Source organism: Corvus hawaiiensis, chromosome 6, assembly GCF_020740725.1.
Source record: "Corvus hawaiiensis isolate bCorHaw1 chromosome 6, bCorHaw1.pri.cur, whole genome shotgun sequence".
Lineage (NCBI taxonomy): Eukaryota > Metazoa > Chordata > Aves > Passeriformes > Corvidae > Corvus > Corvus hawaiiensis.
This window is the reverse complement of record NC_063218.1, coordinates 66,011,270-66,082,476: the sequence shown is the minus strand read 5'-3', so window position 1 is coordinate 66,082,476 and position 71,207 is coordinate 66,011,270. Positions and strand designations below refer to the sequence as shown.

Sequence of the window (71,207 nt, the reverse complement as noted above, 5' to 3'; positions counted from 1 at the left end):
GCGCTCTGCCATGGATTTAATCCATCGGCATCTGCAAGAAAGTGATGACAAAAGTCAAAGTGCTGCAGGAGAACTTAACAGCTCCGACAATCCTGTGTCAATCTAGGAATGCCATCTAGAGGCCAAACTACACTCTACACTACAAATTTCAAGTCCCCGGGCCTTGTCCTATTACATCCATACACCAGGCTGTGCAGCAGGGCAGAGCAGCTCCGGGACAAACCAGAGCAGGCACCCGTGACACAGGAGATGACAAACAAGGGGACGCAACTAGGAGAGAAAACTCTGGGCTAGATGAGCACAAGGACCAAGAGAATGAGGAATGAGATGACCTAGGCAAGACCGGCGGTGAGCCGACAAGGCTCCAAGAACCCTGGCAGAAGAGGACGCTAACAGAAAGACTTAATCCAAGAACCGCAAAGACGGATGCCCGAGAATTGTACGGGCGGAATCCTCTAGCTGTCTTCGCATTCTTACAAGTCCTCATCCCCTATAATGGATCGTTGCGGTGCACAGCTGTCGATGCAGCTCAGAACAAGACCTGAAAAGACACCCGACTCAACGTTGCTAAAGAGACGCGATTCTGATGAAGTTCCAAGCTCAAGAGTCAAAGGATCGATGGTATCAGCACCGCACTGAGGAACACCAAGAACAGAGACGCTAAGAATAATGCCCAGCGTTTGCGATAAGCATCTCAAAGGGCTAAGGCAAAAGACCTGCGACACAAGATGCACAAAAGACAGAGAACGCACAATAGACTAGTGACATGTACCGGGACCGCTCTGCCCTGCGCACCTCGGCACCGTGATCAAAACCAAGACTTTTGCTTTATGGGGCCTAAGGGGCCCCTTCTTGGGTACCCCCGCCTCCAAATCTGACTCAAAAAATACCTCCCGGTGAGTCCCAACTCGACACCCCGCTTTCACCCCCTCTGTGGGTCGCAGGCCTCGACTTATCTCCTGGATGTCTGAGGATATCAGTCTGCCTTGGGTGCAAAAGAAGGCCACCTCGCCAGGCGGAAACCTCATGTCTTCATCGGGCTGGTTATCTCTTGGTCAGCTACAATAAACAAAAGCAAACGAACATCAGCGCATGAACTTAGTGGCACCTCAGCCAAAACCTGTCAGTTCTGCCCCTCACCATCTCCTAAGAAGGCCGCGGTCCTTGGGCCGCACACTTTGGCCAACCTCCGAGGCCAACACCATCGTCGCAGGGTATACCTGGGTTAAGAGGAGACAAGGTGATGCGGCATCGCCAAAACTTGAGGGGGCCCTCGCTCCTCCCTCCCTCCGCAACTCACTGCAAGTCCTCGGCCGTTGCCAAAGGCTTCCCGGATGGTACCGTCACATTGAAAAGCTAAAGGCTTCGTGGCAGAGTCCCTTAATATTTCTGGAGGGCTCACGAGGGCGGCAAGCCAGGTCTGTCAGCCGGCGGCGAGGGGTTTTGGCGTACTACAGGTGGACCATCTAAAACACACAGATGACAATGGATGCTTAGAGCTGTACCAGAACTTGGCACCCAAGGAATAACAAGTGGTTCTTACCACCAGGGACTTCTTACCTCGTTCACTTGACCTTGACTACTGAGATCTGGCTTTATCTCCTCCTAAGAACAAGGACAAAGAACAATGCTGTAACACAGCCACCATATACACTTGCTCTGCAAACACAAACGGTGACTGACCTTCATGCGGGAACCCCCTCACCCGGTATGGGGCGCTCTGCCAAGGATTCTAATCCGTCTGCATCTGCAAGAAAGTGATGACAAAAGTCAAAGGGCTGCACGAGAACTTAACAGCTCCAGCCATCTTGTGTCAATCTAGGAATATCATCTAGAGGCCAAACTACACCCTACATTACAGATTTAAAGGCCTTGGGCCTTGTTCTAATACACCTAGAGGCCAGGCTATGCAGCAGGGCAGAGCAGCTGTGGGCCAAACCCATGCAGGCACTCGTGACACAGGAGATGACAAACAAGAGGATGCCAAGAGGAGAGAGAACTCTCGGCGGAAAGCACGACTGCAAGCACATCGAAGGGCTAAGGCAAAAGACCTGTGACACAAGACACCCAAAAGACACGGCGTACACAATAGACAAGCGACGCAACACGCACTGGGACTGCTCTGCCCTGCGCACCTCAGCATTGTGATCAAACGTGAGAGTTTTCCATTATGCGGGCTAAGGCGCCCCTTCTTGGGTATCCCCATCTCCAAAGCTGACTCAAAACTCCCTCCCAGAGAGCCCCGACCCGACACGCCGCTTTCATTCCCTCCGTGGGTCATATCCCTCAACTTATCTCTCGGACGTCTGGGGATGTGAATCTTCCTGGGGAGCAAAAGAAGGCCGCCTCCCGCCGTCCCAGAAGCTCCTGCCATTGCCAGGCTGTTGTCTCTCAGTCAGCTACAATAAAGAAAACCGAACATCAGTACACGAGCTTAGTGGCACACCGGCCAAAACCCAACAATTCCACTACTCACTGTCTCCTAAAAAGGCCAGGGTCCTCGGGCCGCACGCTTCAGCCAAGCTCCGAGGCCAACGCCATCATCACAGGGTATACCTGGGTTGAGTGGAGACGAGCTGATGTGGCATGACTGAAACTTGAGTAGGCCCTCGCTCCTCCTCCCTCCCTCCCTCCATCCCCTCCTCCCTCCCCGACTTGCCGCAACTCCTCGGCCGTTGCCAAAGGCCACCCGGACAGTACCTTCACATGGAAAAGGTAAAGGCTTCGTCGCAGAGTCCCACGATACTTGCAGAGTACTCACGAGGGCGGTGAGACACATCCGGCGGCCGGTCGGTGAGGGGTTTTGGTGTACTACAAGTGGACCGCCTGAAACACACAAATGACAATGGATGCTTAGAGCTGTACCAGAACTTGGCACCCAAGGAATAACAAGTGGTTCTTACCACCAGTGACTTCTTACCTCGTTCACTTGACCTTGACTGCTGAGATCTGGCTTTATCTCCTCCTAAGAACAAGGACAAAGAACAATGCTGTAACACAGCCACCATATACACTTGCTCTGCAAACACAAACGGTGACCGACCTTCATGTGGGAACCTCCTCACCCGGTATGGGGCGCTCTGCCACGGATTCTAATCCGTCTGCATCTGCAAGAAAGTGATGACAAAAGTCAAAGGGCCGCACGAGAACTTAACAGCTCCAGCCATCTTGTGTCAATCTCGGAATATCATCTAGAGGCCAGACTACACCCTACATTACAGATTTAAAGGCCTTGGGCCTTGTTCTATTACACCTATATGCCAGGGTATGCAACAGGGCAGAGCAGCTCTGGGCCAAACCCACGCAGGCACCCGTGACACAGGAGATGACAAACAAGGGGATGCAACAAAGAGAGAAAACTCTGGGCTAGATGATCACAAGGACCGAGCAAATGAGGAATGAGATGACCTAGGCGAGACCGACGGGGAGCCAAGGAGGCTGCACGAACCCTGGCAGAAGAGGATGATAACAGAAGGACTTATTCCAAGAACTGCAAAGACGGATGCCCGAGAATTGGACGGGCGGAATCCTCTAGCTATCTTCGCATTCTTACAAGTCCTCATCCCCTATAATGGATCGTTGCAGTGCACAGCTGTCGATGCAGCTCAGAACAAGACCTGAAAAGACACCCGACTCAATGTCGCTGAAGAGAGACGTGATGCTGATGCACCTCCAAGCTCACGAGTCAAAGGATCAATGGTATCAGCACCGCACTGAGGAACACCAAGAACAGAGACGCTAAGAATAAGGCCCAGCGTTTGCGATAAGCATCTCAAAGGGCTAAGGCAAAAGACCTGCGACACAAGATGCACAAAAGACAGAGAACGCACAATAGACTAGTGACATGTACCGGGACCGCTCTGCCCTGCGCACCTCGGCACCGTGATCAAATCCAAGACTTTTGCTTTATGGGGCCTAAGGGGCCCCTTCTTGGGTATCCCCGCCTCCAAATCTGACTCAAAAATACCTCCCGGTGAGTCCCAACTCGACACCCCGCTTTCACCCCCTCTGTGGGTCGCAGGCCTCGACTTATCTCCTGGATGTCTGAGGATATCAGTCTGCCTCGGGTGCAAAAGAAGGCCACCTCGCCAAGCGGAAACCTCATGTCTTCATCGGGCTGGTTATCTCTTGGTCAGCTACAATAAACAAAGAAAACCGAACAAACATCAGTGCATGACCTTAGTGGCACCTCCGCCAAAACCCGTCAGTTCTGCCACTCACCGTCTCCTAAGAAGGCCGCAGTCGTCGGGCCGCACGCTTTGGCCAACCTCCGAGGCCAACGCCATCGCCATCATCGCAGGGTATACCTGGGTTAAGAGGAGACAAGGTGATGCGGCATCGCCAAAACTTGAGGGGGCCCTCGCTCCTCCCTCCCTCCGCAACTCACTGCAAGTCCTCGGCCGTTGCCAAAGGCTTCCCGGATGGTACCTTCACATGGAAAAGCTAAAGGCTTCGTCGCAGAGTCCCTTAATACCTCTGTGGGTCGCAGGCCTCGACTTATCTCCTGGATGTCAGGGGATGTCAATCTGCCTAGGGTGTAAAAGAAGGCCGCCTCACCATGCAGGCAGCTTGTGCCTTCACCGGGCTGGTTATCTCTTGGTCAGCTATAACAAACAAAAGCAAAAAACATCAGTGCATGAACTTAGTGGCACCTCAGCCAAAACCCGTCAATTCTGCCCCTCACCGTCTCCTAACAGGAGATGACAAACAAGAGGATGCCAAGAGGAGAGAGAACTCTCGGCAGAAAGCATGACTGCAAGCACATCGAAGGGCTAAGGTAAAAGACCTGTGACACAAGATGCCCAAAAGACACAATATACAATAGACAAGTGACCCAACATGCACTGGGACCGCTCTGCCCTGTGCACCTCAGCATTGTGATCAAATGTGAGACTTTCCCATTATGCGGGCTCTAAGGGGCCCCTTCTTGGGTATCCCCATCTCCAAAGCTGACTCAAAAATCCCTCCCAGAGAGCCCCAACTCGATACTCCGCTTTCATCCCATTGACTTATCTCTTAGACATCTGGGGATGTGAATCCACCTGGAACGCAAAAGAAGACCGCCTCACCATCCTGGAAGCTCCTGCCCTCGCCAGGCTGTTTGCTCTTAGATGGCTACATTAAAGAAAACCAAACATCAGTACAGGAACTTTGTCGCACATTGGCCAAACCCCAACAATTCTGCAACTCACCATTTCCTAAGAAAGCCAGTGTCCTCGGGTCGCATGCTTTGGCCAAGCTTGGAGGCCGACGCTGTCATCACAGGGTATACCTGGGTTAAGAGGAGACGAGGTGATGCGGCACTGCTAAAACCTGAGTGGACCCTCGCTCCTCCTCCCTCCCTCCCTCCCCGACTTGCCGCAACTCCTCGGCCGCTGCCAAAGGCTACCCGGTGGTACCTTCGAATGGAAAATATAATGACTTCAGTGTAATACTTCCAGAGGGCTCACGAGGGCGGCAAACCGGGTCCGTCGGCTGGTTGGCGAGGGGTTTCAGCGTAATACAAGGGGACCACCTGAAACACACAAATGACAATGGATGCTTAGAGCTGTACCAGAACTTGGCACCCAAGGAATAACAACTTTTTCTTTCCACCGGTCACCGCTTACCGTGCTCACTTCACCTTGACTGCTACTATCTGGCTTTACCTCCTAAAAATAAAGACACAGAACACTGCTGTAACACAGCCACCATTTACATGTGCCATACAAAGACAAACTGTGACTAACTTCCCTGCAGGAACCCCCTCACCCCGTATAGGGCGCCCTGCCATGGATTTAACCCTTCTGCATCTGCAAGAAAGTGATGACGAAAGCCACAGTGCTGCATGAGAACTTAACAGCTCCAGCCATCCTGTGTCAATCACAGAATGCCATCTAGAGGTCAAACTACACCCTACATTACAAATTTCATGTCCCGGGGCCCTGTCCTATTACACTTATAGGCCAGGCTATGCAGCAGGGCAGAGCAGCTCCAGGCTAAACCCATGCAGGCACCCGTGATACAGCAAATAAACAAGGGGACGTGACGAGGAGAGAAAACTCTCAGCAAGAAGAACAACCGCAAGCACATCGAAGGGCTAAGGCAGATGACACAAGATGCCCAAAGGACGGAGAACGCACAATAGACAAGTAACATGACATGCACCATGATTCCTCTGCTCTGCACATTTTAGCATTGTGAACAAAAGTGAGACTGTCCCTTTATGGGGACTAAGGGGCCCCTTCTTGGGTATCCCCGTCTCCAAAGCCGACTCAAAAATCCCTCCTGGCGAGTCCCGACCCAAGACCCCGCTTTCATCCCCTCTGTGGGTCTTAGCCCTCGACTTACCTCTCTGAAGCCCAGGCTGCGAATCCTCCTCGGGCGCAAAAGAAGGCCTCCTCGCCGGCCGGGAACCTCCTGTCGTCATCGGGCTGTTGTCTCTTGGGCGGCTGCGATAGAAAAAAAACCCAAACTTTAAGGCCTGAACTTAGTGGCACGTGGGCCAAAAGCCTACGGTTCCTGTACTCACCATCTCCTAAGATGGCAGGGGTTCTCAGGCCACACGCTTTGGCCATGCTTCGAGGCCGACGCTGCCGTCGCAGGGGTCACCTGAGTTAAGAGGAGACAAGGTGATGTGCCATTGCAGAAACTTGAATGGACCCTCGCTACACCCTCCCTCCCCTCCCTGACTCACCCCACCTCCTCGGCCATTGCCAAAGGCAACACAGAGAGCACCTTCAAATGGAAAAGGTAACGGCTTCTTCTCAGAGTCCAGTGATACTTGGGGATGGCTCACAAGGAGAGCGAGCCGGGTATGTCAGCTGGTCGGTGAGGGGGTTTGGCATAATACAAATGGACCGCCTAAAACGCACAAATTGACATTGGATGTTAAGAGCTGCACCGGAACTTGGCACCCAAGCAATAACAACATTTTCTTTCCACCCGTCACTGCTTACCTCACTCACTTGACATTGACTGCTGCTATCTGGCTTTACCTCCTAAAAATAAAACCAGACAACTAGGCTGTAACATAGCCACCATTTACACTTGCCCTGCCAAAACAAACAGTGAGTCACCTTCCTGCAGGAAGCCCCTCTCCCGGTGTGGGGTGCTCTGCCACAGAGTTAATCCATCTGCATCTGAAAGAAAGTGATGACAAAAGTCAGAGTCCTGCACGATAACTTAGCAGCTCCAGCCACCTTGTGTCAATCTAACAATACAATCTAGAGTCCAACTACAGCCTACATTACAAATTTCAAGTCCCCAGGCCTTGTCCTATCACACCTATACTCCAGACTATGCAGCAGGGCAGAGCAGCTCCGGGCCAAACCCACGTAGGCCCCAGCAACAACAGGAGATGACAAACAAGGGGGAGCAACAAGGAGAGAAAATTCACTGCAAGAAGAATGACCACAAAGGCACCTCAAAGGGCTAAGGAAAATGATGTGCAATGTGAAATGCCCAAAAGACACAGAAGACACGATAGACGAGTAAGGCAACACACACTGGACTGCTCTGCCGTACGCGCCTCAGCATTGTGATCAAAAATGAGACTTTCCCATTATGTGGCCTAAGGGGCCCTTTCTTGGACAGCCCCATCTCAAGAGCTAATTCAAAAATCCCTCTGGGCGACTCCTGACCAGGCACCCCGCTCTCATCCCCTCCGTGGGGCATAGCCCTCGACTTATCTCTCAGATGTCCGGGCATGCAAATCTGCATCAGGTGTGAGAGAAGGCCGCCTCACCATCTGGGAAGTTCCAGCCATCGCTGGGCCATTGTCTCTTAGTCGGCTACCATAAAGAGAACCAAACATTAAGGGGTGAACGTAGTGGCATGTCGGCCAAAACCCAACAATTTCTCTACTCACCGTCTACTAAGAGGGCCGGGCTCCTCGGGGCCCCACGCTTCGGCCATGCTCCAAGACTAACGCCGTCATCGCGGCGCATACCTAAGATAAGAGGAGACAAGGCACTGTGGCACCGCTGAAACTTTAACAGACCTTGGCTCCTCTTCCCTCCCTCCCTCACTCACCGCACCTCCTCAGCCGTTGCCTTCACATGGAAAAGGTCAAGGCTTCATCGCAGAGTCCCGTGATACTTGCGGAGGGCTCACAAGGACGGCAAGCGCGGTACGTCGGCCAGTAGGCGAGGGGGTACAGCGTAATACAAGTGGACCGCCTGAAACACACAAATGACAATGGATGTTAAGAGCTGCACCAGAACCTGGCACCCGAGCAATAACAACTTTTTCTTTCTGCCGGTCACCGCTTACCTCACTCACTTGACCTTGACTGCTGAGATGCGGCTTTACCTCCTAAAAATGAAGACAGAGAACTAGGCTGTAACACAGCCACCATTTACCCTTGCCCTACAAACACAAACGGTGACTGACCTTCCCATGGGAACCCCCTCAGCCGGTGTGGGGCGCTCTGCCATGGATTTAATCCATCGGCATCTGCAAGAAAGTGATGACAAAAGTCAAAGTGCTGCAGGAGAACTTAACAGCTCCGACAATCCTGTGTCAATCTAGGAATGCCATCTAGAGGCCAAACTACACTCTACACTACAAATTTCAAGTCCCCGGGCCTTGTCCTATTACATCCATACACCAGGCTGTGCAGCAGGGCAGAGCAGCTCCGGGACAAACCAGAGCAGGCACCCGTGACACAGGAGATGACAAACAAGGGGACGCAACTAGGAGAGAAAACTCTGGGCTAGATGAGCACAAGGACCAAGAGAATGAGGAATGAGATGACCTAGGCAAGACCGGCGGTGAGCCGACAAGGCTCCAAGAACCCTGGCAGAAGAGGACGCTAACAGAAAGACTTAATCCAAGAACCGCAAAGACGGATGCCCGAGAATTGTACGGGCGGAATCCTCTAGCTGTCTTCGCATTCTTACAAGTCCTCATCCCCTATAATGGATCGTTGCGGTGCACAGCTGTCGATGCAGCTCAGAACAAGACCTGAAAAGACACCCGACTCAACGTTGCTAAAGAGACGCGATTCTGATGAAGTTCCAAGCTCAAGAGTCAAAGGATCGATGGTATCAGCACCGCACTGAGGAACACCAAGAACAGAGACGCTAAGAATAATGCCCAGCGTTTGCGATAAGCATCTCAAAGGGCTAAGGCAAAAGACCTGCGACACAAGATGCACAAAAGACAGAGAACGCACAATAGACTAGTGACATGTACCGGGACCGCTCTGCCCTGCGCACCTCGGCACCGTGATCAAAACCAAGACTTTTGCTTTATGGGGCCTAAGGGGCCCCTTCTTGGGTACCCCCGCCTCCAAATCTGACTCAAAAAATACCTCCCGGTGAGTCCCAACTCGACACCCCGCTTTCACCCCCTCTGTGGGTCGCAGGCCTCGACTTATCTCCTGGATGTCTGAGGATATCAGTCTGCCTTGGGTGCAAAAGAAGGCCACCTCGCCAGGCGGAAACCTCATGTCTTCATCGGGCTGGTTATCTCTTGGTCAGCTACAATAAACAAAAGCAAACGAACATCAGCGCATGAACTTAGTGGCACCTCAGCCAAAACCTGTCAGTTCTGCCCCTCACCATCTCCTAAGAAGGCCGCGGTCCTTGGGCCGCACACTTTGGCCAACCTCCGAGGCCAACACCATCGTCGCAGGGTATACCTGGGTTAAGAGGAGACAAGGTGATGCGGCATCGCCAAAACTTGAGGGGGCCCTCGCTCCTCCCTCCCTCCGCAACTCACTGCAAGTCCTCGGCCGTTGCCAAAGGCTTCCCGGATGGTACCGTCACATTGAAAAGCTAAAGGCTTCGTGGCAGAGTCCCTTAATATTTCTGGAGGGCTCACGAGGGCGGCAAGCCAGGTCTGTCAGCCGGCGGCGAGGGGTTTTGGCGTACTACAGGTGGACCATCTAAAACACACAGATGACAATGGATGCTTAGAGCTGTACCAGAACTTGGCACCCAAGGAATAACAAGTGGTTCTTACCACCAGGGACTTCTTACCTCGTTCACTTGACCTTGACTACTGAGATCTGGCTTTATCTCCTCCTAAGAACAAGGACAAAGAACAATGCTGTAACACAGCCACCATATACACTTGCTCTGCAAACACAAACGGTGACTGACCTTCATGCGGGAACCCCCTCACCCGGTATGGGGCGCTCTGCCAAGGATTCTAATCCGTCTGCATCTGCAAGAAAGTGATGACAAAAGTCAAAGGGCTGCACGAGAACTTAACAGCTCCAGCCATCTTGTGTCAATCTAGGAATATCATCTAGAGGCCAAACTACACCCTACATTACAGATTTAAAGGCCTTGGGCCTTGTTCTAATACACCTAGAGGCCAGGCTATGCAGCAGGGCAGAGCAGCTGTGGGCCAAACCCATGCAGGCACTCGTGACACAGGAGATGACAAACAAGAGGATGCCAAGAGGAGAGAGAACTCTCGGCGGAAAGCACGACTGCAAGCACATCGAAGGGCTAAGGCAAAAGACCTGTGACACAAGACACCCAAAAGACACGGCGTACACAATAGACAAGCGACGCAACACGCACTGGGACTGCTCTGCCCTGCGCACCTCAGCATTGTGATCAAACGTGAGAGTTTTCCATTATGCGGGCTAAGGCGCCCCTTCTTGGGTATCCCCATCTCCAAAGCTGACTCAAAACTCCCTCCCAGAGAGCCCCGACCCGACACGCCGCTTTCATTCCCTCCGTGGGTCATATCCCTCAACTTATCTCTCGGACGTCTGGGGATGTGAATCTTCCTGGGGAGCAAAAGAAGGCCGCCTCCCGCCGTCCCAGAAGCTCCTGCCATTGCCAGGCTGTTGTCTCTCAGTCAGCTACAATAAAGAAAACCGAACATCAGTACACGAGCTTAGTGGCACACCGGCCAAAACCCAACAATTCCACTACTCACTGTCTCCTAAAAAGGCCAGGGTCCTCGGGCCGCACGCTTCAGCCAAGCTCCGAGGCCAACGCCATCATCACAGGGTATACCTGGGTTGAGTGGAGACGAGCTGATGTGGCATGACTGAAACTTGAGTAGGCCCTCGCTCCTCCTCCCTCCCTCCCTCCATCCCCTCCTCCCTCCCCGACTTGCCGCAACTCCTCGGCCGTTGCCAAAGGCCACCCGGACAGTACCTTCACATGGAAAAGGTAAAGGCTTCGTCGCAGAGTCCCACGATACTTGCAGAGTACTCACGAGGGCGGTGAGACACATCCGGCGGCCGGTCGGTGAGGGGTTTTGGTGTACTACAAGTGGACCGCCTGAAACACACAAATGACAATGGATGCTTAGAGCTGTACCAGAACTTGGCACCCAAGGAATAACAAGTGGTTCTTACCACCAGTGACTTCTTACCTCGTTCACTTGACCTTGACTGCTGAGATCTGGCTTTATCTCCTCCTAAGAACAAGGACAAAGAACAATGCTGTAACACAGCCACCATATACACTTGCTCTGCAAACACAAACGGTGACCGACCTTCATGTGGGAACCTCCTCACCCGGTATGGGGCGCTCTGCCACGGATTCTAATCCGTCTGCATCTGCAAGAAAGTGATGACAAAAGTCAAAGGGCCGCACGAGAACTTAACAGCTCCAGCCATCTTGTGTCAATCTCGGAATATCATCTAGAGGCCAGACTACACCCTACATTACAGATTTAAAGGCCTTGGGCCTTGTTCTATTACACCTATATGCCAGGGTATGCAACAGGGCAGAGCAGCTCTGGGCCAAACCCACGCAGGCACCCGTGACACAGGAGATGACAAACAAGGGGATGCAACAAAGAGAGAAAACTCTGGGCTAGATGATCACAAGGACCGAGCAAATGAGGAATGAGATGACCTAGGCGAGACCGACGGGGAGCCAAGGAGGCTGCACGAACCCTGGCAGAAGAGGATGATAACAGAAGGACTTATTCCAAGAACTGCAAAGACGGATGCCCGAGAATTGGACGGGCGGAATCCTCTAGCTATCTTCGCATTCTTACAAGTCCTCATCCCCTATAATGGATCGTTGCAGTGCACAGCTGTCGATGCAGCTCAGAACAAGACCTGAAAAGACACCCGACTCAATGTCGCTGAAGAGAGACGTGATGCTGATGCACCTCCAAGCTCACGAGTCAAAGGATCAATGGTATCAGCACCGCACTGAGGAACACCAAGAACAGAGACGCTAAGAATAAGGCCCAGCGTTTGCGATAAGCATCTCAAAGGGCTAAGGCAAAAGACCTGCGACACAAGATGCACAAAAGACAGAGAACGCACAATAGACTAGTGACATGTACCGGGACCGCTCTGCCCTGCGCACCTCGGCACCGTGATCAAATCCAAGACTTTTGCTTTATGGGGCCTAAGGGGCCCCTTCTTGGGTATCCCCGCCTCCAAATCTGACTCAAAAATACCTCCCGGTGAGTCCCAACTCGACACCCCGCTTTCACCCCCTCTGTGGGTCGCAGGCCTCGACTTATCTCCTGGATGTCTGAGGATATCAGTCTGCCTCGGGTGCAAAAGAAGGCCACCTCGCCAAGCGGAAACCTCATGTCTTCATCGGGCTGGTTATCTCTTGGTCAGCTACAATAAACAAAGAAAACCGAACAAACATCAGTGCATGACCTTAGTGGCACCTCCGCCAAAACCCGTCAGTTCTGCCACTCACCGTCTCCTAAGAAGGCCGCAGTCGTCGGGCCGCACGCTTTGGCCAACCTCCGAGGCCAACGCCATCGCCATCATCGCAGGGTATACCTGGGTTAAGAGGAGACAAGGTGATGCGGCATCGCCAAAACTTGAGGGGGCCCTCGCTCCTCCCTCCCTCCGCAACTCACTGCAAGTCCTCGGCCGTTGCCAAAGGCTTCCCGGATGGTACCTTCACATGGAAAAGCTAAAGGCTTCGTCGCAGAGTCCCTTAATACCTCTGTGGGTCGCAGGCCTCGACTTATCTCCTGGATGTCAGGGGATGTCAATCTGCCTAGGGTGTAAAAGAAGGCCGCCTCACCATGCAGGCAGCTTGTGCCTTCACCGGGCTGGTTATCTCTTGGTCAGCTATAACAAACAAAAGCAAAAAACATCAGTGCATGAACTTAGTGGCACCTCAGCCAAAACCCGTCAATTCTGCCCCTCACCGTCTCCTAACAGGAGATGACAAACAAGAGGATGCCAAGAGGAGAGAGAACTCTCGGCAGAAAGCATGACTGCAAGCACATCGAAGGGCTAAGGTAAAAGACCTGTGACACAAGATGCCCAAAAGACACAATATACAATAGACAAGTGACCCAACATGCACTGGGACCGCTCTGCCCTGTGCACCTCAGCATTGTGATCAAATGTGAGACTTTCCCATTATGCGGGCTCTAAGGGGCCCCTTCTTGGGTATCCCCATCTCCAAAGCTGACTCAAAAATCCCTCCCAGAGAGCCCCAACTCGATACTCCGCTTTCATCCCATTGACTTATCTCTTAGACATCTGGGGATGTGAATCCACCTGGAACGCAAAAGAAGACCGCCTCACCATCCTGGAAGCTCCTGCCCTCGCCAGGCTGTTTGCTCTTAGATGGCTACATTAAAGAAAACCAAACATCAGTACAGGAACTTTGTCGCACATTGGCCAAACCCCAACAATTCTGCAACTCACCATTTCCTAAGAAAGCCAGTGTCCTCGGGTCGCATGCTTTGGCCAAGCTTGGAGGCCGACGCTGTCATCACAGGGTATACCTGGGTTAAGAGGAGACGAGGTGATGCGGCACTGCTAAAACCTGAGTGGACCCTCGCTCCTCCTCCCTCCCTCCCTCCCCGACTTGCCGCAACTCCTCGGCCGCTGCCAAAGGCTACCCGGTGGTACCTTCGAATGGAAAATATAATGACTTCAGTGTAATACTTCCAGAGGGCTCACGAGGGCGGCAAACCGGGTCCGTCGGCTGGTTGGCGAGGGGTTTCAGCGTAATACAAGGGGACCACCTGAAACACACAAATGACAATGGATGCTTAGAGCTGTACCAGAACTTGGCACCCAAGGAATAACAACTTTTTCTTTCCACCGGTCACCGCTTACCGTGCTCACTTCACCTTGACTGCTACTATCTGGCTTTACCTCCTAAAAATAAAGACACAGAACACTGCTGTAACACAGCCACCATTTACATGTGCCATACAAAGACAAACTGTGACTAACTTCCCTGCAGGAACCCCCTCACCCCGTATAGGGCGCCCTGCCATGGATTTAACCCTTCTGCATCTGCAAGAAAGTGATGACGAAAGCCACAGTGCTGCATGAGAACTTAACAGCTCCAGCCATCCTGTGTCAATCACAGAATGCCATCTAGAGGTCAAACTACACCCTACATTACAAATTTCATGTCCCGGGGCCCTGTCCTATTACACTTATAGGCCAGGCTATGCAGCAGGGCAGAGCAGCTCCAGGCTAAACCCATGCAGGCACCCGTGATACAGCAAATAAACAAGGGGACGTGACGAGGAGAGAAAACTCTCAGCAAGAAGAACAACCGCAAGCACATCGAAGGGCTAAGGCAGATGACACAAGATGCCCAAAGGACGGAGAACGCACAATAGACAAGTAACATGACATGCACCATGATTCCTCTGCTCTGCACATTTTAGCATTGTGAACAAAAGTGAGACTGTCCCTTTATGGGGACTAAGGGGCCCCTTCTTGGGTATCCCCGTCTCCAAAGCCGACTCAAAAATCCCTCCTGGCGAGTCCCGACCCAAGACCCCGCTTTCATCCCCTCTGTGGGTCTTAGCCCTCGACTTACCTCTCTGAAGCCCAGGCTGCGAATCCTCCTCGGGCGCAAAAGAAGGCCTCCTCGCCGGCCGGGAACCTCCTGTCGTCATCGGGCTGTTGTCTCTTGGGCGGCTGCGATAGAAAAAAAACCCAAACTTTAAGGCCTGAACTTAGTGGCACGTGGGCCAAAAGCCTACGGTTCCTGTACTCACCATCTCCTAAGATGGCAGGGGTTCTCAGGCCACACGCTTTGGCCATGCTTCGAGGCCGACGCTGCCGTCGCAGGGGTCACCTGAGTTAAGAGGAGACAAGGTGATGTGCCATTGCAGAAACTTGAATGGACCCTCGCTACACCCTCCCTCCCCTCCCTGACTCACCCCACCTCCTCGGCCATTGCCAAAGGCAACACAGAGAGCACCTTCAAATGGAAAAGGTAACGGCTTCTTCTCAGAGTCCAGTGATACTTGGGGATGGCTCACAAGGAGAGCGAGCCGGGTATGTCAGCTGGTCGGTGAGGGGGTTTGGCATAATACAAATGGACCGCCTAAAACGCACAAATTGACATTGGATGTTAAGAGCTGCACCGGAACTTGGCACCCAAGCAATAACAACATTTTCTTTCCACCCGTCACTGCTTACCTCACTCACTTGACATTGACTGCTGCTATCTGGCTTTACCTCCTAAAAATAAAACCAGACAACTAGGCTGTAACATAGCCACCATTTACACTTGCCCTGCCAAAACAAACAGTGAGTCACCTTCCTGCAGGAAGCCCCTCTCCCGGTGTGGGGTGCTCTGCCACAGAGTTAATCCATCTGCATCTGAAAGAAAGTGATGACAAAAGTCAGAGTCCTGCACGATAACTTAGCAGCTCCAGCCACCTTGTGTCAATCTAACAATACAATCTAGAGTCCAACTACAGCCTACATTACAAATTTCAAGTCCCCAGGCCTTGTCCTATCACACCTATACTCCAGACTATGCAGCAGGGCAGAGCAGCTCCGGGCCAAACCCACGTAGGCCCCAGCAACAACAGGAGATGACAAACAAGGGGGAGCAACAAGGAGAGAAAATTCACTGCAAGAAGAATGACCACAAAGGCACCTCAAAGGGCTAAGGAAAATGATGTGCAATGTGAAATGCCCAAAAGACACAGAAGACACGATAGACGAGTAAGGCAACACACACTGGACTGCTCTGCCGTACGCGCCTCAGCATTGTGATCAAAAATGAGACTTTCCCATTATGTGGCCTAAGGGGCCCTTTCTTGGACAGCCCCATCTCAAGAGCTAATTCAAAAATCCCTCTGGGCGACTCCTGACCAGGCACCCCGCTCTCATCCCCTCCGTGGGGCATAGCCCTCGACTTATCTCTCAGATGTCCGGGCATGCAAATCTGCATCAGGTGTGAGAGAAGGCCGCCTCACCATCTGGGAAGTTCCAGCCATCGCTGGGCCATTGTCTCTTAGTCGGCTACCATAAAGAGAACCAAACATTAAGGGGTGAACGTAGTGGCATGTCGGCCAAAACCCAACAATTTCTCTACTCACCGTCTACTAAGAGGGCCGGGCTCCTCGGGGCCCCACGCTTCGGCCATGCTCCAAGACTAACGCCGTCATCGCGGCGCATACCTAAGATAAGAGGAGACAAGGCACTGTGGCACCGCTGAAACTTTAACAGACCTTGGCTCCTCTTCCCTCCCTCCCTCCCTCACCGCACCTCCTCAGCCGTTGCCTTCACATGGAAAAGGTCAAGGCTTCATCGCAGAGTCCCGTGATACTTGCGGAGGGCTCACAAGGACGGCAAGCGCGGTACGTCGGCCAGTAGGCGAGGGGGTACAGCGTAATACAAGTGGACCGCCTGAAACACACAAATGACAATGGATGTTAAGAGCTGCACCAGAACCTGGCACCCGAGCAATAACAACTTTTTCTTTCTGCCGGTCACCGCTTACCTCACTCACTTGACCTTGACTGCTGAGATGCGGCTTTACCTCCTAAAAATGAAGACAGAGAACTAGGCTGTAACACAGCCACCATTTACCCTTGCCCTACAAACACAAACGGTGACTGACCTTCCCATGGGAACCCCCTCAGCCGGTGTGGGGCGCTCTGCCATGGATTTAATCCATCGGCATCTGCAAGAAAGTGATGACAAAAGTCAAAGTGCTGCAGGAGAACTTAACAGCTCCGACAATCCTGTGTCAATCTAGGAATGCCATCTAGAGGCCAAACTACACTCTACACTACAAATTTCAAGTCCCCGGGCCTTGTCCTATTACATCCATACACCAGGCTGTGCAGCAGGGCAGAGCAGCTCCGGGACAAACCAGAGCAGGCACCCGTGACACAGGAGATGACAAACAAGGGGACGCAACTAGGAGAGAAAACTCTGGGCTAGATGAGCACAAGGACCAAGAGAATGAGGAATGAGATGACCTAGGCAAGACCGGCGGTGAGCCGACAAGGCTCCAAGAACCCTGGCAGAAGAGGACGCTAACAGAAAGACTTAATCCAAGAACCGCAAAGACGGATGCCCGAGAATTGTACGGGCGGAATCCTCTAGCTGTCTTCGCATTCTTACAAGTCCTCATCCCCTATAATGGATCGTTGCGGTGCACAGCTGTCGATGCAGCTCAGAACAAGACCTGAAAAGACACCCGACTCAACGTTGCTAAAGAGACGCGATTCTGATGAAGTTCCAAGCTCAAGAGTCAAAGGATCGATGGTATCAGCACCGCACTGAGGAACACCAAGAACAGAGACGCTAAGAATAATGCCCAGCGTTTGCGATAAGCATCTCAAAGGGCTAAGGCAAAAGACCTGCGACACAAGATGCACAAAAGACAGAGAACGCACAATAGACTAGTGACATGTACCGGGACCGCTCTGCCCTGCGCACCTCGGCACCGTGATCAAAACCAAGACTTTTGCTTTATGGGGCCTAAGGGGCCCCTTCTTGGGTACCCCCGCCTCCAAATCTGACTCAAAAAATACCTCCCGGTGAGTCCCAACTCGACACCCCGCTTTCACCCCCTCTGTGGGTCGCAGGCCTCGACTTATCTCCTGGATGTCTGAGGATATCAGTCTGCCTTGGGTGCAAAAGAAGGCCACCTCGCCAGGCGGAAACCTCATGTCTTCATCGGGCTGGTTATCTCTTGGTCAGCTACAATAAACAAAAGCAAACGAACATCAGCGCATGAACTTAGTGGCACCTCAGCCAAAACCTGTCAGTTCTGCCCCTCACCATCTCCTAAGAAGGCCGCGGTCCTTGGGCCGCACACTTTGGCCAACCTCCGAGGCCAACACCATCGTCGCAGGGTATACCTGGGTTAAGAGGAGACAAGGTGATGCGGCATCGCCAAAACTTGAGGGGGCCCTCGCTCCTCCCTCCCTCCGCAACTCACTGCAAGTCCTCGGCCGTTGCCAAAGGCTTCCCGGATGGTACCGTCACATTGAAAAGCTAAAGGCTTCGTGGCAGAGTCCCTTAATATTTCTGGAGGGCTCACGAGGGCGGCAAGCCAGGTCTGTCAGCCGGCGGCGAGGGGTTTTGGCGTACTACAGGTGGACCATCTAAAACACACAGATGACAATGGATGCTTAGAGCTGTACCAGAACTTGGCACCCAAGGAATAACAAGTGGTTCTTACCACCAGGGACTTCTTACCTCGTTCACTTGACCTTGACTACTGAGATCTGGCTTTATCTCCTCCTAAGAACAAGGACAAAGAACAATGCTGTAACACAGCCACCATATACACTTGCTCTGCAAACACAAACGGTGACTGACCTTCATGCGGGAACCCCCTCACCCGGTATGGGGCGCTCTGCCAAGGATTCTAATCCGTCTGCATCTGCAAGAAAGTGATGACAAAAGTCAAAGGGCTGCACGAGAACTTAACAGCTCCAGCCATCTTGTGTCAATCTAGGAATATCATCTAGAGGCCAAACTACACCCTACATTACAGATTTAAAGGCCTTGGGCCTTGTTCTAATACACCTAGAGGCCAGGCTATGCAGCAGGGCAGAGCAGCTGTGGGCCAAACCCATGCAGGCACTCGTGACACAGGAGATGACAAACAAGAGGATGCCAAGAGGAGAGAGAACTCTCGGCGGAAAGCACGACTGCAAGCACATCGAAGGGCTAAGGCAAAAGACCTGTGACACAAGACACCCAAAAGACACGGCGTACACAATAGACAAGCGACGCAACACGCACTGGGACTGCTCTGCCCTGCGCACCTCAGCATTGTGATCAAACGTGAGAGTTTTCCATTATGCGGGCTAAGGCGCCCCTTCTTGGGTATCCCCATCTCCAAAGCTGACTCAAAACTCCCTCCCAGAGAGCCCCGACCCGACACGCCGCTTTCATTCCCTCCGTGGGTCATATCCCTCAACTTATCTCTCGGACGTCTGGGGATGTGAATCTTCCTGGGGAGCAAAAGAAGGCCGCCTCCCGCCGTCCCAGAAGCTCCTGCCATTGCCAGGCTGTTGTCTCTCAGTCAGCTACAATAAAGAAAACCGAACATCAGTACACGAGCTTAGTGGCACACCGGCCAAAACCCAACAATTCCACTACTCACTGTCTCCTAAAAAGGCCAGGGTCCTCGGGCCGCACGCTTCAGCCAAGCTCCGAGGCCAACGCCATCATCACAGGGTATACCTGGGTTGAGTGGAGACGAGCTGATGTGGCATGACTGAAACTTGAGTAGGCCCTCGCTCCTCCTCCCTCCCTCCCTCCATCCCCTCCTCCCTCCCCGACTTGCCGCAACTCCTCGGCCGTTGCCAAAGGCCACCCGGACAGTACCTTCACATGGAAAAGGTAAAGGCTTCGTCGCAGAGTCCCACGATACTTGCAGAGTACTCACGAGGGCGGTGAGACACATCCGGCGGCCGGTCGGTGAGGGGTTTTGGTGTACTACAAGTGGACCGCCTGAAACACACAAATGACAATGGATGCTTAGAGCTGTACCAGAACTTGGCACCCAAGGAATAACAAGTGGTTCTTACCACCAGTGACTTCTTACCTCGTTCACTTGACCTTGACTGCTGAGATCTGGCTTTATCTCCTCCTAAGAACAAGGACAAAGAACAATGCTGTAACACAGCCACCATATACACTTGCTCTGCAAACACAAACGGTGACCGACCTTCATGTGGGAACCTCCTCACCCGGTATGGGGCGCTCTGCCACGGATTCTAATCCGTCTGCATCTGCAAGAAAGTGATGACAAAAGTCAAAGGGCCGCACGAGAACTTAACAGCTCCAGCCATCTTGTGTCAATCTCGGAATATCATCTAGAGGCCAGACTACACCCTACATTACAGATTTAAAGGCCTTGGGCCTTGTTCTATTACACCTATATGCCAGGGTATGCAACAGGGCAGAGCAGCTCTGGGCCAAACCCACGCAGGCACCCGTGACACAGGAGATGACAAACAAGGGGATGCAACAAAGAGAGAAAACTCTGGGCTAGATGATCACAAGGACCGAGCAAATGAGGAATGAGATGACCTAGGCGAGACCGACGGGGAGCCAAGGAGGCTGCACGAACCCTGGCAGAAGAGGATGATAACAGAAGGACTTATTCCAAGAACTGCAAAGACGGATGCCCGAGAATTGGACGGGCGGAATCCTCTAGCTATCTTCGCATTCTTACAAGTCCTCATCCCCTATAATGGATCGTTGCAGTGCACAGCTGTCGATGCAGCTCAGAACAAGACCTGAAAAGACACCCGACTCAATGTCGCTGAAGAGAGACGTGATGCTGATGCACCTCCAAGCTCACGAGTCAAAGGATCAATGGTATCAGCACCGCACTGAGGAACACCAAGAACAGAGACGCTAAGAATAAGGCCCAGCGTTTGCGATAAGCATCTCAAAGGGCTAAGGCAAAAGACCTGCGACACAAGATGCACAAAAGACAGAGAACGCACAATAGACTAGTGACATGTACCGGGACCGCTCTGCCCTGCGCACCTCGGCACCGTGATCAAATCCAAGACTTTTGCTTTATGGGGCCTAAGGGGCCCCTTCTTGGGTATCCCCGCCTCCAAATCTGACTCAAAAATACCTCCCGGTGAGTCCCAACTCGACACCCCGCTTTCACCCCCTCTGTGGGTCGCAGGCCTCGACTTATCTCCTGGATGTCTGAGGATATCAGTCTGCCTCGGGTGCAAAAGAAGGCCACCTCGCCAAGCGGAAACCTCATGTCTTCATCGGGCTGGTTATCTCTTGGTCAGCTACAATAAACAAAGAAAACCGAACAAACATCAGTGCATGACCTTAGTGGCACCTCCGCCAAAACCCGTCAGTTCTGCCACTCACCGTCTCCTAAGAAGGCCGCAGTCGTCGGGCCGCACGCTTTGGCCAACCTCCGAGGCCAACGCCATCGCCATCATCGCAGGGTATACCTGGGTTAAGAGGAGACAAGGTGATGCGGCATCGCCAAAACTTGAGGGGGCCCTCGCTCCTCCCTCCCTCCGCAACTCACTGCAAGTCCTCGGCCGTTGCCAAAGGCTTCCCGGATGGTACCTTCACATGGAAAAGCTAAAGGCTTCGTCGCAGAGTCCCTTAATACCTCTGTGGGTCGCAGGCCTCGACTTATCTCCTGGATGTCAGGGGATGTCAATCTGCCTAGGGTGTAAAAGAAGGCCGCCTCACCATGCAGGCAGCTTGTGCCTTCACCGGGCTGGTTATCTCTTGGTCAGCTATAACAAACAAAAGCAAAAAACATCAGTGCATGAACTTAGTGGCACCTCAGCCAAAACCCGTCAATTCTGCCCCTCACCGTCTCCTAACAGGAGATGACAAACAAGAGGATGCCAAGAGGAGAGAGAACTCTCGGCAGAAAGCATGACTGCAAGCACATCGAAGGGCTAAGGTAAAAGACCTGTGACACAAGATGCCCAAAAGACACAATATACAATAGACAAGTGACCCAACATGCACTGGGACCGCTCTGCCCTGTGCACCTCAGCATTGTGATCAAATGTGAGACTTTCCCATTATGCGGGCTCTAAGGGGCCCCTTCTTGGGTATCCCCATCTCCAAAGCTGACTCAAAAATCCCTCCCAGAGAGCCCCAACTCGATACTCCGCTTTCATCCCATTGACTTATCTCTTAGACATCTGGGGATGTGAATCCACCTGGAACGCAAAAGAAGACCGCCTCACCATCCTGGAAGCTCCTGCCCTCGCCAGGCTGTTTGCTCTTAGATGGCTACATTAAAGAAAACCAAACATCAGTACAGGAACTTTGTCGCACATTGGCCAAACCCCAACAATTCTGCAACTCACCATTTCCTAAGAAAGCCAGTGTCCTCGGGTCGCATGCTTTGGCCAAGCTTGGAGGCCGACGCTGTCATCACAGGGTATACCTGGGTTAAGAGGAGACGAGGTGATGCGGCACTGCTAAAACCTGAGTGGACCCTCGCTCCTCCTCCCTCCCTCCCTCCCCGACTTGCCGCAACTCCTCGGCCGCTGCCAAAGGCTACCCGGTGGTACCTTCGAATGGAAAATATAATGACTTCAGTGTAATACTTCCAGAGGGCTCACGAGGGCGGCAAACCGGGTCCGTCGGCTGGTTGGCGAGGGGTTTCAGCGTAATACAAGGGGACCACCTGAAACACACAAATGACAATGGATGCTTAGAGCTGTACCAGAACTTGGCACCCAAGGAATAACAACTTTTTCTTTCCACCGGTCACCGCTTACCGTGCTCACTTCACCTTGACTGCTACTATCTGGCTTTACCTCCTAAAAATAAAGACACAGAACACTGCTGTAACACAGCCACCATTTACATGTGCCATACAAAGACAAACTGTGACTAACTTCCCTGCAGGAACCCCCTCACCCCGTATAGGGCGCCCTGCCATGGATTTAACCCTTCTGCATCTGCAAGAAAGTGATGACGAAAGCCACAGTGCTGCATGAGAACTTAACAGCTCCAGCCATCCTGTGTCAATCACAGAATGCCATCTAGAGGTCAAACTACACCCTACATTACAAATTTCATGTCCCGGGGCCCTGTCCTATTACACTTATAGGCCAGGCTATGCAGCAGGGCAGAGCAGCTCCAGGCTAAACCCATGCAGGCACCCGTGATACAGCAAATAAACAAGGGGACGTGACGAGGAGAGAAAACTCTCAGCAAGAAGAACAACCGCAAGCACATCGAAGGGCTAAGGCAGATGACACAAGATGCCCAAAGGACGGAGAACGCACAATAGACAAGTAACATGACATGCACCATGATTCCTCTGCTCTGCACATTTTAGCATTGTGAACAAAAGTGAGACTGTCCCTTTATGGGGACTAAGGGGCCCCTTCTTGGGTATCCCCGTCTCCAAAGCCGACTCAAAAATCCCTCCTGGCGAGTCCCGACCCAAGACCCCGCTTTCATCCCCTCTGTGGGTCTTAGCCCTCGACTTACCTCTCTGAAGCCCAGGCTGCGAATCCTCCTCGGGCGCAAAAGAAGGCCTCCTCGCCGGCCGGGAACCTCCTGTCGTCATCGGGCTGTTGTCTCTTGGGCGGCTGCGATAGAAAAAAAACCCAAACTTTAAGGCCTGAACTTAGTGGCACGTGGGCCAAAAGCCTACGGTTCCTGTACTCACCATCTCCTAAGATGGCAGGGGTTCTCAGGCCACACGCTTTGGCCATGCTTCGAGGCCGACGCTGCCGTCGCAGGGGTCACCTGAGTTAAGAGGAGACAAGGTGATGTGCCATTGCAGAAACTTGAATGGACCCTCGCTACACCCTCCCTCCCCTCCCTGACTCACCCCACCTCCTCGGCCATTGCCAAAGGCAACACAGAGAGCACCTTCAAATGGAAAAGGTAACGGCTTCTTCTCAGAGTCCAGTGATACTTGGGGATGGCTCACAAGGAGAGCGAGCCGGGTATGTCAGCTGGTCGGTGAGGGGGTTTGGCATAATACAAATGGACCGCCTAAAACGCACAAATTGACATTGGATGTTAAGAGCTGCACCGGAACTTGGCACCCAAGCAATAACAACATTTTCTTTCCACCCGTCACTGCTTACCTCACTCACTTGACATTGACTGCTGCTATCTGGCTTTACCTCCTAAAAATAAAACCAGACAACTAGGCTGTAACATAGCCACCATTTACACTTGCCCTGCCAAAACAAACAGTGAGTCACCTTCCTGCAGGAAGCCCCTCTCCCGGTGTGGGGTGCTCTGCCACAGAGTTAATCCATCTGCATCTGAAAGAAAGTGATGACAAAAGTCAGAGTCCTGCACGATAACTTAGCAGCTCCAGCCACCTTGTGTCAATCTAACAATACAATCTAGAGTCCAACTACAGCCTACATTACAAATTTCAAGTCCCCAGGCCTTGTCCTATCACACCTATACTCCAGACTATGCAGCAGGGCAGAGCAGCTCCGGGCCAAACCCACGTAGGCCCCAGCAACAACAGGAGATGACAAACAAGGGGGAGCAACAAGGAGAGAAAATTCACTGCAAGAAGAATGACCACAAAGGCACCTCAAAGGGCTAAGGAAAATGATGTGCAATGTGAAATGCCCAAAAGACACAGAAGACACGATAGACGAGTAAGGCAACACACACTGGACTGCTCTGCCGTACGCGCCTCAGCATTGTGATCAAAAATGAGACTTTCCCATTATGTGGCCTAAGGGGCCCTTTCTTGGACAGCCCCATCTCAAGAGCTAATTCAAAAATCCCTCTGGGCGACTCCTGACCAGGCACCCCGCTCTCATCCCCTCCGTGGGGCATAGCCCTCGACTTATCTCTCAGATGTCCGGGCATGCAAATCTGCATCAGGTGTGAGAGAAGGCCGCCTCACCATCTGGGAAGTTCCAGCCATCGCTGGGCCATTGTCTCTTAGTCGGCTACCATAAAGAGAACCAAACATTAAGGGGTGAACGTAGTGGCATGTCGGCCAAAACCCAACAATTTCTCTACTCACCGTCTACTAAGAGGGCCGGGCTCCTCGGGGCCCCACGCTTCGGCCATGCTCCAAGACTAACGCCGTCATCGCGGCGCATACCTAAGATAAGAGGAGACAAGGCACTGTGGCACCGCTGAAACTTTAACAGACCTTGGCTCCTCTTCCCTCCCTCCCTCACTCACCGCACCTCCTCAGCCGTTGCCTTCACATGGAAAAGGTCAAGGCTTCATCGCAGAGTCCCGTGATACTTGCGGAGGGCTCACAAGGACGGCAAGCGCGGTACGTCGGCCAGTAGGCGAGGGGGTACAGCGTAATACAAGTGGACCGCCTGAAACACACAAATGACAATGGATGTTAAGAGCTGCACCAGAACCTGGCACCCGAGCAATAACAACTTTTTCTTTCTGCCGGTCACCGCTTACCTCACTCACTTGACCTTGACTGCTGAGATGCGGCTTTACCTCCTAAAAATGAAGACAGAGAACTAGGCTGTAACACAGCCACCATTTACCCTTGCCCTACAAACACAAACGGTGACTGACCTTCCCATGGGAACCCCCTCAGCCGGTGTGGGGCGCTCTGCCATGGATTTAATCCATCGGCATCTGCAAGAAAGTGATGACAAAAGTCAAAGTGCTGCAGGAGAACTTAACAGCTCCGACAATCCTGTGTCAATCTAGGAATGCCATCTAGAGGCCAAACTACACTCTACACTACAAATTTCAAGTCCCCGGGCCTTGTCCTATTACATCCATACACCAGGCTGTGCAGCAGGGCAGAGCAGCTCCGGGACAAACCAGAGCAGGCACCCGTGACACAGGAGATGACAAACAAGGGGACGCAACTAGGAGAGAAAACTCTGGGCTAGATGAGCACAAGGACCAAGAGAATGAGGAATGAGATGACCTAGGCAAGACCGGCGGTGAGCCGACAAGGCTCCAAGAACCCTGGCAGAAGAGGACGCTAACAGAAAGACTTAATCCAAGAACCGCAAAGACGGATGCCCGAGAATTGTACGGGCGGAATCCTCTAGCTGTCTTCGCATTCTTACAAGTCCTCATCCCCTATAATGGATCGTTGCGGTGCACAGCTGTCGATGCAGCTCAGAACAAGACCTGAAAAGACACCCGACTCAACGTTGCTAAAGAGACGCGATTCTGATGAAGTTCCAAGCTCAAGAGTCAAAGGATCGATGGTATCAGCACCGCACTGAGGAACACCAAGAACAGAGACGCTAAGAATAATGCCCAGCGTTTGCGATAAGCATCTCAAAGGGCTAAGGCAAAAGACCTGCGACACAAGATGCACAAAAGACAGAGAACGCACAATAGACTAGTGACATGTACCGGGACCGCTCTGCCCTGCGCACCTCGGCACCGTGATCAAAACCAAGACTTTTGCTTTATGGGGCCTAAGGGGCCCCTTCTTGGGTACCCCCGCCTCCAAATCTGACTCAAAAAATACCTCCCGGTGAGTCCCAACTCGACACCCCGCTTTCACCCCCTCTGTGGGTCGCAGGCCTCGACTTATCTCCTGGATGTCTGAGGATATCAGTCTGCCTTGGGTGCAAAAGAAGGCCACCTCGCCAGGCGGAAACCTCATGTCTTCATCGGGCTGGTTATCTCTTGGTCAGCTACAATAAACAAAAGCAAACGAACATCAGCGCATGAACTTAGTGGCACCTCAGCCAAAACCTGTCAGTTCTGCCCCTCACCATCTCCTAAGAAGGCCGCGGTCCTTGGGCCGCACACTTTGGCCAACCTCCGAGGCCAACACCATCGTCGCAGGGTATACCTGGGTTAAGAGGAGACAAGGTGATGCGGCATCGCCAAAACTTGAGGGGGCCCTCGCTCCTCCCTCCCTCCGCAACTCACTGCAAGTCCTCGGCCGTTGCCAAAGGCTTCCCGGATGGTACCGTCACATTGAAAAGCTAAAGGCTTCGTGGCAGAGTCCCTTAATATTTCTGGAGGGCTCACGAGGGCGGCAAGCCAGGTCTGTCAGCCGGCGGCGAGGGGTTTTGGCGTACTACAGGTGGACCATCTAAAACACACAGATGACAATGGATGCTTAGAGCTGTACCAGAACTTGGCACCCAAGGAATAACAAGTGGTTCTTACCACCAGGGACTTCTTACCTCGTTCACTTGACCTTGACTACTGAGATCTGGCTTTATCTCCTCCTAAGAACAAGGACAAAGAACAATGCTGTAACACAGCCACCATATACACTTGCTCTGCAAACACAAACGGTGACTGACCTTCATGCGGGAACCCCCTCACCCGGTATGGGGCGCTCTGCCAAGGATTCTAATCCGTCTGCATCTGCAAGAAAGTGATGACAAAAGTCAAAGGGCTGCACGAGAACTTAACAGCTCCAGCCATCTTGTGTCAATCTAGGAATATCATCTAGAGGCCAAACTACACCCTACATTACAGATTTAAAGGCCTTGGGCCTTGTTCTAATACACCTAGAGGCCAGGCTATGCAGCAGGGCAGAGCAGCTGTGGGCCAAACCCATGCAGGCACTCGTGACACAGGAGATGACAAACAAGAGGATGCCAAGAGGAGAGAGAACTCTCGGCGGAAAGCACGACTGCAAGCACATCGAAGGGCTAAGGCAAAAGACCTGTGACACAAGACACCCAAAAGACACGGCGTACACAATAGACAAGCGACGCAACACGCACTGGGACTGCTCTGCCCTGCGCACCTCAGCATTGTGATCAAACGTGAGAGTTTTCCATTATGCGGGCTAAGGCGCCCCTTCTTGGGTATCCCCATCTCCAAAGCTGACTCAAAACTCCCTCCCAGAGAGCCCCGACCCGACACGCCGCTTTCATTCCCTCCGTGGGTCATATCCCTCAACTTATCTCTCGGACGTCTGGGGATGTGAATCTTCCTGGGGAGCAAAAGAAGGCCGCCTCCCGCCGTCCCAGAAGCTCCTGCCATTGCCAGGCTGTTGTCTCTCAGTCAGCTACAATAAAGAAAACCGAACATCAGTACACGAGCTTAGTGGCACACCGGCCAAAACCCAACAATTCCACTACTCACTGTCTCCTAAAAAGGCCAGGGTCCTCGGGCCGCACGCTTCAGCCAAGCTCCGAGGCCAACGCCATCATCACAGGGTATACCTGGGTTGAGTGGAGACGAGCTGATGTGGCATGACTGAAACTTGAGTAGGCCCTCGCTCCTCCTCCCTCCCTCCCTCCATCCCCTCCTCCCTCCCCGACTTGCCGCAACTCCTCGGCCGTTGCCAAAGGCCACCCGGACAGTACCTTCACATGGAAAAGGTAAAGGCTTCGTCGCAGAGTCCCACGATACTTGCAGAGTACTCACGAGGGCGGTGAGACACATCCGGCGGCCGGTCGGTGAGGGGTTTTGGTGTACTACAAGTGGACCGCCTGAAACACACAAATGACAATGGATGCTTAGAGCTGTACCAGAACTTGGCACCCAAGGAATAACAAGTGGTTCTTACCACCAGTGACTTCTTACCTCGTTCACTTGACCTTGACTGCTGAGATCTGGCTTTATCTCCTCCTAAGAACAAGGACAAAGAACAATGCTGTAACACAGCCACCATATACACTTGCTCTGCAAACACAAACGGTGACCGACCTTCATGTGGGAACCTCCTCACCCGGTATGGGGCGCTCTGCCACGGATTCTAATCCGTCTGCATCTGCAAGAAAGTGATGACAAAAGTCAAAGGGCCGCACGAGAACTTAACAGCTCCAGCCATCTTGTGTCAATCTCGGAATATCATCTAGAGGCCAGACTACACCCTACATTACAGATTTAAAGGCCTTGGGCCTTGTTCTATTACACCTATATGCCAGGGTATGCAACAGGGCAGAGCAGCTCTGGGCCAAACCCACGCAGGCACCCGTGACACAGGAGATGACAAACAAGGGGATGCAACAAAGAGAGAAAACTCTGGGCTAGATGATCACAAGGACCGAGCAAATGAGGAATGAGATGACCTAGGCGAGACCGACGGGGAGCCAAGGAGGCTGCACGAACCCTGGCAGAAGAGGATGATAACAGAAGGACTTATTCCAAGAACTGCAAAGACGGATGCCCGAGAATTGGACGGGCGGAATCCTCTAGCTATCTTCGCATTCTTACAAGTCCTCATCCCCTATAATGGATCGTTGCAGTGCACAGCTGTCGATGCAGCTCAGAACAAGACCTGAAAAGACACCCGACTCAATGTCGCTGAAGAGAGACGTGATGCTGATGCACCTCCAAGCTCACGAGTCAAAGGATCAATGGTATCAGCACCGCACTGAGGAACACCAAGAACAGAGACGCTAAGAATAAGGCCCAGCGTTTGCAATAAGCATCTCAAAGGGCTAAGGCAAAAGACCTGCGACACAAGATGCACAAAAGACAGAGAACGCACAATAGACTAGTGACATGTACCGGGACCGCTCTGCCCTGCGCACCTCGGCACCGTGATCAAATCCAAGACTTTTGCTTTATGGGGCCTAAGGGGCCCCTTCTTGGGTATCCCCGCCTCCAAATCTGACTCAAAAATACCTCCCGGTGAGTCCCAACTCGACACCCCGCTTTCACCCCCTCTGTGGGTCGCAGGCCTCGACTTATCTCCTGGATGTCTGAGGATATCAGTCTGCCTCGGGTGCAAAAGAAGGCCACCTCGCCAAGCGGAAACCTCATGTCTTCATCGGGCTGGTTATCTCTTGGTCAGCTACAATAAACAAAGAAAACCGAACAAACATCAGTGCATGACCTTAGTGGCACCTCCGCCAAAACCCGTCAGTTCTGCCACTCACCGTCTCCTAAGAAGGCCGCAGTCGTCGGGCCGCACGCTTTGGCCAACCTCCGAGGCCAACGCCATCGCCATCATCGCAGGGTATACCTGGGTTAAGAGGAGACAAGGTGATGCGGCATCGCCAAAACTTGAGGGGGCCCTCGCTCCTCCCTCCCTCCGCAACTCACTGCAAGTCCTCGGCCGTTGCCAAAGGCTTCCCGGATGGTACCTTCACATGGAAAAGCTAAAGGCTTCGTCGCAGAGTCCCTTAATACCTCTGTGGGTCGCAGGCCTCGACTTATCTCCTGGATGTCAGGGGATGTCAATCTGCCTAGGGTGTAAAAGAAGGCCGCCTCACCATGCAGGCAGCTTGTGCCTTCACCGGGCTGGTTATCTCTTGGTCAGCTATAACAAACAAAAGCAAAAAACATCAGTGCATGAACTTAGTGGCACCTCAGCCAAAACCCGTCAATTCTGCCCCTCACCGTCTCCTAACAGGAGATGACAAACAAGAGGATGCCAAGAGGAGAGAGAACTCTCGGCAGAAAGCATGACTGCAAGCACATCGAAGGGCTAAGGTAAAAGACCTGTGACACAAGATGCCCAAAAGACACAATATACAATAGACAAGTGACCCAACATGCACTGGGACCGCTCTGCCCTGTGCACCTCAGCATTGTGATCAAATGTGAGACTTTCCCATTATGCGGGCTCTAAGGGGCCCCTTCTTGGGTATCCCCATCTCCAAAGCTGACTCAAAAATCCCTCCCAGAGAGCCCCAACTCGATACTCCGCTTTCATCCCATTGACTTATCTCTTAGACATCTGGGGATGTGAATCCACCTGGAACGCAAAAGAAGACCGCCTCACCATCCTGGAAGCTCCTGCCCTCGCCAGGCTGTTTGCTCTTAGATGGCTACATTAAAGAAAACCAAACATCAGTACAGGAACTTTGTCGCACATTGGCCAAACCCCAACAATTCTGCAACTCACCATTTCCTAAGAAAGCCAGTGTCCTCGGGTCGCATGCTTTGGCCAAGCTTGGAGGCCGACGCTGTCATCACAGGGTATACCTGGGTTAAGAGGAGACGAGGTGATGCGGCACTGCTAAAACCTGAGTGGACCCTCGCTCCTCCTCCCTCCCTCCCTCCCCGACTTGCCGCAACTCCTCGGCCGCTGCCAAAGGCTACCCGGTGGTACCTTCGAATGGAAAATATAATGACTTCAGTGTAATACTTCCAGAGGGCTCACGAGGGCGGCAAACCGGGTCCGTCGGCTGGTTGGCGAGGGGTTTCAGCGTAATACAAGGGGACCACCTGAAACACACAAATGACAATGGATGCTTAGAGCTGTACCAGAACTTGGCACCCAAGGAATAACAACTTTTTCTTTCCACCGGTCACCGCTTACCGTGCTCACTTCACCTTGACTGCTACTATCTGGCTTTACCTCCTAAAAATAAAGACACAGAACACTGCTGTAACACAGCCACCATTTACATGTGCCATACAAAGACAAACTGTGACTAACTTCCCTGCAGGAACCTCCTCACCCCGTATAGGGCGCCCTGCCATGGATTTAACCCTTCTGCATCTGCAAGAAAGTGATGACGAAAGCCACAGTGCTGCATGAGAACTTAACAGCTCCAGCCATCCTGTGTCAATCACAGAATGCCATCTAGAGGTCAAACTACACCCTACATTACAAATTTCATGTCCCGGGGCCCTGTCCTATTACACTTATAGGCCAGGCTATGCAGCAGGGCAGAGCAGCTCCAGGCTAAACCCATGCAGGCACCCGTGATACAGCAAATAAACAAGGGGACGTGACGAGGAGAGAAAACTCTCAGCAAGAAGAACAACCGCAAGCACATCGAAGGGCTAAGGCAGATGACACAAGATGCCCAAAGGACGGAGAACGCACAATAGACAAGTAACATGACATGCACCATGATTCCTCTGCTCTGCACATTTTAGCATTGTGAACAAAAGTGAGACTGTCCCTTTATGGGGACTAAGGGGCCCCTTCTTGGGTATCCCCGTCTCCAAAGCCGACTCAAAAATCCCTCCTGGCGAGTCCCGACCCAAGACCCCGCTTTCATCCCCTCTGTGGGTCTTAGCCCTCGACTTACCTCTCTGAAGCCCAGGCTGCGAATCCTCCTCGGGCGCAAAAGAAGGCCTCCTCGCCGGCCGGGAACCTCCTGTCGTCATCGGGCTGTTGTCTCTTGGGCGGCTGCGATAGAAAAAAAACCCAAACTTTAAGGCCTGAACTTAGTGGCACGTGGGCCAAAAGCCTACGGTTCCTGTACTCACCATCTCCTAAGATGGCAGGGGTTCTCAGGCCACACGCTTTGGCCATGCTTCGAGGCCGACGCTGCCGTCGCAGGGGTCACCTGAGTTAAGAGGAGACAAGGTGATGTGCCATTGCAGAAACTTGAATGGACCCTTGCTACACCCTCCCTCCCCTCCCTGACTCACCCCACCTCCTCGGCCATTGCCAAAGGCAACACAGAGAGCACCTTCAAATGGAAAAGGTAACGGCTTCTTCTCAGAGTCCAGTGATACTTGGGGATGGCTCACAAGGAGAGCGAGCCGGGTATGTCAGCTGGTCGGTGAGGGGGTTTGGCATAATACAAATGGACCGCCTAAAACGCACAAATTGACATTGGATGTTAAGAGCTGCACCGGAACTTGGCACCCAAGCAATAACAACATTTTCTTTCCACCCGTCACTGCTTACCTCACTCACTTGACATTGACTGCTGCTATCTGGCTTTACCTCCTAAAAATAAAACCAGACAACTAGGCTGTAACATAGCCACCATTTACACTTGCCCTGCCAAAACAAACAGTGAGTCACCTTCCTGCAGGAAGCCCCTCTCCCGGTGTGGGGTGCTCTGCCACAGAGTTAATCCATCTGCATCTGAAAGAAAGTGATGACAAAAGTCAGAGTCCTGCACGATAACTTAGCAGCTCCAGCCACCTTGTGTCAATCTAACAATACAATCTAGAGTCCAACTACAGCCTACATTACAAATTTCAAGTCCCCAGGCCTTGTCCTATCACACCTATACTCCAGACTATGCAGCAGGGCAGAGCAGCTCCGGGCCAAACCCACGTAGGCCCCAGCAACAACAGGAGATGACAAACAAGGGGGAGCAACAAGGAGAGAAAATTCACTGCAAGAAGAATGACCACAAAGGCACCTCAAAGGGCTAAGGAAAATGATGTGCAATGTGAAATGCCCAAAAGACACAGAAGACACGATAGACGAGTAAGGCAACACACACTGGACTGCTCTGCCGTACGCGCCTCAGCATTGTGATCAAAAATGAGACTTTCCCATTATGTGGCCTAAGGGGCCCTTTCTTGGACAGCCCCATCTCAAGAGCTAATTCAAAAATCCCTCTGGGCGACTCCTGACCAGGCACCCCGCTCTCATCCCCTCCGTGGGGCATAGCCCTCGACTTATCTCTCAGATGTCCGGGCATGCAAATCTGCATCAGGTGTGAGAGAAGGCCGCCTCACCATCTGGGAAGTTCCAGCCATCGCTGGGCCATTGTCTCTTAGTCGGCTACCATAAAGAGAACCAAACATTAAGGGGTGAACGTAGTGGCATGTCGGCCAAAACCCAACAATTTCTCTACTCACCGTCTACTAAGAGGGCCGGGCTCCTCGGGGCCCCACGCTTCGGCCATGCTCCAAGACTAACGCCGTCATCGCGGCGCATACCTAAGATAAGAGGAGACAAGGCACTGTGGCACCGCTGAAACTTTAACAGACCTTGGCTCCTCTTCCCTCCCTCCCTCACTCACCGCACCTCCTCAGCCGTTGCCTTCACATGGAAAAGGTCAAGGCTTCATCGCAGAGTCCCGTGATACTTGCGGAGGGCTCACAAGGACGGCAAGCGCGGTACGTCGGCCAGTAGGCGAGGGGGTACAGTGTAATACAAGTGGACCGCCTGAAACACACAAATGACAATGGATGTTAAGAGCTGCACCAGAACCTGGCACCCGAGCAATAACAACTTTTTCTTTCTGCCGGTCACCGCTTACCTCACTCACTTGACCTTGACTGCTGAGATGTGGCTTTACCTCCTAAAAATGAAGACAGAGAACTAGGCTGTAACACAGCCACCATTTACCCTTGCCCTACAAACACAAACGGTGACTGACCTTCCCATGGGAACCCCCTCAGCCGGTGTGGGGCGCTCTGCCATGGATTTAATCCATCGGCATCTGCAAGAAAGTGATGACAAAAGTCAAAGTGCTGCAGGAGAACTTAACAGCTCCGACAATCCTGTGTCAATCTAGGAATGCCATCTAGAGGCCAAACTACACTCTACACTACAAATTTCAAGTCCCCGGGCCTTGTCCTATTACATCCATACACCAGGCTGTGCAGCAGGGCAGAGCAGCTCCGGGACAAACCAGAGCAGGCACCCGTGACACAGGAGATGACAAACAAGGGGATGCAACAAAGAGAGAAAACTCTGGGCTAGATGATCACAAGGACCAAGAGAATGAGGAATGAGATGACCTAGGCAAGACCGGCGGTGAGCCGACAAGGCTCCAAGAACCCTGGCAGAAGAGGACGCTAACAGAAAGACTTAATCCAAGAACCGCAAAGATGGATGCCCGAGAATTGTACGGGCGGAATCCTCTAGCTGTCTTCGCATTCTTACAAGTCCTCATCCCCTATAATGGATCGTTGTGGTGCACAGCTGTCGATGCAGCTCAGAACAAGACCTGAAAAGACACCCGACTCAACGTTGCTAAAGAGACGCGATTCTGATGAAGTTCCAAGCTCAAGAGTCAAAGGATCGATGGTATCAGCACCACACTGAGGAACACCAAGAGCAGAGATGCTAAGAATAACGCCCAGCCTTTGCAATGAGCAGCTCAGAGGGCTAAGACAAAAGACCTGTGACACGAGATGCCCAAAAGACAGAGAACACACAATAGACAAGTGACATGCACCAGGACTGCTCTGCCCTGCACACCTGGGCATTGTGATCAAAATTAAGATTTTCCCTTTATGTTGGCCTAAGGGTCCCCTTCTTGGGTATCCCTACCTCCAAACCTGACTCAAAAATCCCTCCTGGCGAGTCCCAACTCGACACTCTGCTGTCACCCCATCTGTGGGTCACAAGCCTTGACTTATCTCTCAGACGTCTGCCTCGGGCACAAAAGAAGGCCGCCTCGCCATCCGAGAAGCTCCTGCTGTCACCGGGCTGTTCTCTCTTAGTCAGCTACAACAAAGAAAACCGAACAAACATCAGTGTATGAACTTAGTGGCACCTCAGCCAAAACCCGACAATTCCGCCGCTCACCGTCTCCTAATAGGGCCAGGGTCCTCGGGCCGCACGCTTTGGCCACTCTCCGATACTGACACTGTCGTTGCAAGGTATACCTTGATTAGGAGGAGACAAGGTGATGCGGCATTGCTGAGACTTGAGCAGACCCTCACTCCTCCTCCTCCTCCCTGACTCGATGCAACTCCTCAGCCGTTGCCAAAGGCTGCTCAGAAAGACCCTTCGAACGGAAAAAGTGAAGGCTCGGTCGAATAGTCCCATAATATTTTCAGAGGGCTCACAAGGGTGGCGAGCCAGGTCTGGCAGCAAGGAGGCTCGGAGAATACAAGCAGACCACCTAAAACACACAAATGACAACGGATGCTTAGAGCTGTACCAGAACTTGACACCCAAGGAATGACAACTTTTTCTTTCCACCACTCACCGCTTACCTTGCTCAACTCACTTTGACTGCTGCTATCCAGCTTAACCTCCTAAAAACAAAGAACAATGCTATAAACATAGCCACCATTTACACTCGCCCTGCAAACACAAACAGCAACTCACCTTCCTGCGGGAACCCCCTCACCCGGTGCAGGGGGCTCTGCCACAGATTTAATCTGTCTGCATCTGAAAGAAAGCGATGACAAAAGTCAAAGCGGTGCACAGGAACTTAACAGCTACAGCCATCCTGTGTCAATCTAGGAATACCATCTAGAGGCCAAACTACACCCTACATTACAAATTTCAAGTCCCCAGACCTTGTCCTATTACACCTATATGCCAGACGGCGCAGCAGGGCAGAGCACCTCCTGAGAAAACCCACACAGGCACCCGTGACACAGCAGATGACAAACGCGGGGAAGCGACGAGGAGAGAAAACTCTCGGCGAGAAGAATGACCGCAGGCACATCGAAGGGCTAAGGCAGAAGACACGAGACACCCAGTAGAGACAGAACACGCAGGAGACAAGCTACACAACGTGCACTGGGACCGCTCTGCCTGGCACGCCTCAGCGCTGTGATCAAAGGGGAGACTTTCCCTTTAGGGGGCCTAAAGGGGCCCCTTCTTAGACATCCTCATCTCTGAAGCTGACTCAATATTCCCTTGCGGCGAGCCCCGACCCGACACCCCGCTTGCATCCCCTCAACTTATCTCTCGGACATCCAGGGATGCGAATGCTCCTCGGGTGCAAAAGAAGGCCGCTCACCGTCCGGGAAGCTCCTGCCGTCGCCGGGCTGTTGTCTCTTAGTCAGCTACGATTAAAAAAAACCTGTCAAGGCCTGAACTTAGCAGCACGTGGCCCACTACAATTCTTGTACTCACCATCTCCTAAGATGGCAGGGGACCTCACGCTGCACGCTTCGGCCGCGCTCCGAGGCTGATGTCACCGTCGCAGGCTATACCTGAGGTAAGAGGAGACAGGCCACGTGGCATTGCTGAAACCTGAGTGGACCCTCGCTCCTCCCTCCCTCCCCAACTCGCCGCAACTCCTCGGCCATTGCCAAAGGCTACCCGGACTGCACCCTCACCTGGAAAAGGTCAGGGCTTCATCGCAGAGCTTTGCGATACTTGCGGAGGGGTCACGAGGGCGGCGAGCCGGGTCCGTCGGCCGTTCTGCGAGGGGGTTCGGCGTAATGCAAGTGGACCGCCTAAAACGCACAAATGACAATAGATGCTAAGAGCTGCGCCAGAACCTGGCACCCAAGCAAGAACAACTTTTTCTTTCCACCGGCCACTGCTTACCTCGCTCACTCGACACTGACTGCTAAGATCCGGCTTTACCACCTAAAAACAAAGACAGAGAACAATGCTAGAACATAGCCACCCGTTTACACTCGCCCCGCAAACACAAACGGTGACTCACCTTCCTGTGGGAACCCCCTCACCTGGTATGGAGCGCTCCGCCACAGATATAATCGATCTGCGTCTGAAAGAAAGTTAATGATAAAAGTCAAAGAGCTGCATGAGAACTTAATGGCTACAGACACCTTATGTCAATCTAGGAATACCATCTAGATGGCAACTACAGCCTACATAACAAATTTCAAGTCCCCGGGCTTTGCCCTATCGCACCTATAACGCCAGACTATGCGGCAGGGCAGAGCAGCTCCGGGCCAAACCCACGCTGGCCCCTGTGACACGGGACATGACGAACACGGGGGTGCAACACAGAGAGAAACTCCCAGTGAGAAGAACGGCCGCCAGCACCTCGAAGGGCAAAGGAAAAAGACACACGACACAAGAAGCCCAAAAGACGCAGAACACACGATAGACGAGCGACACGACACGCACCGGGACTGTTCTGTCCTACGCGCCTCAGCATTGTGATCAAAAACGAGACTTTCCCATTATGTGGCCTAAAGGGGCCCTTTCTTGGACAGCCCCGTCTCCAGAGCTAATTCAAAAATCCATCCCGGGGAGTCCTGACTCGGCACATCGCTCTCATCCCCTCTGTGAGGCGTAGCCCTCCACTTATCTCTCAGAGGTCCGGGAATGCAAATCTGCATCCGGTGTGAAAGAAGGCCACCTCACCATCTGGGAAGTTCCAGCCGTTGCCAGGCCATTGTCTCTTAGATGGCTACAAGAAAGAAAACCAAACGTCAAGGCGTGAACTTAGTGGCACACCGGCCAAAACCCAACAATTCTTGTACTCACCGTCTCTTAAGATGGCCAGGGCCCTCGGGCCACATGCTCCAGCTGCACTCCGAGTCTGACGCCACCATCACAGGGCATACCTGAGATAAGAGGAGACAAGGCCATGTGGCATTGCTGAAACTTGAGGGGACCCTTGCTCCTCCTCCCCCCCTCCCCGACTTGCTGCAAATCATCAGCCATTGCCAAATGCAACATGGAGGGCACCTTCAAATGGAAAAGGTCAAGGCTCCGTCACAGAGTCCCATGATACTTCCAACGGGCTCACGATGGCGGTGAGCCGGGTCCATCAGCCGCTAGGCAAGGCGATTTGGCATAAAAAAGTGGACTACCTTAAACATACAAACAACGGATGCTTAGAGCTGCACCGCAATGTGGCAACCATGCAATAACAACTGGTTCTGTCCACCAGACACTGCTCACCTCACTCATTTGACATTGATCGGTGATACCTGGCTTTACTTCCTAAAAATTAAGACAAAGAACAATCTGGTAACATAGCCACTGTTTACACCTCCCCTGAAAAGCTGAATGACAATGGACCTTCCCAGGGGAGACAGGGCAAAACAAAACGGAAAGGCATGTACCGACATAGGGTCCGAAAGCATCGCGTTGCCGGATTAGTTTCCATCTGAAACCGCTTGACCGTGACCTCTTTCCACAAGGGCCGCTGTCATATTGGACCAGTGGTTGGAATGCTTCAGACCACCTGTAAAACACAAAAAAACAAAGGATGCTTATAGTTTTATCACTAACACATTAAAACTCCGGTAACATCCGGCTCTGTGCTGGAATCAATACTCATCTCAGTCACCAATACTCATCTGGCTCATGGTGCCCCCGGTACCAGCACCTGGCCGTACCAAGCGCTTCGCATCTTCTAATGAAACAAAGAGCCAAACAATGGGGTAAGCATTGAAGAAAGTCAGGCTGGAGCTTGGGCTTCAGGTGCCAACCCACCTCATTGCTGTGCTCCTCTGGCCTCCTCCATTTGTGTCTGGTTTACATCCTATCCCTCTGCAAAAAAAATTATTTGTCAAAGTCACTCAGACACACAGGGAAAGCTTAGCCTTCCCCAAGTTCTCATTTCTCCAATCAAACCATCTAGGAGCCGTAAACAGCGTGCATTAAAACAAAGGACTAGAAAACTGCGAGACACCGCAATACCTCTCCCATACCTCCAACAAACCTTGCATGAACTGGCTGCGATTGCTCCGTCTGAGGTGTGGCTTAGGTGGCCAAACAAAGCAAAAAGTTCCCCGTAAAGTCTTCTTTCTACTCCACCTACCCCCCCAGTCTACTCCACAGGGCAGAGCAGTTTCAGGCTAAACACAAACTCAAACGACACATTATGCTACAAACAGTGTAACACTAGGATGATAAAAAAAGCTCTCGGGAAGAAGAATAATGGCAAGGACCGAGACAACGCCAAAGAGATGACTGATGGTATGGCGATGGTGGAGGCTCTAAGGAGCAGAAGAAAAAAACTGTAACAGTGACCTGTGAGAAGGACTGTCGGTCACGACGATCAAGATGGCTGCGAGACAATGCTACATTCAGAACGTTCCCCATATCCTTACAGTCTGACAAGCCCCAGGACACGACATCTCACGGCTGCAAAGGATGGATGGCAATAGAGCCAGGAACAAGGCCTCAAAAGGCACCCAACTCGACGCTTCTGAGATGCGATTCCAAGATGTGATTCCAAGATTTGGCCGAGCCCGCCGGTAAAAGAACAAATTATATCGGCATCATGCCGAGAAGTACAAATATTCAAGAACCTAGAGATGGCAGCCAATGCTTGTGATAAGGCCCTCAAGGGGAAAAGGCAAAGATATCTGATCCAAGGGATCCCAAAAGCATGTTAGACAGCACAAGACTGACAGGAACTGCTCTGCATGTCCTATGGTTGCAATCAAAAGTAGAGCTGCTCTCTTTAGCTGTCCAAAGAAGCCCCTTAAAGGACATTCCCTTTCCCCTCTGCTAATTTTTAAATCTCTCCCAGGAATTTCTAACCCGCTGCTCTGCTGGCATCCCATCCCCAGGTTGTGGCCCCCAACTTATCTTTCAAATGATCCGCGATGTGCATCTGCATTGGATGCGAAATAAATCTGCCTCGGCCATCTCGGAAGGCCCCGCAATTGCTGGTTAGCCTCTTGGATAAAAAAGAGCCAAAATCAATAGACGAGTTTAGGAGCACATGGGCCAAATCCCAACAAGTCAGCCGCTCGCTCGCTCCTAAGTGCACCTAGGTCCTCAAGTCTCTGGCTTTAGCCCATGTCAAGGCTGTGGCTGTTATTATGATGGGCACCTGCATTAGCGAGAGACAAAGTTACGAGGCATTTCTGTGAGTGCAGTGGATGCGTTTGTGGGCCGTAAGACGCACGTAAATGCACCTGCTGCACGTGTAGAAAAGCTTTACTGGGCCCCAAATGGACACTGTTTCCTACTGTGCTGCCTTCAAAACCTCCCCACGGTAACCCCTAGTCCAATACCCTGCACACCCCTCCCTCTCCCAGTCACAATCCTTGACTTACCTATTAGAAGCCTCGATCTCAGTCATCATCTTTGACATGGGGCAAATCCCTTTTGGGACACAATGCATTTGCTGAAAAAAATTGAAGTATCCCACTCAACGCAATCTGGAATTGCGGGAAGTTACACAACTCCTAAAAAAAAATACAAGAACAAAAACAGAAATCGCAAAAGCACCTTATCACCCCTGAATGCACAACCAAAAATTGTGAACTTATATACTCTCTGTGTTCAATGCTATCTTCTTCACAGTGCCTTCAAGGTCTCTGATGCTTTAGACACCAAAAGCACCTACTGAAAACAAGCTAAGATAAGCTGAAAGATCCCTTTCATTGAAATAAGAGAAAAGCTCTTGTCACAGTCACTCCCAGGGAGAGAATGAAGCCCTTTGCCAAAGGCTGGGGTTGATATAGCTCTGGCCGGGCCCACCTCTCAATCCCACAATGCCCGGGAAAAGGGAGAAGGCAAATACCGCAAGGTATAAAAGCCCTTGGAGGAGCAGTGGTCATTTGGCTCCTCTGACTTAAATTCGAGATGAGTAAAGGGCTCAATAGAGAAGAAAACTCTTCAGGGAAATGATGACACTTTCTTTTCTGCTTCAACAACATCAAGCAAAAGGGCAGAAAACCGGTAAGAAATAAAACATTGTGTTTTGGCAGCACAGCTAGATAACTTGAATAATTTGTTCCTAACTTGGATAAATATTCCCTAGTGATTAATAAGTAGTATTCCACATGTGACTAAGTAAGGTAGAGAAGAATAGTAATTGTATGAATGATGTAACTCTCATTGGGATCTCTAATTAGGGCTATATACATTAAAAATAAAAACAAGAAAAATTAATACACTCCCAGGTGGCATTAGGGTTACATCTGTGCCAGACTCGCTCCCATATGACATTCGGTACCAGGGCTCAGGTAGGAGCACCCTGAAATGCAGGTTTAAATCCTTAAAATACTCAAAAAGGGAGAGCTTCCTTCAATTGAACTCCTTACAATGAGGGAATGGGGGGTAGTTACCTCCACTGAAACTGATACAGTGGCAAATAAATGGCTTCTCCCCTTCAATTTAATCCCCTAAACTATTGGGAAAAGAGGGGTTTCCTCACTTTAAATCTCTCCAGTGATGGAAAAAGGGGGATTTTTCCTCAATTCAAACCTTTAGAAAGGAGGGACAACTGGGCTTCCCCCTCAATTTAAACCTTAGGACAATGAAAAGGGGGAAGCTACCCTTAATTCAAACGCATAAAAGAGCATTGTAAAGGTTTTCCCCTTCCATTTAAACTGGAAAATAATGGACAGTGAGGATTCCCTGTCAATTTATACCCCGATAGCATGGAAAATGCAGGGTTTCTTTCAAATGAGACCATTAAAATGACAGGGGAAGCGGATTCCCCCACAATTTTAACACAGACAATTATGGAAAAGGAAGCTGATTATCTCAATTTAAGCCCCTTTTCTCCTAATAACTCCTCTCTTTTCTGGGGGCACTGGGGAGGGACTGGGGGCTCTGGAGAGAGGCTGATGAGATGAAAGGGACCTCACAGGCTCCCCTGCCTGCTCAAGTGCCGCCCCTTGGCAAAAAGGTTTTTCCCTGGGCATCTTCTCGAAGCGATGTTCTGTACCCAGGTGCATCCGGCCAACTTCCCAGCTCCTGCCGGATGCTGTGACCATTGTTCCCAGAGGGGCTCTCGAGATGCCTCCGTTGGCCCCTCTCGACTGGCAGCTCCCTGCATAGGTGTGCCCGGGGAACCCTCTGAAAGCAGCCTGTGGCAGGAGCCACCCCCTCCTCATTCTCACTGGTCGCACCTGGGGCTGCTGCATCTTGGAGTGCAGGGATGAGGCAGAGAATGGTCCTGCCGGTTGTTCCCTCCCCTACGCGGGCCATCGTCCACCCCCGAAACACCGGGGTGCCGGGCTTTCCTTTCTGTGGAAAAGGACTGGCCTTCTCATCTGGGTGCCCGTGGCCAAAACTGGGATCCTGCCTTCAAAATTCCGTATGTCCTAGACTGGTAACTACCAAGGAAATTCCCCACAGATCACAAGCAATTACCAGTAATTTTTCTTCCATAATCATTACTGACTTGCGTTTCTGTTGAAGTGTTTGACGCACCCCTTGAGGGGTCGGGGGTTTGGCCGGGTTGTTTATGGCTGATCCTGGCAGGCACACCCATCACCAGTCCACCCTGAATTTCAGTGAAACATTGATATTGTTTATAAATACTCCCTCTGCCTGCTACTTGATCTTTCCTTGTGCATCTGCAGGGAGCAGATTGACTCCATCCTTTGATCCCAACTGCAGCTCTCCGGCCCAAATGCCGGTCCTCACGGACACGATCTAAGCAGAAAACTACTGTGAGTGTTTGCTTTTGAAGTAAAAGTCTTATTGCATCTGGCTGTGCAATTAAAATAAATACCTGTGTTGATGGTCACTGTAAGAAAGCTTTTCAGAGGATAAAATATCCATTTTGGTAGCACGGATCCCATTTTGACAATGTTGCATTCTTGTGGGTTTGGGAATCCTGCCTGTATAAGACATCTGAAAATTGGTATTTTGCAATTTGATATCTTGAAACAGAGTCATTTTGATATTTTGGAACTTGAGATTCTGCTATTATGAAATGGAAAAAAATTGGTATTTTGGAACCTGGTAGTTTGCAATTTTGAAACAGGGTAACTGTGGTCTTTTGGAATTTGGTAATCTGGTATTTTAAAACTGAGATTTTGAAACCTGGTTTTCTGGTATTTTGAAATTTGGGTTTCTCTTATTTTGAAACAATGTTATTCTAGTATTTTTGAACCTAGTTTTTGGTAGGCTGTTTTTTTAGTATTTTTTAAGATTAGCTTTCAGTATTTTTGTAATCCCAGGGTTTGGGTTTTTTGTAATCTGTGCTTGGCGGGGACCTGGGACATCCTGAGTCTCTTGGCTTCATTTGCTGTCTTCCACTACAATTAACCTGGCATGGAAACTGTTAAATAGCAGACTAAATGATGAGACACCTCCTGAAACAAATAAATTGCAGTTAAATGTCTCTTCCTACACTAACACCTGGCCCAGTTTAAATCCATACTTAGCCCTTAATCGGGGGGATGGGGAAGCAGAGGTTAAATGATTTGCTAAGAAGTTGTTTGTTAAAAGCAATGCATACAACTTGCTCAACACTTGTTGTGCCTACCAAAGCAAGATGAGAAGATAGAAGACTATTGATAAAGGGAAGGAATCTTGACCAAAGATCCTGTTTTTAACCTAAAACTAACTCAAATCAGTCTTGAAGTTTAGACTTGGGCCAGGGACATAAAGAGCATGCACATGGAAGCAAGGTGAAAAGTTCAGGATGAGGAAGACCCTTTACTTCATCTGAGGAAGACTCTTATTTCATTCCGGAGACCCCTGCCCACAACCACCAGACAACACTGCGCAAGCGCAACGCAGACATAAATGACTTTTGGGCTCATTGTAATACAAGGCGAGGCTAGGCAACGAATAGGTATAGGCATATTGGGAAACTTAATGAATATGGAACTTGTAACCCGATATATACCAAGCTGAATGCAGCTGTCGGCATGCATGACTTTGGAGGAACTATTCCCCCATGTGTTCCAGCGCTGGAATAAACATACATAATAAAAAATACTTTACTACTTACTCCAGTAGTGGAATCTTTTCTGCATATCAGCCTGACTCTTCCTCTCCTCCCATTTCCCACCACTCTGCTCAAGGCTTTCCACACTCACTCTTTTCCTCCCTCAGTGGCATCACAGCGGAACACAGCAAGGTTTTGGCTGGCACTTCAGCTCTCCAAGTTGATCTTATCAAGAACTCTTCTGCTTTTCACTGCACCAGCCACAACAACACGTGCTCACTAAAATAAATGCTTTCCACAATGAACTGAAGGTACAAGGGAACAAGTGCTGCACAGCAATATTTTTCAGCCTGAGGACAAAGAAATACTTTCTAAGGTTTGGATCCTGTTCCAGTGCACCGGAACCAAATCAATCTGCTTCCACTCTGAAAACATCAGCAACACCAAACTGAGCTGCCAGCATGAAGCACCTCACTGTTCTTACCCTGCCTGTGCCTCACACCCTGCTTTGTCGTGTCCTGCTCTACCACGCTACAGACTGCCGGGAGCAAGATTCATCCTTGAGAATAGTCACACTGATATCCTTGAACATTCCAACCTCAATGCCAATATTGTAGGAACCTCCTGCATTCCATTCCCTAGTACAGCAACAAGAAAAAGTCCTCACCCACCCTGCATCTTCAAAAAATAGTGTACAAGGTTTAAATAAGCCTTGTGGTTTGAGGGGGACCATCTGCCCAAAAAGCCCAACTCTGCATCCAGATGAAATGAACACCACTGTTATAAACATACTATAATACTGGCTTCTCGCAAGTATAAAAGTAGGTATTATATAATGTTAGAAATGCTTTTTGCTGTGTGGATGTGGTTTTCTCTCTTTTTAGCAAGAATGTTAGCAAGTGTGACCAAGTAAGATAACCTCCAAGCGAACAGAGGATGAGGCCCGAGAAGCTGCTAATCAACACTTTGTCCAGGGAACAAAAGGGCCCAAAGGCTACTCCGCCCGAAGAACGGGCGGCCAGGAGAGCCCGAGAGCTGCTATCACCGCTCTGCCCGGAGAGACGAAGAGGCCCAAAGCTGCAATCAGCCCTGACTGTCTAGAGAATTAAGAGATCCACCCTACCATCGACTCTTACCTAGCGAGCCCAACCCCAAGAATCAAAAGAAATAAAACCACAAGGCAGAAGAGTAGCATGCTCTAAAAAGGCAGAACCAAGGAGTGGCCATGCAGAACAGCTCCGGGAAAAGTTTGAATATTAATCGAGAACAGACAGTAAAAATAGTATAAAAAGGACTCACCTCGAGCATCAGGTGTGCTCTTGGCAGAGCACCAAGGCACCAGGGGTTGCAAAGTGGGAGCTACCCCCCCCCCCCCCCATATGCTGGGTTGAGGAAAACTCCTAGAGCACCCAGGGTCTAAAGTTACCCCAAGAGAATTTGGGGTTGGATGCTAGCAGTGCTAGGTTGAGGGAAATCCAAGAACACCCAGAATCCTAAGGATTATATCATACCCATGCGTGGATACTAACAAGTGACTTGAAAGAGGTACCTTATTATTCTATTGTGAGTAAGAATAGGTGAGTGAACAAATATTAAAAAAGAGTGAATGTGTGAATGAAAAACTGTGTAATTAGAAGTTAACTTGGTTTTTGGGGAAGGTGGGCTATAATAAATTTTTTTTTGTTTTTTGTACTGTGAAAGGGTGGGTAGTATTTTACAGCAGTGAAGATTGGTGTTTTAAAAGAATGAATTAGTATTTCAAAGGGGGGGATAAATTGGTATTTTAATTAAGTTAGAATAGAGAACCCCTGGAAAAATGGGACAACAACCTAGTAAATTAAGTTCAAATTATAAAAGGGTGCCAGAGGATATACCCCAAGACAGTCCCCTCGGGGTCAAACTCGCAAACTGGGAAACTGATCCTTCTACAAAAGGAAAAGATAAAGTAAAAATGATTCAATTCTGCATGAAAGAGTGGGTCAAAAAGGAAATCAGATATGATCATGTGTACTGGCCAAAATATGGGTCTGATGAGGCATGGATTTGCCAGGCTCTAAATTTTCTTGGGGAAAAGGGACTAAGGGCATCAAAAAGGAAATTACAGTTTGTGGAATCAGAAGTAAAATATCTCAGCCACCTGATAAGCAAAGGTAGCCAAAAACTAAGTCCTGAAAGAATTACAGGGATTTTATCCCTCCCTCCTCCCTCTTCAAAGAAGGAGGTTAAAAGACTGCTGGGGCTACTGAGATATTGCAGACTATGGATTAAAGGATATACACAAGCAGTAAAATTTCTACATGAAAAATTAACAGGGGGAGACAATACACAATGGACCAAAAATGATGATGATAAATTAGAAAAACTGCAGTTGAAACTAGCCTCGATACCAGCCCTAAGCTTACCCTCACTAGAAAAACCCTTTCATTTATATGTGAATGCAGAAAATGGAGTAGCTCATGGTGTATTAGTCCAGGAATGGGGAGGAGTGAGAAGACCAATAGCTTATTTATCTAAATTATTGGACCCAATAAGCCGTGGCTGGCTGGTATGCATTCAAGCCATAGCAGCTACTGCTATTTTGGTGGAGGAAAGCCGTAAGCTCACCTTTGGAAGTAAACTGATTGTATACACACCCCATGCAGTCCGAAATGTGCTAAATCAAAAAGCTGAAAAATGGTTAACAGACTCCAGGATATTAAAATATGAAGCAATTCTGATTGACAGTAATGATCTAACTATAGAAACAAGCAAAAGCCTTAATCCGGCCCAATTCCTGTATGGGGAACCAAAAGATAACTTGGCACATGATAGCTTAGAAATTATTCAATACCAAACAAAAGTTTGGGAAGATCTAGCAGAACAAGCCCTCTTAGAAGGGGAAAGAATATATGTGGACGGTTCATCCAGATGCTTGCAAGGAAAAAGAATGTCAGGATACGCCTTAGTCGATGGGATAAATATGCAGACCATTGAAAAAGGAAAACTACCTTCAAATTGGTCGGCGCAATCTTGTGAATTATACGCTCTAGAGAGAGCGCTGGAGCATTTAGCACACAAAAAGGGGACCATCTATACTGATTCAAAGTATGCCTTTGGGGTAATACATACCTTTGGAAAGATCAGGGAAGAAAGGGGTTTACTAAATTCAAAGGGGAAGGAACTGATACATGAAGGCCTGATTTCAGAAGTTCTGGAGGCATTAAAATTGCCTGAAGAAATAGCCATAGTGCATATCAAAGGACACCAAAAAGGGATGACCCCAGAAATAAGAGGGAATAATCTAGCAGACCAAGAAGGCAAAGATGCAGCAGAAAATGGGACTAAATGAATTATGTTAATCCTGACCCCAGAAAGGGGAGAATTGGAAATCCCCAAATTTAGTAAAGAAGAAAAGGAATTATTTAAGATAGGGGGAGAACAAGATCAGTCTGGAAAATGGAAACTCCCTGATGGAAGACAGTTACTTAATAAGCCACTCACTAAGAGAATATTAGAAGATATGCATCAAAAAACTCATTGGGGTACTCAAGCTTTGTGTGATCATTTTCTGAGAAATTATGGGTGTATTAGAATCTTTGGGGTAGCAAAACAAATAACTGGGAACTGTATAACTTGCCAAAGAGTGAATAGGAAAATAATGAGAAAAACAACATTAAGAGGCCGTGAGTTAGCTCTGCGACCATTCCAAAGTATCCAAGTAGAGTTCACTGAACTTCCTCAAGTACAGAGATGGAAGTTCCTGTTAGTAATAGTAAACCATCTAACTCATTGGGTAGAAGCAGTTCCTGCTACTAGAGCTACAGCTAACATAGTATGCAAAACCCTTCTGGAACAAATTATTCCCAGATATGGAATGGTTAATAAAATAGACTCAGATCAAGGAACACATTTTACATCCAAAGTCTTACAACAAATAACTCAAGCCTTGGGGATAAAATGGGAATTACATACCCCCTGGCACCCACAAAGTTCAGGCCGAGTAGAAAGAATGAACCAGACTTTGAAAAAAACTTTAACAAAATTAATGATTGAAACTCAAATGTCGTGGGTAAAGTGCTTACCTTTGGCTCTGTTGAGAGTCCGAACACAGCCCAGGTCAGACCTGGGAGTAACTCCTTATGAGATGATGTTCAGATTACCTTTCCTTACCACTCAACATGAAACAGCCTCTTATGAAGTAGGAGAAGTAAGTGACAGAAAATATGTCACCACAATTGCCAGAACACTTGAAAATTTGCAGCTGAAAGGAATGATCCCTCAAACCACAACTTTGGAGTTCAAAATTCATAATATCCATCCAGGGGAATGGGTACTAGTAAAAATATGGAAAGAACAACCTTTGACTCCACAATGGGAGGGTCCTTTTCAGGTACTGCTGATGACTGAGGCCGCAATCCGGACCAAGGAACGAGGGTGGATCCATGCCAGCAGAATCAAAGGACCTGTAAAAGAACCTGAAGAATGGACTGCAATATCCAAACCAAGTGATACCAAATTGATTCTTAAACGGAGGCCAGGTGGCAATGAACTAGAACAAATCTAAATAATCCAAAGGATATGCAAAGAATCACACCTAACTGAGAAGTAAAAGCCAAATTTATATCAGTAGTTTCAAGTGCCCCCTGGAGAAATTCTGGGACATCTTGGAGAAGAATATTCTCACTTCAAACAGGAAGGGTTGGGACTGTATCAAACAGGGAACTCTCATGTTCTGATTCTAGCCTGTGATTTGTGTTAAGAAGGGGGAGAATCACAACTTCCATCAATGCCACATCATATACTCTGTTTGAATCATTCTAACACAGGGCATGCCAGCCAGGTCAAATGTAAGTAATTAACCTAGAGGGAAATTGGCAAGGGTGTCAAGCACAAAATCGACCCCCTACCCAGACAAAATCATAAGCAACAAAAGCAACAACTTTGCTCTGCAGATAGGAATTACTAGTGCCTGTTGAATGGGAAATACCTAAGATATAATAAGATACTACAGTTAAAAAAAAAAAAAAAAAAAAAAAAGGTGCCAAAAGAAACTTGCCTAAAAGCTACAAAGGAAGTGACAAGGAAATAGAGGGCAAGACCGGGTTGGCCACTGTACTTGCCACCAAGATGATCCAATACACCTGCTATGGGTTGCAACCTCATAGGCAAGGGAGGTGGGAGGATAAGCCATGCCGGACCTCTGTTATTCCTTCTTTTGTCACTTATCCTGGTCCCTTTCGGGACACCGGCAAGACCATGTTACAAATGCTACCGAAAGCTCTACATGGAAAGACATATTACTCATACCCATATCAACAGTCACTGTTATGACTCATCCAAATTAGGTATTTGCATGCATAAAGGAGAAAAATATTAGATTACAGAAAATTTGGGAACAAGTGGAAACAGACTAAGAAGTAATTGTCCAAAAGGAGAAAAATGGATTTGCTTCACAGGTGCCACCAGGGGAATAGTCCAAGATTTGGTAAAAGAACAAGTGGTAAGTAAAAATACAAAGCCAGCACAGCAACCTCGCCCTATATTCACCTCACATCAGGACCTGTATGCAAAGCTTAAACAACAGTTAAAAGAGAAAAAAACCCCAAGGTTAGGAAAAAATCTCTTTGTGGAATTGGGGGAGAGGATAAGTAAAGAACTTAACATAACCAACTGTTGGGTCTCTGGAGGAGCTTTAATGACAGAAGAATGGCCATGGAAAGGTAGCAGTGCAGGCCCAGTAGAACTCCTTAAATGGAACCAGACAAATATAAGAGGGGGGAACCGACCTGAGGGGTGGATTTTAAGTTCAACAGTGATAAGGGAAGAATGCCTCTGGCGAACTGGGAAAAACTTTCTTAATGAAGTAAAAAACACTCCCTGTAAAAGGTATAAAGTGAGTAACAAAACCTCAACATAGTGGGTCCCAGGAAAACCAACTTGGTATTGGGCTCAGAAAAAAAGAAAAGACTGTGTATATGATAATGAAATTGGACTCTTTCAGTGTAATAACACAAGGAAAAATCCTTATTTTGGAATCCCAGAAATATCCAAATTTTGGGAGAATATAAATCAACAAGAAATTAATTATTGGAAAGCACCAGATGGCTTATTTCGGATATGTGGGGAAAGGGCATACCCGAGACTCCCTTCACACTGGAAAGGGAGTTGTACACTAGGAATCATTCAACCAGGGTTTTTCCTTTTACCAGAACCAGAGGGAGATCAATTAGAAATAGCTGTCTATGAAGACTTCAAAAGAAATAAAAGATTTGATTGGAGGATTCCAAAAACGGAAAGATGAGGAATGGCCCCCTGAACAAATATTAGAAACACATGGGCCAGCTACCTGGGCACAAGATAGAAATTGGGGATATCGAACCCCAATTTACATGCTGAATCGTATCATCAGACTCCAAGCTCTTGTAGAAATCATAACCAATGAAACAGCCGGGGCTATGGAATTAATAGTCAGCCAGCAACGCCAAACTAGAGCTGCAATATATCAAAATAGGCTGGCTTTAGACTATTTACTGGCTGAAGAAGGGGGTGTATGCGGGAAGTTCAATACATCGGATTGTTGTTTAAAAGTCGATGACAATGAGGATGCCATTCTAGATATCGCCAACAATATCAGAAAAATAGCCCATGTACCAGTCCAAAAATGGGAATCAATGACGACTGCTAACTGGTGGGATGGCATATCAGGGAAAGAAAGGTGGAAGAAGCTAGGCTTCTTCCTCTTATGTGCTACAGCTAGTCTAATATTTCTCCCTTGCTTGATCCCCTGCTTTATTCAGCTAATCACAAGCGTAGTTCAAGGCATGCAAGTTGTGGCAATGCCTACAGACCCAAAGTTGGCTATGTCTGGAACAGCACAAAAAATTATAGTATTAAAAAGACAAAGTGATATAAAAGACCCTCTCAAAGAAGCCAAATTGATCTGTGAAAAGAACAAACGGACATTAGAAGCCAAGAAAAAAGAATTATTGCTCAAGCCAAATGATTTATAAAATAGAAAAAGGGGGGATTGTTATAAACATATAATATTGGCTTCTCGCAAGTATAAAAGTAGGTATTATATAATGTTAGAAATGCTTTTTGCTGTGTGGATGTGGTTTTCTCTCTTTTTAGCAAGAATGTTAGCAAGTGTGACCAAGTAAGATAACCTCCAAGCGAACAGAGGATGAGGCCCGAGAAGCTGCTAATCAACACTTTGTCCAGGGAACAAAAGGGCCCAAAGGCTACTCCGCCCGAAGAACGGGCGGCCAGGAGAGCCCGAGAGCTGCTATCACCGCTCTGCCCGGAGAGACGAAGAGGCCCAAAGCTGCAATCAGCCCTGACTGTCTAGAGAATTAAGAGATCCACCCTACCATCGACTCTTACCTAGCGAGCCCAACCCCAAGAATCAAAAGAAATAAAACCACAAGGCAGAAGAGTAGCATGCTCTAAAAAGGCGGAACCAAGGAGTGGCCATGCAGAACAGCTCCGGGAAAAGTTTGAATATTAATCGAGAACAGACAGTAAAAATAGTATAAAAAGGACTCACCTCGAGCATCAGGTGTGCTCTTGGCAGAGCGCCAAGGCACCGGGGCCATTACCCCTTTGCTTTATTTTGTGTCTCTTATTGTCTTTATATTAAACCCTTTAATTTTTAAAAAAAAAATTCTCACAGGAAAGTGAACCTCGTTTTTCACACCACAAATAGATCAATGAACAACAGATGCACGGGACACTGTCAGCTTGGACCTCCAATTATCTCCACCCCTGCCGCTGGATTGACACAGCAATGGAAATATGACACCACGAAGGTCTCATGAGAGAGTACAATATACATGGAACACCGCTTCCAGCAGGCACCCACGTTGGTGTTTAAAGGCGTGGCTCAGTTAAAGAGCAATACCAACAAAGTCCCCAGGCAAAAAGCCTGGGGAGTCGGGGTTGGGTTTTTTCCAATCTTCCTTTCAGTGACTTTTGCAAGCAAGCTCTGAAGCGGACAAGCCACAAGCGTCCCCCAGCGTCCCTTGCCGGGACTCGGGCCGGGCTGCCGCCGTTCCACGCTGCGAGGGGACCGGAAAAGCCACGCGACCCACGGCACCGGCGGCACTCGGCGCCCGGGGGCGGCCCCGCGCTCCCGGACCCGGGCGGAGCGCAGCTCCCGGCACGGAAGTGGCTCCTCCGGCAGGCGGAGGCGGCCCCGCGCCGGGAGAGCCCCGCCCGCCCCCGGCGCCTGCCGAGCAGCCCCGGGCCGAGGGGGACCCGGCGGCGCCTGAGCCCCGCGCACGGAGCGCACGCAGCGGGCGGGACGACAGGGAGCGGCTCGGCTCCGCGCCTCGTCTCCCGCCTGCCCGCCCTGACAGCGCTCGCCTGGGCTCCGCACGGCTCGGACCGCCGCGGTTCCATCAGTCCCTGTCGGCAGCCCAGCCCCCAAACTGCCGTTCCTCCTCAGAAATTCCCCAGGGGCCAGGAGTGCTCCCGCGCAAGACATTCGGTGCCGGGGCACGGGCAAAAGCGCCCTCAAATGCAGCGGCACGCCACGATTTAAACCCTTCAAATGCTGGAAGAGCTGGCGTTTCCTTCAATTTAACCCCTGGAACTGAGGCAACGGGCAGTGTTTACCACAATTTAAACCAATACAATGGCAAATAAATGGGTTCTCCCCTTCAGCTCAATCCCCTGAAATATCAGAAAGAGACGGGCTTTCCTCAAATTAAATCTTTCAAATAATGGGAAAACGGCGATTTTTACCTCAATTAAAACCCTTAAAAAGCAGGGACAACAGGGCTTCCCCCTCAGCGTAAACCTCAGGATGATGAAAATGCGGGGGGGTTACCCCCAATTCAAACCCCTAAAGTGGCAAGACCCGTGCTCTCCCCTTCCATTTAAAGTGGAACGTGGGAACTCCCTATCAACTGATAACCCTAACACCATAGAAAAGGCAGGTTTTCCTTCAATCAATACCCTTAAAGTCATAAGTGAAGGGGCATCCCCCCAGTTTAAACACAGGCAATAACGAAAGAGGAATTTCTTCCGGCAATTTACACCCCTTTTGTCCTCGCAACCCCCTTTTTTTTTTCTGGGGGTACTGGCGGGGGAGGGGGGGGGGGCGGGCGTGTCGAGGGGTTGGCAAGATGAAATCAAAAGGAAAAAGGGGAAAGGAGAAAGATCCCCCTTGCAAATCCATACCGTGGCTCACCTGCTACTCCCCGGCACAAAGGTTCATCCCTCGGCACCTCATTTAAGCAACGCTCCACATCCAAGCGCTCCCCCAGACCCTGGGAAGACGCTCTCACCGTCCTTCCGTGAGAGACACCCCCCGCCCCCCAGGAGCCCGGCATAAGCGCCTCTCTTCCAGCATCGCCGTGCAAAAGTGAGCTGAGGAAACCCCTCCTAAAACAGCCCCCGGCAGGAGCCGCCCTCTCCTCACCGTCACAGCTCACACCTGGGGCTGCTCTGACCCCTCATCATCCTCACAGCTCACACCCGGGGTTGTTGCCAGTCCCAGTGTGAGGGCAGGTGCAGAAAGGATTTGCTGCTCATTCCCTGGACAGCTCATCCTCTGCACCTGACACACTGGGGCACCGGGCTTTCCTTCCTATGGATAACAGATATTTGATGCAAGTTGCAGGTGAACTGTCAGGGTTGGGTTTTGAAATACTTCTTTAACTATAAAAAATTCTGTAATTATGCATGTGATTTTTGACATTTGATATACAAGACTAAATCTCTTGCTGGTTTTCGAGTATGGCATTGAAAGTCCATGTACTTTCTCTTCTTTCCCTGTTCCAAGAGAGTTCTTTGGAAGCTTGTGTTATCTGTGAGAAGGTTGCAACATCAGAACTACTGATTCCAGTGCCTTTATCTGAACTTGATGTATTGTTATCTCTATTATTGCTTAGATGCAGTGTTTTAAACAAAACTAGGAGGCTACAAGAGCAAATTGAAGGAAAGGGTTGTAGAGAAGGAGCAGAGAAAGAATGTGGAGAACCCGATTTAGGATTGAAATCCATCAGTCTGCTGCTTCAGGCTCCTTACAGGAGGTGGTGAAGGAGTTTGGTAAGGAACTTTCATGTAAGCAGTAGTGTAGGTTTGCAGAGGTGTTTGGCAGCACCAAGAGAATTTGCTACAAATCATACCTCTCAAATAGCAATTTACAACAACACAATCATCCCAGTTCTTATTTCAGCCCTAAGCTCTATCTGAAAATCATCAACCAGAGGTATTGTCCTGTTTGTTGTCCTCCTGTTGTGCCACTGCCGGAGAGTATCCCTGGCCTCTGAGCTGAGCTGTAGGGCTATTTGTTCTTCCTGGAAGTTCTTGAACAGTGAAAGTGCTCCATAAGCACTTGTCAAATAATAGCCTCCTGTGAAGGACAGCAAGGGAAGAACGTCTCAGAGTGGTCTCAGTCACAGGTACAGACCGTTTTCTTTGAGATGTATAAATACATCCAGAGAGGCACCCAGACACACACACGGATATACAGAAAGTCCCTTTATTCTATGGCCAAAATATTTACACACAAAAGGAAAACAGCTCATTGGCCTGCAAAACGCTGGAGTGTGTATTCTCAGCCACTGAGACGCATTCAGTGGTTGCATGTGCTCCATATGATACAGCGGTGCCCGTGGCTGGGTCCACTCATGCTGAGGAAAGCCGATTCCTTAAAAGACTCCTGTCTCTCCTTTACTCCCACGTGTTTATTCCTCTACTCTTGGAACACCAGCTTTATTTTAAATGATTATCTAACAGGGTTTTGTCTTCTTCCCAAGCTTCAGAGGTGGATGAAATAAACACGGCTGCTTAAACAAAGTAAAAGACAATCTACCGGTGTTCATCAACATCAAAGCAACCGCTCTTAGTGGCAATAAAGCAACAATTGAGTGTGAGATTTGTACTCTGCAATCATCCCAAAGGGTTGCCTTTGTTTTTAAAACAACAACTGGTCTGTCACCTTTGTGGCATTCCCCATAATGTCCAACTTGTTCGGGAGATGGTGTGTACAGTCCTGCATACTCCACCTTTATTACACAAACAGAGAACAAATTAAAGCCACAACAGAGTTGCAATGTACAAAAGAAGCTGCAGGTCACAAAGTAAAAGAGTCTCGACGGGAGGTAACGGTCCGCAGCAACAGGAGACCCACTGTCTGTCTTATCTTTTCCAAGTCAGCCATTTGGGTGGGAGTGTCCAGCTAAGAGGCAGCACAGTCTGTTCAGAGGCGTTCAGAGATGCGTTCTGTACACAGGGTAGTATTTTCTGTATTACCGACAGTGTCCCCTCTCAGCCTTTAGCTTTGCAACAAGATTGACACACAAAATTCATGCAAGACCCATTAGATAAATTGGACAATACATTACAGTTGAAATGCACAACCCCAAAGCACTACACAATTTTTTCTGCACGGTAGAGCTGAGCTAGTGCCAAAGACAGGCCCAGCCTATGGACAGACTTCCTTTGCGGCATTCATAATAATGTGACTTAATAGTCCAGGAAAACTTTCGGCTTTTCAAGCGCGTTACTGATCTCCAGCTTCACATCTCAATTATTTTCCATGCTAAGATTCCTAACAATGTGCCCAAGGATGCTCTGTACACCAAGCAAGGAGCACACTAGTGCCAGACTGGAGGAATCGTGGCATGAATTCTCCCAGGCATAATGGCATACAAGAGGATACAGCAACTTCAGAAAGCCAAGATGCAGCAGGAATAGGAAACACATACATATACCTAAACACGCAGCTAGGCTTGGCCGCAAGAACCTTTAAACTTTCTCATAAACTTTTTAGATTCTGGGGCCTACCGGAGCCTTGCAGAAAACTTGTTTGTTAAAAATGCTACCATGGAAACAGCAAGGAGGCAGATTTCCTTGCTTCTAGCAGACTTAAGTCCTCATGCAAGTAATGCCTCAAGAAACACATTCCTAGGGCTCAGAAAAATACTTTGTGAGAAGCAAATATTGGAAAGAAGTAAAAATCATTAAAAGGGAGCAATATTTTCAAAGCACTTCCCCAAAGGTGCAAAGAGTCCCCCAGAAGTTTTCACACAGCACCTAACCCAAGTCTCATTATGTGCCTCACAGTGAGCTGAGTGCTGCTGCCCTATAAGTACTCTCAGGAAATTTTTCAGGCACAAAAGGCTAAGGCCACTGGGCACCTGCACAATGGATGTCCTTGCCTGCAGAGTCAAAACGGGTTAGAAACAACGTATTTGCTCGTAAAGCAATGCACAGCAGCACATTTTCAGGCTGCTAGGGCTTGTGCTCTGCGAGCTACCCAGCAGTGGAAATGATTAGGACATTGTCCTGCTACACTACTAACATCACTGTCATTAGGTCTCCCCTTAACAGGATTTCTACTCAAACAAGAGGAACAGCAACTGTGCTGTGAGGAAGAACATCCCCTCACTAGTCCTTCAGGGGGTTCTAGTAAAAATAAAAAAAATCCATTACCTTCTCCATACACCAAGGATGGATCCAGCCACTCTGTCATGTATTCGATTTCAGTCTCCAGCTCATCACACTGGGCTAGGGCCTATGTCAACACAGGCAGGAAGTCATCAGCTCCATACGGCCTCCCTGGGTTGAAGGGAATGCAGGCAGTGAGAGACAAACCACACTTTTTCACCAGTTCCCGTGTTTGAAAGGAAAGCACTCTTTTGTGCCTTCTCGAGCCAGCATGTCTGTGTTACTCCAGAACCCCCTGGAGTCACCAACGTGCAGCAAAGAGAACGTCGCCTGACACTCACTGCACGGAAGACCGGCTCAATCCTGTCCTTCCAACAAGCACGAATCTTACGATGCACGCCTTGAGGCATGCAAGGGAAATTTAGAGAGTGGGCTCACCTTGGCACCAGCTCAACCAGTGAACTGGTGGAAAGGCTGCCATGCCAGACACCTGCACCGCTCTCATTGCCTGAGAGATGATGGATAGGCGTTTTCTTTATACATCCAGGGATAACATCCACCTTCTGGAAGCGTCCAGACACCAACACCAGTCTCTGAGTATGAATCCCACAGCAGAGAAGCCCAAGTATAAAAGCCTATTAGATTTGACAAGGAAATTCAACTCATTTCCTTGGCAGAGAATAGTCAAAAACACCAGTGAGCAATGGCTCCTGTACCTGAAGGGAGCCTACAAGAAAGATGAGGAGAGACTGTAAGGGCCTGGAGTGACAGTGACCCACAAAGACCGTGCTGTACCCAGGCCCGTCCGTGGTCCTGGCACTTTTCCTGCATTTTGATTTTCTGTTCAGAAGTCACTATGTGGCCAAATCTCTGGGTCTGGCTAAACGGTGCTTAGTGCACAACTGATGTGATGGTCACTCGGAATCGCCCAGAGCAGGAGCCAACTTGCAACTCTGGTGAAACTCAAGTGACACCAGCTGAGGCACATGCTCCAGATAACACACTGTGGGTGTGCCAGGGTCAGGGGCAAATGGTCAGGGCTTACCTTCTCCTGGTTTGAGGCCCGGTTTGGCAACAACACAACATTCCAGTGCAGGATCAGTGCCAAAGGGAAGGGCTGCGCAGATGCCCTGAGCCCGTCTCTGCATCAGCAGCAGTGGGTGGGTGGAACTCACCTATTTCCAGATTCAAATCCCTTTGTTTGTCACTCCTGCTAGTTTCTAGGCTCTGAAAGCTCATTTCAGCTGTTGAGTGACAGCACTAGCTGGTCCGTGGATTTAAGGAAGCAGACAGTCTTTGGGAATGTGTGTTGCCATTTGAGACTTGTCCAAGAAAAGGGGCACAGGGGGACAGGAGGAGGACAGGTGTTAGGGACCGAGTCCGGAGAGCTGGCCGCATAAATGACATGTACACCAATATGATTAAGCATTGTTCTCCCCTTATTGTTCAACTATGCCAACTTACATCTACTTTTGCAAAGATTCACACCCAGTCCCTCTAGATGGCCTCTAATGAGGGGGGGAGCCGGGCAGCTGTATACCTTGCCAAGGACACTCAGGGCTGCCTGCAGTCAGGGGCCTGTTCAGGGGCTTTTCCTCAGCAACCCTGGGTTGTCCAATCTTTCCAGGGGTATCATATGCCCTTGTTCCATAAGGAATCCCTCTACAGACAGGGAGTTGTCACCTGCCCCGTGCTCATGGGCTGCAGGGGACACCTGCACTGAGGAAAAAATGGAAATGGGAAAGAGGGAAATGCAACCGGATGGGACGCAACTCTGGCACCACACCTCCTCTTGTTCCTGCTGTCCTGGAAAGCCCCAAGTAAATCCAGTGCCTCAGACCTTGCATCCCTGAACACCAGGAGAGCTGGTGTTTTATCCAGATCCCAGTGCCCTGCACAGCTGCGCTGACACGAGCGCAGGCCGATCGCTCCGCCCAGCACCATCCCTCATTTGCCTCCCACGGCTCCCCAAGCGGCCCCAAACCACCCCAGCGTGTCTGTGCCGGGGCCAGGGCCTGCCCCGAGCCCGACCAGAGGCTGTCACCCAGCCCTGCACCAGCTCCCACCCCCAGGAGAGCTGGGAATGCACTGAGAGCTCGGCTCCCCGGGCTCCCCAGCACCCAAACCGGTCCTCACACACACAGAAATGCCCAACCTGCCCCTCTGGGCACAGCCAAACACCACAATTCCATCATCCCCAAGGAACTCTGGCACTTGCCTCTTCACCTCTGCCCATTTCCAGTAGCCGGGGCTAGGACCGGCCTGTCAGAAATAGCATTCCCTAGGCAGTTCATCCCAGCCCAGAGGAGAAGAGGAGCCTGTCCCTGACCCACACCATGGGCAGGACGAGGGGGGCCCTAGCTGGCTTTGCCTACTCCAACACCAAAGCTCTTGGTCCCAGAGATGGGGCGAGTTCAGTGGTTTTTCCTGTCCTGAAAGAGAGCAGAAAAGGGAAGTTAATCCCACTGTGGAATCCAAGACTCCTGCATTTCATATTTCTGCTCTGATTGCTCACCGTGCAGTTTTATCCATGGGAAAAAAAAGGAGAATGTCACCATATCAAATAAAAAGTTGATTAATCCACGTAGGGGCTGTGGAGAGAAGGATACAAAGGAACTTTTCCATGATTTTGGGGCTTGAAGAGGGAGTGAATTTCCCTCGAAGCTGGGAAGGGCCTGAGCATGATAAAGCAAAGGAGCAGCTTCATCTCTCCCTGGCAGAGAGCTCTGGGCTCCATTATGGATACAAATCAATCCCAGCAGGATTTCAAAGGGTTTCTTTAGGATGTCAGGTCCCTCTTTATCAGATCCCTGCTGGGATTCAGGGCCTGCCTGGTCACGGGGTGCTTTGATAAGGGCTGGATTTAAATCCCAGATCTGAGAGCAGACATGAAAGTTCCCTGGGTTTCTAAGGGTTGAAAAGCTCGAGCTGGATTCGCTGCAGAGCTGAAAAGTCAGGATAAGAGAGAGCAGGGAGTGGCCAGCAGGCTCAGGCTCCTGATCACGCCCCTGAGATCTATGGGATCCATGGGATCCATAGGATCCGTGGCCTCTGGCACGCTGCTCCAGCACCCTGCAGGGTGACTGACAGCCGGGCAGGGGAAGGAGCCACCAGCAGCTCTGCGATGTGCACCATCCTTCACCTTGCACGTGGCCTAAACAGCCACCAAGCACCGATGGACTGACTGAGCCGAAAATATCGGCGAGATCTGTTTGCACTCCAAATTCCCTGCAGCCTGTTCCCTTCCTGATCCATCTCTTGAAGCAGTAAGAGTGGAATTCCTCCCGTGGTTGCTCTTTCCCTCCTGTTTTCCACGCAACAAGAAAAAGCAGCCACGTGAACAGGAGTAAAAGCCCCAAACCCACAAAAAAGCACATTCTCAGCATCACTAATCCCTGCCAAATTGCCAGGAACCTTCCAAAACTACATCCAAGCTTGGAAACAGGGAGCCAGTTGTTTGTTTAAGCAGCTATTGATCCAGTCTCTTCCAGCTAATTAAACTATTCACTATTTAAACTCATTAAACTGCTCATCCTGCTCCTGGCAGCCAGAGACAAAGAAGAAATCGTGTCTAGATTAAATGGTGATGGTGAATGTGCCCATGCCAGTCCTTGGAGAGGTTGGAATTGCATCCCTGTTCCTCCGCTCTCTTTTCCGTCCTTTTTCCTGCAGTGATTCCCACCCGGATTCCTCAGCTCCAGCTCTCTGAGCAGCCTCACGGGGAGCATTTCATCCCCTTGGAGCCAACTCCATTTGTTGCATCCTTCATGCCTCAACCACCCCTAAAAGCAGGGAAGTGCTGATGGGCAGTGCAGCTGCTTCCACTCGGGAATGTTTCCAGTGGAACAGCGAGGGAATTCTGAGACGCTTCCACCCACTGCACGTTATTGCTGGATAAAAGGTGAGGCAGCAAAGGATCAACAAAGGGAGATTTCAGCAAGACAAAGTCCAGACAGAGAGGCTGCAAGTGTTGCTGGGGCTGCTAAGCTGGGAAAACTGCAAGGTCAGGCTGTGGGAACATGGATTATACTGAGGTCTGGAACCGGTGTTGGGAAGAGAGGGAGAAGGAGAAGGAGAAGGAGGAGAAGGAGAAGGAGAAGGAGAAGGAGAAGGAGAAGGAGAAGGAGAAGGAGAAGGAGAAGGAGAAGGAGAAGGAGAAGGAGAAGGAGGAGAAAGGGCCCAAAGTAACTGCACAGCGAATTTCCTTACCATGAGCCAGGCTCATTCCCTGAGCTGACCAATATCTCTGAGCTCCCCTTCATGGCACAGCCCTGCCAGTAAAGAACAGAAGTTCCTGCTGCTCCCACTGGAATTCTGTAGCGTGCCTGGCATTCCATACGTTCTGCTGCCTGAGAATTCCTGCAGCCGTCCTTGGGAAGAGCAGTTCACTGCCACAGGAGGAACAAGAGGAAAGCAGTTGCCACTCTCGGGTTCTGTGCTCTGTAAAAAGTAAAACCAGATAAAGATCAAAGCTCCATAAAGCTGGAACCATCTCCAACCTCGGGACAGCCCTTCTGTGGGAAAAGCGTGGATGGGCAATTAGGAAGGAGATCATCATGCACATGGGCAAGGGGGGGAATTAAATTCTGTTGCTTTCTGATTGAGGCCTGCTTCAATTTGCAGCCTTTATAATATCAGTTTAATGGGACTTTTTGTGCTTTAAAGAGGTTTTTATTAGCTGGGGGTTGTCCCTGCCTGGACTGAGGCACAGCACAACGAGTCTCCTGCCTCCTGAAGCCGTGTCGTTATCCCAGCATCTGAAATTAAAAACCAGCACTCTGGGAAACCTCTCTACTCTGAGGAGAAGTGTGTTTGGGTCTGTGGAGAGCCTGGAACAGCTCTGAGAGACACCAAACATCCTGTGGATCCCAATGAACAGCAAAACATTCCAGCAGCTCCTTCCAACACCGCCCTTGTAGGGAACTCTGTCACCCCAGTGGGTATTTGTGGGAGTAAGGAAGAAATCCCACTGATGACCTCAGTGTGATCACCTCTGGTTCGTCTGGGGATAAATCTCCTTTATCCTTCTGGGAGAATAAAGGAATCCAATGCTGCCTTAATCCCCTGCTCCTCAGAGTCTGGATTTCCAGAATCCATCTCCTGGCCCAGCATGGGAAGGGTTGTCCAGCGCTGGAACAGCTGCCCAGGGCAGTGGTGGAGTCACCAACCCTGGAAGTGCTCATAAAATACATGGATATGGCACTTGAGTGTTCATAAAATACATGGGGAAATACATGGGGAAATATAGGGATAAATACAGGGGGAAATACGTGGATAAATATATGGATAAATGTATATGGATAAACATAGATGGATAATCCACGGATAAACATATGGATAAATATAAGGATAAATATGTATGGATAAATACAGACCTTGCCTCCCTGAACACCAGGAGAGCCGGTGTTTTACCCAGATCCCAGTGCCCTGCACGGCTGCACTGACACGAGCGCAGGCCGATCGCTCCGCCCAGCACCATCCCTCATTTGCCTCCCACGGCTCCCCAAGCGGCCCCAAACCACCCCAGCGTGTCTGTGCCGGGGCCAGGGCCTGCCCCGAGCCCGACCAGAGGCTGTCACCCAGCCCTGCACCAGCTCCCACCCCTGGGAGAGCTGGGAATGCACTGAGAGCTCGGCTCCCCGGGCTCCCCAGCACCCAAACCGGTCCTCACACACACAGAAATGCCCAACCTGCCCCTCTGGGCACAGCCAAACACCACAATTCCATCATCCCCAAGGAACTCTGGCACTTGCCTCTTCACCTCTGCCCATTTCCAGTAGCCGGGACTAGGACCGGCCTGTCAGAAAGAGCATTCCCTAGCCAGTTCATCCCAGCCCAGAGGAGAAGAGGAGCCTGTCCCTGACCCACACCATGGGCAGGACAAGGGGGGCCCTAGCTGGCTTTGCCTACTCCAACACCAAAGCTCTTGGTCCCAAAGATGGGGCGAGTTCAGTGGTTTTTCCTGTCCTGAAAGAGAGCAGAAAAGGGAAGTTAATCCCACTGTGGAATCCAAGACTCCTGCATTTCATATTTCTGCTCTGATTGCTCACCGTGCAGTTTTATCCATGGGAAAAAAAAGGAGAATGTCACCATATCAAATAAAAAGTTGATTAATCCACGTAGGGGCTGTGGAGAGAAGGATACAAAGGAACTTTTCCATGATTTTGGGGCTTGAAGAGGGAGTGAATTTCCCTCGAAGCTGGGAAGGGCCTGAGCATGATAAAGCAAAGGAGCAGCTTCATCTCTCCCTGGCAGAGAGCTCTGGGCTCCATTATGGATACAAATCAATCCCAGCAGGATTTCAAAGGGTTTCTTTAGGATGTCAGGTCCCTCTTTATCAGATCCCTGCTGGGATTCAGGGCCTGCCTGGTCACGGGGTGCTTTGATAAGGGCTGGATTTAAATCCCAGATCTGAGAGCAGACATGAAAGTTCCCTGGGTTTCTAAGGGTTGAAAAGCTCGAGCTGGATTCGCTGCAGAGCTGAAAAGTCAGGATAAGAGAGAGCAAGGAGTGGCCAGCAGGCTCAGGCTCCTGATCACGCCCCTGGGATCCATGGCATCCATAGGATCCGTGGCCTCTGGCACGCTGCTCCAGCACCCTGCAGGGTGACTGACAGCCGGGCAGGGGAAGGAGCCACCAGCAGCTCTGCGATGTGCACCATCCTTCACCTTGCACGTGGCCTAAACAGCCACCAAGCACCGATGGACTGACTGAGCCGAAAATATCGGCGAGATCTGTTTGCACTCCAAATTCCCTGCAGCCTGTTCCCTTCCTGATCCATCCCTTGAAGCAGCAAGAGTGGAATTCCTCCCGTGGTTGCTCTTTCCCTCCTGTTTTCCACGCAACAAGAAAAAGCAGCCACGTGAACAGGAGTAAAAGCCCCAAACCCACAAAAAAGCACACATTCTCAGCATCACTAATCCCTGCCAAATTGCCAGGAACCTTCCAAAACTACATCCAAGCTTGGAAACAGGGAGCCAGTTGTTTGTTTAAGCAGCTATTGATCCAGTCTCTTCCAGCTAATTAAACTATTCACTATTTAAACTCATTAAACTGCTCATCCTGCTCCTGGCAGCCAGAGGCAAAGAAGAAATCGTGTCTAGATTAAATGGTGATGGTGAATGTGCCCATGCCAGTCCTTGGAGAGGCTGGAATTGCATCCCTGTTCCTCCGCTCTCTTTTCCTTCCTTTTTCCTGCAGTGATTCCCACCCGGATTCCTCAGCTCCAGCTCTCTGAGCAACCTCAGGGGGAGCATTTCATCCCCTTGGAGCCAACTCCATTTGTTGCATCCTTCATGCCTCAACCACCCCTAAAAGCAGGGAAGTGCTGATGGGCAGTGCAGCTGCTTCCATTCGGGAATGTTTCCAGTGGAACAGCGAGGGAATTCTGAGAAGCTTCCACCCACTGCACGTTATTGCTGGATAAAAGGTGAGGCAGCAACAAAGGGAGATTTCAGCAAGACAAAGTCCAGACAGAGAGGCTGCAAGTGTTGCTGGGGCTGCTAAGCTGGGAAAACTGCAAGGTCAGGCTGTGGGAACATGGATTATACTGAGGTCTGGAACCGGTGTTGGGAAGAGAGGGAGAAGGAGAAGGAGAAGGAGGAGAAGGAGAAGGAGGAGAAGGAGAAGGAGAAGGAGAAGGAGAAGGAGAAGGAGAAGGAGAAGGAGAAGGAGAAGGAGAAGGAGAAGGAGAAGGAGAAGGAGAAGGAGGAGAAAGGGCCCAAAGTAACTGCACAGCGAATTTCCTTACCATGAGCCAGGCTCATTCCCTGAGCTGACCAATATCTCTGAGCTCCCCTTCATGGCACAGCCCTGCCAGTAAAGAACAGAAGTTCCTGCTGCTCCCACTGGAATTCTGTAGCGTGCCTGGCATTCCATACGTTCTGCTGCCTGAGAATTCCTGCAGCCGTCCTTGGGAAGAGCAGTTCACTGCCACAGGAGGAACAAGAGGAAAGCAGTTGCCACTCTCGGGTTCTGTGCTCTGTAAAAAGTAAAACCAGATAAAGATCAAAGCTCCATAAAGCTGGAACCATCTCCAACCTCGGGACAGCCCTTCTGTGGGAAAAGCGTGGATGGGCAATTAGGAAGGAGATCATCATGCACATGGGCAAGGGGGGGGAATTAAATTCTGTTTGCATCCCTGAACGCCAGGAGAGCTGGTGTTTTATCCAGATCCCAGTGCCCTGCACGGCTGCGCTGACACGAGCGCAGGCCGATCCCTCCGCCCAGCACCATCCCTCATTTGCCTCCCACGGCTCCCCAAGCGGCCCCAAACCGCCCCAGCGTGTCTGTGCCGGGGCCAGGGCCTGCCCCGAGCCCGACCAGAGGCTGTCACCCAGCCCTGCACCAGCTCCCACCCCTGGGAGAGCTGGGAATGCACTGAGAGCTCGGCTCCCCGGGCTCCCCAGCACCCAAACCGGTCCTCACACACACAGAAATGCCCAACCTGCCCCTCTGGGCACAGCCAAACACCACAGTTCCATCATTCCCAAGGAACTCTGGCACTTGCCTCTTCACCTCTGCCCATTTCCAGTAGCCGGGGCTAGGACCGGCCTGTCAGAAAGAGCATTCCCTAGCCAGTTCATCCCAGCACAGAGGAGAAGAGGAGCCTGTCCCTGACCCACACCATGGGCAGGACAAGGGGGGCCCTAGCTGGCTTTGCCTACTCCAACACCAAAGCTCTTGGTCCCAAAGATGGGGCGAGTTCAGTGGATTTTTCCTGTCCTGAAAGAGAGCAGAAAAGGGAAGTTAATCCCACTGTGGAATCCAAGACTCCTGCATTTCCTATTTCTGCTCTGATTGCTCACCGTGCAGTTTTAGCCATGGAAAAAAAAAAGAGAAAGACACCATATCAAATAAAATTGCCCTTTTCCAGCATTTTTATTCCAGGCATTAAAAGGATGCTCATTTCTCTTCTAGCATTGTTTCCCTCATTTTAGGAGAACCGTTTTCATCCCAGACCCGACTCGTCAGTTATTCGATCCTCTGGCACTGGATTTGGACAAAAGAAGGGACGCACCTGGACTGCAGGAAATCACTGAGAGAAAACCCTTCCAAAACCTGACAGAGAAAAAACAACAGGAGATGCAGGAAGACACATCCCTCATTTGCACGTCTGCAATGCTTTTCTAAAGACTTCTCTGCATCTGGACGCTCCTTGCTCTTGGCTTTCTTTACAAGAATGCATTTGCTGCTAAACACGTCTCAGACCCTTATTTGATCGGGATAAGGTGGGATGGAGATGAAGACTCCCACAGGGAATAGCCAGGGAGATGCAGGGCCTGGGAACATCAAGGACAGAGAAGAGATGGAACAGGGATTGTTTTTCTTGTTTAGAGCCAGCAGTGCTGTGAGCTTGGAGAACACACGGCACCGCAGGGATCCAGGGCAGGAGCGGGATAACTCCGGGATAAGGGGAATCTGCTCCCACTCCAGGGCTGTGCCAGTGAAGGAGGGGAATTTTTTAGTGCCTTCATTGCACACAAAAACCAAACCCAGCACCACCGAGCTGGACTTCCGTGAGCTGCAACACAAAGCGGCCCCTGGCCTTTAGGGGAACACAACCTCCCCGAGTCACGGAGCCAGGGGATGACACTTGGGAATGATCCTTGCTGCCTGCAGGCAAATCAGATGAGGGAGCCACAGGAGCTCTGGGGTTTCCTGCTCTTCCTGCAACGCCATCGGTCCAGACCAGGAGACCTTTCCTGGAACAGATCTTCCCTGTAAAGGCAGCTGCACCAAAGCTCAAGCCCTCATTTAGAGACCCTTGGAAAAGCAAAGGTGAGAGGGGATTTCCTGGAGCCCCAGGGGACCGAGGTGAGGGCGATGAAGAAGCAGACAGCAAAGTGCTTCCACTGCTTCTCACTCCAGCAAGGGGAACATCCCTGGAATTTCATGTCCAGCGTCTCTCCCAAGCCCCACCGGTGAACCCACACGTACTCCAGGACTGATCTCCTTCAAACTTCCAGCAGCACAGACCCACTGGGAGGAACTGCAATCCAAGGACACACATCAGCAACCGTCTTCCCGCTTGCCGCTCTCTCCACATTTTCCCTTTCCAGTGGGATGCAGGTGCCACCCCCCAGAGGCAGAAGAACTGCCTTGCAATCCAGTACAAAACCTGCCTGGAAAGCCCAGGATGCCCGGAGCCAGCAGCCGTTTCTCCTGGAGCGCCTGCTGACAGGCATTTGAAGCCTGCTGTGCCTCACAGCTGCTTTTCTGCCAAGGGCATTCCCATCTTTTCTTTTTTAGCCCAAATAAAGGTTTGCAAAGCTGAGTTTTGTGAGAAGTGCTTCATATTTGGATTATTCTTAACTTGGAGTTTCCCTCGGCACCAAAATCAGGGGCTAAACCCAACATGGCCTCAAAGGGCCATAAGATCCCAGATATGCAATCCCCAGTTCCCTCAGGATTGGTTCATTAAAGCTTTTCAGGGGTAATTTGGCAAACTTCAGGGTTTGGTGATTTCACCATCAAAGCCACATGAAACCTGTGCAAAAGGAACTTAACTAAAGCTGGCTAAAAGTGGTCCCTGCTGATGACTCATTAAAACACCCCCTTAAAAAGGAGCTAGGATTGATTCCATACTCACAAACCCCCCTTGCCACGATCGGCGCTCTCTGCCCGCCAAGGACACGGCACCGGGCAGGGACATTTCTCCCACTCCCCGGCAGAGACCTCCTCCTGCCACATCCAGGGAACCGCAGCCGCTCAGGGAACACCAACTTTGTCCTGGGCTGGGAACAGGACAGGGACAAGGAACACTTTGAAGTCATTCCCACCTCGGTGCTGTCCAGACCCGGCAGAAAGCGCTTCCCACACCTCTCCTGCAATTCTCTTCCCTGGCCCTTCCAGCTTCGGAAGGCTTCCGTGGGAGCCTCAAGTTTCGGTGCAGCTCAGAAGCTGCACGTGCCTAAAGCATCCCCACGGGAACACGAAGCTTCCCTCGGGCATTTCGTTTCTTTATCCCAAATATTCTCCCCACTCAGCCACAATCTAGAAAGAACAAAAGGGAAAAGAAGGAAGACCAATTAATTCTGACGTAAGGAGTCTTGACTATCCCGACACACTGCCACGTGAAAAAACATCCCTGCCCCTCTAACAAATCCCTCTGATACTGGCTCCATTCAGGATCAATTATTTAAACGCTGTATTAAGGAGCGTAAGGACACAACGCTTGGAATTCTCAAAAACGGCTCAGCTCTCGGCTACTCCAAGCACTTTCCCACCCGGGGAGCTGAGCTGTCCCAGATTTAAACGCCACGTTTGATCCAAATCCGACAGAAATCTGATCTTGTTTGGCTACTGAGCTTTCCCAAAAGCTGTGCAGTCAAGCCTGGAAATCCTCACTGAAGCCTTGCCATGTCACATTGGGATTTACCCTTGGGAAAACCCCACTCTGAGCACTTGGGTTTCAAAAGGTTGCACCCGATGTTACAGACGCAGAATTCCTGTGGGGTTTGGCATTTCCTGCACCTCCAAACACGTGAAAAGAATGAAGTGCAGAGTCCCAAGGCTCCATTATTGCCATTCTCCTCACATCCCTCTCCTCAGCTGCACGTGGCTTTGTGCCTCCTCTGAAGGGCTGGAAAGGAATTTGGGAACCCCCCCCTCAGCTCCTTCGGTTTTCAGCCTTTTCTCTGAGGCGGCCCAAAAGGCAAACAGGAAAAAAAACCCCCAGAAGTGCACAAAATCCCAGCCCCTCCCAAGATGCAGCTCCTCACACCAAACCTTGGGAGAATCCCTGGTGCTTCCAACACCGCTGCAATCCCACCTGGAGCTGAGCTTACAGGGTGCTCTGCCTAATCCACATGCAAGCCTGGATAGCCCAAAGCCTGCAAGAAAAGAGGAGGCAAAGTGAAGGGGAGAGGGGAAAAAACGGAGTTTTGGGTTTTCCCCGTGTTTGCAACAGGATTGAAGGGCAGGATGGAGAGGTTTTGTGGCAAAGAAGTACCAAAGGCTGCTTCATTCCCAGCAATTAGCGCTGCTCAGGTTGAATCCAAGAGGACAAATGCACCGGGATCAAACAGGAGCGGCCGACAGGATGGGTTATGACACAGATCTGTGAAGCTGGAGCCTTCTTTCTTCTCCCGGGCTCTCCCAGAAATTCTCCGTGGCCGGACGTGCTCCCGCTCTCCCCGCTGGGGAGGATGGACTTGGATAGCCCGGGTGACTGATGAGCCTAAAACAAGAAAGTGATGCAGTGATCCAAGTGTTTTTCCAAGGAAATGACATATTCTCTGGACCTGGCATAACCCATATCCCATGGCCTTCTCCAGGAAGGGTCCCAGCTGGATATGGTCTCCCAGAAAGGATTCCATAGGGGCTCACCTTTTGCCTGGAGCTCGGCTGAAGTCCTCAGCAATGCCAGGGAATGTGGCCATTGGAGGCTTTGGGCAGGATTTGGCTCATTTGCCTTTTTAGGCTTTGTTTCCTTCTCTCAGCCTTCCCACTGGATTCTGGTCTCCGAGGAATATGTAAAATCCCATTGGATTCCTGCTCTTTTGGACATTTTTTTGTACCGTTCCTGTACAAAACGAGGCCCCCTGTTCGATGCTTTTCCCCACCGTTCCCCGGCAGTTTTATCTGCCACTGCATTCCCTGCGTTGCTTGGGCTCTTCCCAGGTCTCTGAGCTCCTTCACAAGGCAGGAGATCGATTTGGCCCAGGAACTAAACCCTCCCCAGGAATTGTCTGATGCCATCTCCGCATTTGACAGCTGATCCTTGTGCTCAAAGGATCCCTCTTTCTTCCCTTCAGCCAATTCCAAGGCTCGCTGCCCCCAGCTGGGATCAGTCCCCAGTCTGATCCCTGCAGTCTTCCCTGCCAGGATCCTGCTCAGGAATCCATGGGCTACGAATGTAAGAATTAATTCTTCCCACCCCTGCCCACTTCTAATTCCAAAGGATTTGGTGTCTGCCTTACCCGGCTGGAGCCTGCTTCCAACTCTGTTCTTGCTGCTTCTGCTGCTTTCCATTTCCCAGGAATTCCACCGACGGAGCGACAGCGTTTTCCACCTCCTCCAGGATTCCCTCTGTTGCGTTTGGGTGCTGGAAGGATATCAAAACTTTATTCCTAGTGCTGGGCTCTGCATATGGCCGAGAAAATCCCGGCCTCCACACAGACCCAGATTCCAAACTTTTTGATACATTTTAGCAAACCGAGAAATTCACCTTCCCTGCTCCTTCTTAAGGGCATCCTTCTCTTCCCTTACCCGGCGGGCTCTCTCCCACTGGGGGTGGGTTTTCCCCTTCCCGTGCTAATTAGTCCCTACTTCTAGGAGGTTTAGGTACCTTTCTTCCCTGCGAGGGATTTCTTAACACAGCTACCGAGGCTTTGGGAGTCTTCTTTTTCTCCTACTTTCTGCAAAAACACCCTGTGATCCACAAATGCCACAATCCAGACGCCCAACTTCAACAAGACATCCTTTTTACCTAAAAACACTCACTCTCAACTCTTAGATCTTTTAAAGTTTTACCCCCGCAAAATTCCCCTATCTTTCCACCACTGAATTCCTCAGTCCTGCTTCCAAGGATTTCTTGAATACCACGGGGCTTTTCTCAACATTTACCCCCACCACCTTCCCTACATGCCCACTGCTCATCACCTCATTTTTCCCTCAATGTCTTCGTTCTCCACCCCAGAGAGTTTGTCAAGTGTTGCCCCCAAAATGTTCCCCATCTGTCCACTACTGAGTTCCCCATTTTGCCTCCAAAATATTCCTTCTGTCCCCTCCAGATTGCATCCACTTTTACCCCCAACATTTTACTTCCTCTACAATATTGATCAAACCTTTTCTACCCCAAAAATGTGCATTCTCTCCCTTAAACAGCACCTCAGCTTTTCCCTCAAAAACGCCCCAGAGGGAAACTCAGATTCAGCCCCCAAACTCCCATTTTCCTACACAAACAGTTCTTGTGGCCCCTCTCAATTCCCCCAGGCTTTCAGCTAAACGAAGAACTGGAAGCCTAGTCCCTCATCTCCGCCCCTGTTTTGCTTTCCCGGAAAACCTTGCGATCCCACACTTTCTCCAAGAGATCTGCTGGGAGTACTGCAAGGTTTGCTCTGTCAAGAGCGCATGGGGGGTTTACAGCACTTGTTCCTCTGCATCTTTACCCTTTCATCAGCTTTCCCCTGGAACGGAAAGGTTGTGGGAGAAGCTTGGAATTACCAGAAATGGATCAGGTTCACATTTTTGCCCCACCAGTTTTTATCTGGTTTGAAATTCCTGGAATTACCCTCAAATGTGCCCTAGAACACTGCTGTGAAAGGATCAATGAGAAGAACAGCCTGAAAGCAGAAAACCACCTCCAGCAGCAGCCAGAATGATCCCATTTCTCTTCTTACCTGGTCCTGCCAGAGCTCCCAACAGCCATTCCCATTCCAAAACAAGAGCTGTGGAAGACATTCCTGCTGTCCGTGAGGGTGAGGTGGCAGTTCTGGATGTTCTTTGCTGTGGAACCAGACAACAAACAGAGTGGAAATGATCTTGGTGGTCCCTTCCAAGCCAAACCAGCCCGTGATTCCATGCGTGGATCAGCACCTGTCCCAGCTCCATTCCAGAAACCTCCTCCCATTAACCCAGAACTTTCCTTTTGCTGCTCAACATCAGGGATTTGCTGCCGAGTGCCTCGGGCAGGGGACGCCTCAGCCTTCCCTGGGACCGCAGCATTCCCTGCGCTGCCTCAGCACTCCCTGCGCTGCTGTTCCACGCCGATCCCGTGGTCCAGCGCCTGTGCGGGCTGCAGTGCCGGGCTCTCCCCACAAGGCGGCAGCACCGGGAGCGAGCAGCCCCGGCCGGTCCCGCTGGCTCGGGGCAGCTGCGCCTTGAACCCGCCCTGAGCCGGCGGGGCCGTGAACACAGCGGGCACAAACCCCACCGGTGCCCTTTATTTCACCCTCAGAGGCACAGGATCGCAGCATTTCCTGGGCTGCAAGGGACCCGCAGGGAGCATCGAGTCCAAATCCTGGCCCTGCACCCCAAGAATCCCACCCTGTGCCCGAGAGCCTTGTCCAGACCCAAACTCTTCCCCCAGAGGGGCTGGGAGAAGGATGACCATGGAGGACTTTTTTTTATAGATCTCCTTGTACGATCGTTATATAATATTATTAGATAGTCCAGGGACCCATCCCTGGGCCGGGGCAGCCATCCCTGGGCCGGAATACCGATCCCCCGCGGCCCCCACCGTCCGCTCGGGGCTGTCCCCGTTCCCCGCTCACCTCCGAGCCCGGAGCACCCGCGCCGGTGCCCCCGGCCCGGCCGCGCTGGTGCCCCCGGCCCGGCCGCGCTGCTCCCCGGGCTCCCCGCCATTGCCGCTCCTGGTGAAGAAGGGCGGAAGTCACCGGTACCGC

The 71,207-nt window shown here is 50.6% G+C and overlaps 6 long non-coding RNA genes across 8 annotated transcripts; all 6 read right to left on the bottom strand.

The window, feature by feature from the left end:
- Positions 1-2,542: 2,542 nt before the first annotated feature.
- Positions 2,543-2,954, bottom strand: LOC125327436. Its single transcript, XR_007204251.1, has 3 exons — positions 2,921-2,954; positions 2,701-2,826; positions 2,543-2,556 (listed from the first exon to the last, which is right to left on the bottom strand). It is a non-coding gene; the product is annotated as an uncharacterized LOC125327436 (long non-coding RNA).
- A 7,993-nt stretch (positions 2,955-10,947) lies between these two features.
- On the bottom strand, positions 10,948-11,359 carry LOC125327435. The gene is made up of 3 exons (XR_007204250.1): positions 11,326-11,359; positions 11,106-11,231; positions 10,948-10,961 (listed from the first exon to the last, which is right to left on the bottom strand). It is a non-coding gene; the product is annotated as an uncharacterized LOC125327435 (long non-coding RNA).
- A 7,993-nt stretch (positions 11,360-19,352) lies between these two features.
- On the bottom strand, positions 19,353-19,764 carry LOC125327434. The gene is made up of 3 exons (XR_007204249.1): positions 19,731-19,764; positions 19,511-19,636; positions 19,353-19,366 (listed from the first exon to the last, which is right to left on the bottom strand). It is a non-coding gene; the product is annotated as an uncharacterized LOC125327434 (long non-coding RNA).
- A 7,993-nt stretch (positions 19,765-27,757) lies between these two features.
- On the bottom strand, positions 27,758-28,169 carry LOC125327433. The gene is made up of 3 exons (XR_007204248.1): positions 28,136-28,169; positions 27,916-28,041; positions 27,758-27,771 (listed from the first exon to the last, which is right to left on the bottom strand). It is a non-coding gene; the product is annotated as an uncharacterized LOC125327433 (long non-coding RNA).
- Positions 28,170-35,889: 7,720 nt separating this feature from the next.
- On the bottom strand, positions 35,890-36,638 carry LOC125327431. The gene is made up of 5 exons (XR_007204246.1): positions 36,596-36,638; positions 36,453-36,494; positions 36,239-36,358; positions 36,033-36,112; positions 35,890-35,962 (listed from the first exon to the last, which is right to left on the bottom strand). It is a non-coding gene; the product is annotated as an uncharacterized LOC125327431 (long non-coding RNA).
- A 17,293-nt stretch (positions 36,639-53,931) lies between these two features.
- Positions 53,932-63,640, bottom strand: LOC125327409. 3 transcript variants are annotated; one of them, XR_007204201.1, is made up of 3 exons: positions 63,608-63,640; positions 55,903-56,492; positions 53,932-54,746 (listed from the first exon to the last, which is right to left on the bottom strand). It is a non-coding gene; the product is annotated as an uncharacterized LOC125327409 (long non-coding RNA). The 3 variants fall into 3 exon arrangements; XR_007204202.1 differs by lacking the exon at positions 63,608-63,640 and having other exon boundaries at positions 55,903-56,028; positions 56,296-57,491; XR_007204200.1 differs by lacking the exon at positions 63,608-63,640 and having other exon boundaries at positions 55,903-57,491.
- Positions 63,641-71,207: the final 7,567 nt, after the last annotated feature.